Raw genomic sequence first — 72,089 nt, 5'->3', positions numbered from 1 at the left:
TGGGAAGGCTTAGAGGGATTTTTAGAGAGAAAGAATTTCTTAGCCAGAGTATTCGATAAGCGTAAAGAATAAAAATGGGGAATTACCCATTATTTATAGAGGTAAGGTGTGGTGTGGATCTTAATCGAATCCATGTGTCAGTTTTGCCTTGGGATTGTGAACCGACAAAGATCCTGGCATTTATGACACATACGGCGTATACGTCATCCTAGGGCTATACGCGTGCTATTGCATTTATTCTAACGGATCTAACACTCAGCGTTTAGAATACTAAGCGTTTGATATTCTGAGTGGTCAGTATTGCATTAAACGGATGATTTCTAAGTTTAAAACTAACTTACTCAGTATGCAAGTTTACTCAGTATTTGCTGTTTAATTGATTTCAATGAGTACACAGCAAAAACAATCATTCAGCATAGTAATTCACCCAGCATGCATATTCATTTAGTTCAGGAATTTACTGAAGAGGATTAAACATACCAATAGCTTCTCTCAGTATGTTGAACTGCTCACGAGCCAGTGGCTTCGTGAAGATATCCACAAGCTGTTCGTCCGTTGGGACAAAGGTCAGCTTGATCTCACCTTTGAGTACATGGTCTCTAATGAAGTGATGTCTGATGCTGACATGCTTCATTCTGCTGTGTTGAATTGGGTTCTTAGAAAGATCAATTGCACTCTTGTTGTCACATTTGACTTCAATTGTCTCGTTTGAACACCATAGTCTTCAAGCTGTTGCTTAATCCACAGGACTTGAGCAACACAATGACCAGCAGCAATGTACTCAGCTTCAGTGGTGGACAAGGCTACTGACGCCTGCTTTTTGCTGAACCAGGATACAAGACAGCTTCCTAAGAAATGACATCCTCCAGAGGTGCTTTTACGTTCTAGCTTATCCCGTCCATAGTCAGCGTCAGTGTATCCGATGAGTGTAAAATCATGAGTATTTGGATACCATAAACCTGCGTTCACTGAGCTTTGCAAATATCTAAGGATTCTTTTTACAACAATGTAATGAGATTCCTTAGGGTTAGATTGATATCTAGCACAGTAGCATACTGAAAACTGAATGTCCGGTCTACTGGTTGTTAAGTAAAGTAGAGAGCCTATCATACCTCGATACAATTTGCTGTCTACTAACTTACCATTCTCGTCAGTGCAGAGGACAGTGTCAGTGCCCATAGGAGTGGATATTGGCTTGTAGTTCTCCAAGTCATATTTCTTTAATATCTCCTTGGCATATTTGGCTTGACTGATGAAGATGCCATTCTTTCCTTGTTTAATTTGAAGACCGAGGAAGAAGTTGAGTTCTCCCATCATGGACATTTCAAACTCAGTCTGCATTTGTTTGCTAAACTCCTTGCACATTGATTCGTTAGTTGCACCAAATATTATATCATCAACATAAATTTGGGCCATCAGAGTATCTTTACCCTTTCTCTTAATGAATAAGGTTGAATCAGCTTTGCCCCTGACGTAATTTCTAGTCAGCAGGAAACTGGTCAGCCTCTCATACCAAGCACGTGGTGCTTATTTGAGGCCGTACAGAGCCTTTTTGAGTTTATAAACGTGGTTAGGGAACTTATGGTCCTCAAAACCTGGAGGTTGATTAACATAAATCTCCTCGTTTATAACTCTATTAAGAAATGCACTTTTGACATCCATTTGGAATAATTTAAAGTTCATGTAAGATGCATATGCACATAGAATTCTAATTGCCTCTAGCCTTGCCACTGGGGCAAAGGTCTCACCGTAGTTAATACCTTCTTGCTGACTGTAGCCCTGAGCTACAAGCCTTGCTTTGTTCCTGACTACATTCCCTTGTTCATCCATCTTGTTCCTGAAGACCCATCTTGTTCCAATGGTCTTTTGACTCTTTGGATGAGGCACTAGCTCCCATACATCGTTTCTTCTGAATTGATCGAGCTCCTCTTGCATTGCGTTCATCCAGAATTCATCATACTCAGCTTCAGCAAAATTCTTCGGTTCTTGAACTGAGACGAAGGCAACATTGCTGAGGTACTTCCTGAGTTGATTCCTTATCATCAGGGTATTCCCAGCAGAATCAAGGATTGCACTTTCTGAGTGCCCTCTTGGAATCCTTATCTCTTTGGGTAGATTCATGTCTTGTGCTGTCTGTGTTTCAACAATCTCTGCAGAAGTAGATGGGTCAGTAAAAGTAATCTTAGGTTCATTCTTACTCTTGGTCAGCCTTTTCGTGAATGACTCAGTAGTTGGTTCTTGGTCAGCGGTGGTTACTGAGTGTGGATCATCTTCGGTCAGCGGCTGGTATCTACCTGTAGGGTTAGTTTCGTCGAACTCTACATGTACTGACTCTTCTAAAACTTGAGTTCGCTTATTAAAAACTCTGTATGCTTTGCTGTTTGTTGAGTAGCCCAAAAAGATAGCCTCATCAGCTTTTGAATCAAACTTTGCTAAGCTATCTTTGGTATTTAAAATAAAACATTTACAGCCAAAGGCACGAAAGTATCCAATATTGGGCTTTCGTCCTTTCCAAAGTTCATAGGGGGTTTTCTTGAGTATAGGTCTAACTAGAGCCCTATTAAGAATATAGCACGCTGTGTTAACAACCTCTCCCCAAAAATACTTTGGAAGCCTATGCTCATCCAGCATTGTCCTGGCTATTTCAACCAGAGTTCTGTTCTTCCTTTCTACAACCCCATTTTGCTGAGGTGTTCTAGGAGCAGAAAAATTGTGGTCAATGCCGCTGGCTTCACAGAATTCAACAAACTTTTGGTTTTTGAATTCTCCACCATTATCGCTACGGATGTGAGCTAATTTTAGGTCTTTATCATTTTCAATTTTTCTAACCAAATTTGAAAATGTCTCAAAGGTCTCATCCTTGCTGGTCAGCAAGATAACCCACGTGTACCGAGAGAAGTCATCTACAATGACCAAGGAAAATCTTCTTCCACCCAGACTCAGCGGCTGGACTGGACCAAAGAGATCCAAGTGTAGTAACTCTAACGGACGCTTAGTTGAGACAATATTTTTGCTGTGAAAAGATTGTTTGGTTTGTTTTCCAGCTTGGCAAGCATGGCATAATTGATCTTTTTCAAATTTAAGTTCAGGCAGTCCCTCAACCAATTGCTTTCTTGCTAGTTTGGCCAGGAGGTCCATGCTTACATGACCAAGTCTCCTGTGCCATAGCCAGGAATTCTCTTCCTTTGATACTAAGCACACAGTTTTTGAAAACTTTTTCTCTAAGTCTAGCATAAAGACATTATCTATGCGAGGGGCAGTTAAGATTAACTCATTTGTTTTACCCTCGTATATTTTACATCCAGTAGCATCAAATATAACTTTTCTCCCATTGTCACATAGAGGAGCTACGCTGAGTAAGTTATATTTGAGTCCGCTGACTAGGGAGACAGATTCAATAGTAGGATTACCTCCGATGGTTCCTGACCCTACTATCTTACCCTTCTTATTGTCTCCAAAACTTACGCTCCCTCCTCGTTTACGCTCAAACGTGATGAACTGAGTTTCATCACCCGTCATATGCCTTGAGCATGCGCTGTCAATATACCACATCTTTGACTTCTCGGCACATCTCAGGTTACCTGCATTGTAACTAGTTACTTTTAGGTACCCAATTCTTTTTGGGTCCTTGCTTGTTAGGTGCAACAGGTAAATCATCATATTTTATTTTATGGCGGCATACATGGATAGTATGGCCATTCTTTCCACAGAAGTCACAACTGACCTTCTGTTTAGGATGTTTCACTGACTTGTCAGCACCCCAGTGCTGAGCGTGCCAGCACACCTTAGTGGTGTGTCCTTTCTTCCCACAAAAGTCACACTGGACTTTTCGCTGGGGATTCCATCTCTGCTGAGTACCTTGGTACTGAGTTCTCAGAGGAATGTTTCTTTTATTTGGAACCTTTAGTTGGTTCTGGATAGTTGTGATGTCCTTTCTCAGTTTCAATGAAACTGACTGGACTTCAGAGATAGACTCATGTATGATCTTCATGTTATCATGCAGAGTTGAATTGTCCTGAAGAAGGAATCTGAGGTCACTCAGTTTGACCTCTTCCACTTCGTCACAGCACCTACTGAGTGCTCTAACTTTCTTATTACACTTCTTGACAAGTGTGTAGAGATCACTCAGGGCATTAACCATATCGTTTATGAGCTGGGGAAGAGAAATTACCTCATTTGATTGCTCCTCGTCATCTGATGCGACGGATAGGTCAGCATGCTCAGAGATGCATGGCTCAGCAAGTTCGTCAGCCATGAAGCATATCTTCGCTGACTCGGTGGCCTCAGTTTCTGTGGATGAAGACTCATCACTGTCACTCCATGTAGCCACCATTTCCTTTTTGCCACTCTTCTTGTCTTTCCTCAGTGTGGGGCAGCTTGACTTAATATGGCCGGTTTGATGGCACTCAAAGCATGTAATGGGCTTTGAGCTGTCCTTTTTGTATTTGCTGTCGCTTGAGTCAGCTTTATACTTATCAAACTTTCTGTAAGGCTACTTAGAGTATTTGTCATTTTTCCTGAATAGCCTTTTCATCTTCCTTGTGAACATAGCCATCTCCTCATCATCAGTTGAGCTCCCGTCAGTGGAGTCATCTTTCATGACAAGGGATTTCTGCTTCTTGTCTTCAGATTTTTCCTTCACCTCGAAGTTCTTCATAGATATCTCATGGGTCAGCAATGAACCGATGAGTTCGTCATATTTGTAGGTGGTTAAATCCTGAGCTTCCTCAACTGCTGTCTTCTTTGCTTGCCAATCTTTAGGAAGACTCTTGAGTATCTTTTTGACTTGTTCTTCCTCAGTGAAGATTTTTCCAAGTCTCTTGAGCTCATTAATGATGTTGGTAAACCTTGCATTCATGTCTGAAATGCCCTCATCATTGTTCATCTCGAACAGCTCGTACAGTCTCATCTGCTGATTCACCTTGGACTCCTTTACTTTATTTGTTCCCTCGTAGGTGACTTCCAGCTTTTTCCAGATCTCTTGTGCCGACTCACAACCTGAGATTTTATTATATTCTGCAGCATCGAGCGCACAGTGAAGCATATTGATAGCCGAAGCGTGATTTTGGAGCTTCTTAAGATCATCCTCTGTCCATTTGGCCTCAGCTTTTACAACTGTTTGGCCAGCCACAACTTCGACAGGTACAAATGGGCCTTGGACTATAGATAGCCAGGCACTCATGTTTGTAGCCTGAATGAAATTTTTCATCCTATTCTTCCAGAAGGTATAGTTTGACCCGAAGAATAGGGGAGGCCTGGTAATGGACAGCCCCTCAGGCAGTATCTGAGTTGTTTGGTTTCCAGGGAGAAACCGAGTGCTGTTTTCGCCCATGGTAGGGATCAGCTCAAGGTTGTTAGACCTTTTACAGTGAGCTTTTAAGCTCTGATACCACTTGTTGGTCCCTTGTAAGGTTGCAAGTATAGTTCCAAGGGGGGGGGGGTTAGGAACTATTTAAACTTTTCCGCAATTAGGGCAGACTTCTTTTTCTAAGGAAAAAGGTTTTAACAGCGGCGCTGAATAAACAGCAAGATACTGGCTTAGTCAACTGGTGACTAGGTCAGTTTCTTAGCTTGAGTCAAGAGATAGCACTTAGAGTCTATTCCTGAGCTCAGATGTTCAACGCGCACAACTCAACTTGACCTCTTTACTTGGTCAGTTTTTGGTTATTTTAAGCTAGCAATATATATAAGGATTTAAAGGTAAGAAATAATTTACTCAGCAGATTTATCCAGGTTCGGCTTCTTCTAAGCCTACGTCCTGTCCCCGGAACACGTTCTGAGATTTCGAATCCTCTACTGAGCTCTTTAAAGGTAGAGCCTCAAACCTTTTACAATCTTAGCAACTGAGTATAACAAGAGTACCTTCCTCTATACCTCTACTCAATCCTAATCTCTCGCTGAGTACTATAACCGAGTACTCAGCCTCTCCTTTCTAATCTCTAGAAATGATAAGTGTTTGTCCTATACAAAGATTTGCTAAGACACTTTAGACGATTGAAATAATCACTCTAGACTTTTACACAAATGTATGAATTGTAGTGTAAGATTTGCTTTGCTTCTTTGCTTGCAGAACTTGTGTAGAAATTTGGTCAGTGTAATGGCTTGATCAAGTTCTGTGTTGAGTGAAGCTTCTGATGGCCCTATTTATAGAGACGTCTGGGCATCGGTCATTTCGAATTTTGAAATAACCGTTGGAGGGAAACGGCTTCATGTCCTTGTCATCCTGACTTGCTCAGAGCTCTCGGCCAATCAGATTTGTGTATCTTCTGTCCTCGGTCAGCTCAGCAGACTGTCTCTCCTTTTATGGTAAAGTCAACTGGACAGCATACTGTGTCGTCTGAACTTTACCCAAAGTAAAAATACTTTGTCTGGAAGTTTTCTTAAACCAGCTGCTATCTTTGTACGTTTGTCGAATCTACTCAGCAGCTTCATCTTGAAGTTGTTCCCGAAGGTCTTCTAGATCCTTCTTTCGCTGAGTTGCGTTTTGTCCAAAACGGCAACGTTTCATCAAATGCGGGCCGAGTTGTACTGAGTTGTTTGACTTGGGCTTTGACACTTGTATTGGGCTTGAGCCTTTTAATTCTTGTGTCGTATAAACAATTTTAACTCAACATTGAACAAACACATTAGTAGAATAAATCAAAGAATTTAAACTTAGTGTGTTTAGAATATGTATTTTAATTATACTTAAACAATTTTGTCAAATCAAAATTTATGTGGAAAGGTGTTTCAACACTAAACAATTGGTGTCTCAGGTCATGTTCTTATTCTACCGACATAAGAACTCTCTTCACTACATGGACTCCCCGGTCATCTTCGGATGATCCACTATCCACGGGCTCACAATACACCCCATCGTTTCCTCCATATTCATCATCCTCGTACCTCTCAACCATATTAGCGCTCCTCCTCTTTGGACATTCATTCGAGCGGTGGCCCGGTTCGTTGCATCGAAAGCACTTAAACGGAGCTGGTTTGGTGTACGGGTTGTTGCCCTTAGGAGGGGCTGCTGTCCTAAAGGGTCTCACATCTCCACTAGGTGATTTTCCCCCACTCAAGACTTTAGTTCCACTTGAGCTAGCGCCACCTTTGTCCTTGTCCACCCCATTGGACTCTTCCGTTGGTCCCGTGTAATGTAGTAGGATTAGTTCCAAGGGGAGGTTAGGAACTAATGTAACTTTTTCGCTTAATAATGTTGACTTAATTAAATGTTTGACAATTTAACTCAGCTTTAGGTTAGCAAGGCTGAGTGAAGTGTGAGACAGCTTTAATCAGATACTGACTAGAGCTGTTTCAATTGTGAGTTGAGAAGTAACACTTTAAGTTAGCTTCCAACTCAGCACTCTGATTACTCAGCGTCGGCTTATACAAATTATTTACTGAGAAATTTAAGCAAGCAACACACACACATATATATATATATATATATATATATATATATATATATATATATATATATATATATATCAAGAGAAAGGGTTAGAGATTACTCAGCAGACTTATCCTGGTTCGGCCTCACCGCCTACGTCCAGTCCCCAGAATCCCTCCGGGCTTTTTCAATCCACTATTGAGCTCTTAAAGGTAGAGCACAAACCGTTTACAATAGCAACTGAGTATGCAAGAGTACCGTCCTCTATTCGTCTACTCAATCCTATCTACCACTGAACACTATAACCAAGTATTCAGATTTTCTCTACCACTGAGTACTATAACCGAGTACTCAACTTCACTCTTCTAACCTTTTACAATTGATACAAGATTGTTCTCACAAAACGAAGAACACTTTAGATGAATAAAATTCACTCTAGACTTTTACACAATGATTGGAATTGGGTGTAAGAACTTGCTTTTTCTATTCAGACAGCTTCTCTTTTGGTTTTTTGACTTAGTGAAGATTTTGCTTGTCTATATCTCTCTTGTATTTTTCGACAATGATCCAAGTGATGAACTTGTCCATTTATAGTGAACTCTGAAGCTTTAATGATTTGAATTCAGACATATCCGTTGAGAGTAAACAGTCTTCTTTCGTCATTGATTGGTCAGCTTCCAGAATTGCAGGCCAATCCTGTCGTCTGTTTTTAGCAGGAGCCAGGTTTGCCAGTTTCGTCTTCTTACGCCAGGTTTGTCTTCTAGCGCCAGGTTTGTCTTTTTGCCAAACGTCAAATGGTCCATGCGTCTCAAAAAGGTCTTTGAAACGGATTTCCGAGGCTTCTGAAATGTGTCAGACTTTGTCTCACAAGTTGACGGATAATTGGACACTGACTTGATTATCACTCAGCTTAACTTAACGGCGACTTGAATATTGCTCAGCTTGACTCCGCAGCTTCGCCTTCAAGCTTTCCTGAAGAAGACATTTCTTTCGTAAGGCTGAGTTGCATTCTACTCAGCTCTATTGTGTGACTTGCTCATGCTGACTTTATTCTGTCTTTCTTTTATAGTCTTTCAGTTCCTGTTCTCGTTAGTTAACTTACTCAACATTGAACAAACACATTAGTACAATTAAATCAAAGCACTTAAATTTAATTGTTTAATCATGGGATTAACTTAAAAAATTTTGTCAAATCAAAATCATGTGGAAAGGTGTTTCAATATCTTCTCCCTCCTCACATGCTTCCTCAATCCTTGGCCTCCGGTACCCGTCACGTGCTCTAACATTCAATTGAGATTCGGCCTTCAAAGCTAGATTCCTTGCGTCTTGAATACAGATTACCATTTGTGTCCCAATTCTGTCTTGAATGTTATACCGTAGCCCCTCTAGATACCTTGAAGTATTTTGGCTTTCGGTTTTCGACAAGTTAGCCCTTGCCGAAAGCCTCAAGAACTCCGAAGTATACTCGTGCACGCTCCTAGGCCCTTGTGAGCAATTACGATAGGAGTGGTAGATATACTGGTCGTAGTCGGGTGGTAAAAACTGTTCTCTCAGCATCGATTTCATCCTCCGCCAAGACCTAATCGGTTCCCTTCCTCCTCTTCTCCTCTCTTCCTTCACATTATCCCACCATACCGAGGTTCCCCCTTTCAACCTATAGGCCACTAATTGAACTCTCCTATCTTCCGGTATACCCGTATAGTCGAAGAACCTCTCCACCTCAAGCAACCAATCAAGGAACCCCTCAATGTCAAGTTCCCCTCCAAATGAAGGTAGATCAACGTTTAGCTTGAACGAAACATCCCTATCATAGTGTCCTCCATACCCCACTCTCCCATTCATTTCGTCCCTATAGCCGCCTCTACCAACATCATGACCCCCATATGGGTCATTCATTCCATAATTCCCCATTCCGTGACCACCTACATCATCGACATTCAAAATATCCAAATTCCCGGCACACACATGCGCATGACCAACAACATCATGCATATTCATATCATTCACATGCCTAACATCCCCAATACCGACATCATGCCTAATACCCATGTTTCTAGTAATCCTATTCAAATCGAATTCATCAAATAGATTGTCGTCACTATCACTATCGGCATTTCTAATGACCATGGCGTTAGGATGCCTTACCTCATGAACCCGAGGGTCCACTCGGTGTGGTGCTTGGTTTCTCAAAGGAGGTGGCGTTGGGTGTCTATCCGGTGGAGGCCGGATTGTATCTTCATTTTTCCGGTGAGGGTCTCCGGCAGGTTGAGTATGGGCATTCCAAAACTCAAGAACAAGTCTCTCCATGGCAAGGTGCATTTCTCTTCTACCCGCTTCTTGCTTCTCTTCAAGCTCCATCATCTTGTCACTCATTGCCTTCATATTTGCTTCTAGTGACCTTTGCTCATTGGTTCCAATGGCTTCGGTGGTGATACGTGGTTGAACCATCTCCGAGAAGAAGTCTCCAGTAAGGAAAACGACTCGGCTCTGATACCAACTGATGTAGATTAAATCGATCTGAGAGTTTTAATCTTAAACTCACAAAGAATACAAACTTCTCTAGCTTGACTAGAAGGTTGAGTAAACCCAAAAAGGATAATATCCTTGCTCCAAATGAGGCTTCAATTCAATATTTCATCAAAAGTTTTCAAACATTACAAAATGAGGGGAATATATACTCCTCCCAAGTAAAAGACAATAGACTAAAAGGCCCCCCCTAGGGTTACCAACAACTAAGGAACCATAGGGGTAAAGTAGGAATTACATAAAGAAAGATAATAGGGTAATTAAGTTAAATGGCAAGGTGGTAAATAGTTGAGTAGCAAAACAGTAAATAGAAGGTGGCAGATATTGTTCCTAACAAGAAGAACTTGGGGAGGAAGTATTCCTCAACTCTGGTACGCCCCGCGTAACTTGATTCACACCCCGCGTGGTTGTGTCTCTGGGCTGGGTGGCTCTCGTTGGGCATTCACACGCGTGGGGTCCCCAGTAGTACGCCCCGCGTTCTTCACCTCCTAGACGGAACTCTCTTCGAAGCCCGGTTCCACGCTCCGCGCCTCGGAGGGCACGCCCTGCGTATATGACCCGTTGGGCTGATCCCCCGATGTTGGATTCTTCACGCTCCGCTCCCCCTTACGTGTGCTCCGCGTGCTCGGCTTTTCGCCCTTGATCTCATCTCCCTCGGCTAATTCTCTCCGGGTCTCGTCTTTTGGTTCCGGGTCCGCATTCGGAGGACGGATGCCCTCATCACAATCTTGTTGTAATTTTTGATGTTGTTGTGATTTTAGTGTTGTTATTGTGGCAATCTTGTTGTAAATTTTGATAATGTTATGATTTTAATGTTAGAATCCGTTGTTGTTTGCCATTTTTTGTTATATATCACTTCGCGAATTAGCTTCAAAACACATCCAAGCTTCGCATATGCGAACTAAATTCATCAAGTAAACCAAACTTTCGCTTCGCAGGCTTCACATATGCGAACTAAATTCATCCAGCAAACCAAACATTTACTTCGCAAGCTTCGCATAATATGGAATATGCGAAGTCAGACGGGAGGGGGCGAGCCCCACGTAAATATTGAGGGTATTATGGGAAAGTCACACAAAATCAGTCTAGATATGTAGTAGGTTGAGTAAATGAGTTAAATATGAAAATGAGCCTCTCATTTGATCTAGTTTTATAATTTTCCCTTTTTTTTAAAACATATATCAAGTGCTTTTTAAATACATTATTAAGCCCTTAAAGTGATACAATTAAACTAGGTTGGAACCAACCCAAAACCTAAACCCTCAATCACTTACTCCATTCTTTGAATATTGATGGTTCAACCTTTTATAGCGTACTTAATATTGATTTATATTTACTGTATATAATATTATTTCAATATTTTAGATTAACTAAATTGGTTTAAGATATTTGCTTTTAAGTAAAAGGTCTTTTATGTTTATATCCCGTAATCTCATTTTATTTTATAAAATTTTTATTTATTTAAATTTTATTTTTTAAATAATTATAAAACTATATTACCATTATTAATTACTTATTCTGTATTTTCATAACACTCTTGAACTCATATTTATTATATCTCTTTTCCATAAAAAAAAAAAACCAATAATTTCATTTCTTAGTTTTGATAAAAAAAAATTCTGAATTAAATTTTAATTTACAAAAAATTTAAAAAACTTATTACTAAAAATAAAAAAGTGTAAAAATGTCATTCGCTTTGACCTTATAGAAAATTAAATATATTTACTATTTTCACGTTAGTTATTTTTTATTTTTTAGTGGACACCAAAACGGTAAAGTTTTATCATGCTAGGACTTTGAAAAATTACATAGCCGCCTACGTATAGATTCCTAACCCCCTACTGAATCAAACTCATTAGTTTTTTTTAATAGAACAAATTTCATTCAAAAATAAAACCAACGGTACATCAATGATAGATAATCATGGGGAGAATAACCACCTGCTAAATGAGTGACATTGAGAGCAGAGAACTTCAACATAAGCTAACCGTTTTATAAACATACAAGATCTATAAAGAAATGTTCAACATAAATGTTATAACGAAAAGCCAAAAAGAAAAAAAAAAAAAAATTTGTTACTAAGCAAATCTCATCGGTCTTGAATGACCCTGACTGAAGATCATAAACTTTGACAGTAAATCAACCCGATAAACACACCAAATCTTAAAAATGAAAAAAAAAAAAAGACAACATAAACAACAATGAAATTACTTATTAACTAGAGATAAGGTGGAGGCACTCAATGGTAGAATCCACAACCTTCCAGAATTCCGACAAGTCTAGCCAAAAGTTGAAGTTTTTTCTCCGATACTAGAAGAAACACACTCATCACCTGAGATTTGGCTTGAGGTCTGCACCTCATATGAACAGGGGGGTTTTAGGGATTTTGCAGACGAACATCGTGAAAAAGAGGATTTCAATCTGAGGAAAACCACCATGCTAGAAGATCAGATCTTAAACTCATAAAAGAGCTCTAACTAGTGTAAATCTGTGAAGATGAAGGGTGAAAGAGCAGAAAGATATCAGAAAAAGGGGATAGGAAAGAAGAACGGATGGAAATAGAGAACCTAACGTGCAAAGGCAACTACCTAAAGTGCAAAGAGACCCATTGCAATGGGTACTCACCACAAGAATAACAAAACATTCACTAGAACCACTAAATAAAGCAAATTATCAATGCACATAAAGCAACTGCAATACCAGCTATACCAATTCCAAACTCAATCAAAAATATCCCAAGGGTAAGTAAGTACAACCATTTTAGCATGTGAAAGCTCTATGAAATTAATCCTAAATCCAGCCAATATAAGATGAAAGCATTCACATGCTAATAAGCTAATTCATTCTCAAGACAAAGCGATATGCCAAATACATAATTGATATTCAGTGTGCTTTATGCAATTTGAAGTTAAATAACTTATACACAAACGTATAGATTTGACTTAAACCACAGTAGCTATAAAAGCAATCAAATTTACAGATTTAGTTCATGCTCATCTAAGTGTGAATTTATGTATTTAGCCAACGACATATTAAAAATCATTAGATAAAACAAATGTAACAAAGAGTTCTGCAAAAGCCCCCAAAATAGTGTAACTAACTAGGCAAATAAGTAAAGCTAATTGAATCAATCATTTAGTATGTAATCCAAAATCGGTAGCTAAAAAGTTGTGAAAAATACAAAGTACCAATCCAAAAATTCATTCCAAAATGGAACCAATACTAGAAATCTGTGTTAGGACTCTGATAAGTTCTAATTATGGAGCCGAATCACCTAATCAAACAAGCTGAATCCCATATCATCGTCACTCTCTTCCTTTGGCTCCTCCTGCACAGGAAAATGTACGGTGTTCTTGTAAATCAAACAATTTTTTTTTTGAATTAAATCATGAAAAGATCTGTAATAAAGATGTCATCGACATTACAAAAAGAAAATTCAGAGAGGCGTACCTTCTTTGCTTCAACAGCAGGAGCGGACGCAACGGCATCACCAGCACCGGCTGCGGGAGCAGAAACGGCGAGGGGAGCAGCAGCGCCACCAGAACCAACATTGAAGATGAGATCGTCAAGACTCCTCTTCTCTGCCAACTTGGCAAACAAGCTTGGCCAGTAAGATTCGACCGATACGTTGGCTGCCTTGACTAATGCAGCAATCTTTTCCGCCTGAATTTTACATGTATTTTTGATCGATTACTTGAAAAAAATACAGAAAAAGGTAATAATAGAAAGAAGAAAAGAGGAAAGAGTTGTTACAGTGACGGGGATTCCATCATCATGGAGGACCAAAGTAGCGTAACTGCAAGCAAGCTCTCCCGTAGCCATTGCTAAAAAAATCCGGATCGGCGGGCTAAGGCTGCTGCAGAGGAAATGATGAGTTTTTATATGGATTTCTTCTATTATTATTACTCTAGGTTACGAATCTATATACTAAGCCTTTTTTGGAAGTTTGGAGGTTAATGAAGGGAAGAGTTAAAGGAGGTAATGGAAAGGGAAGGGGAGTGATGGAACGGAAAGTTAACAATTAACCTTGTTTGGGAGTTTATAGGATGTAAATGAGGATAAATGTTTAACCTTGTTTGAGAGTTTAAATATGGAGGAGAAGGAAGGTTAAATTTACTCTGCAGAGACAAGAAATTTTAAAAAAGTTTACGTTACTCCCATTAACCCCTATTTTGGAGGTTAGAGGAAGTAAACATTTAACTCTATTAACCTCCATTTACTCTCAAAAAATAACTTCCAAACAAGGTTAACTCAATACTTAACCTTCCATTACTCCCACCTACTCCCATTAACCTCCTCCCAAACAAGGGCTAATACTACAATTTTAAAAGGGTAATTCAGCCCCCTTACACCAATTTTTTGCCCCCATAAAGTGAAGTCCAACCCTAAAACAAGTCCATTGTCCTCCTTTAAATGAGACAATACTTGAGAATTGAGAGTCTTGGGGATACCCTTTTCCACAAAATTAGAACAATTGTAAGTGAAATTGGAAGGATATACCCTAGATTTTGAGAATGGGGAATATATAGTTGTGATGAATATTTTTTTTTTTTTTTTTTTTTGGCTAAATAGAGATTTGTGGTACACTTTTATTTTTTAATAAAATAAAGTATTTAAAATTAGAGTGTTCAGTTTTGATGATAATCAATAGCAAATTTATTTTTTATTTTAAATTACATTTAACATAGACGAATTATAATTGTGTAAAATGAATTTAAACATCAATTTTAGTTTATAAATTGTTAAAAAAAAAGTTTATATATTGTCAAATTAATAATAAACGTAAAATGTCAACCATATGATTTAGAGTTTCGATTTAGGGAGTTGTGTTTTGGGGCTGTATTTTATCAATTAATATATAAGAATATATATTTTTAAGATAAAAATGTTATTAACAGACTTAACATTGTAATTTATTGTTTTGTAAACAAAACATACCACTTAAGTTACTTTGTGAAGTTTTTAAACTACAAGTTTAAAAAAAAAAATCCCTGAAATAACAGAATATCTTTTTAAATGTCCTCTATTTAATATACGCTTTTTTTTTTTTGAAGTATACGCTATTCTATTAATAAGAGCATCTCTAATGTAAGGTACTTGGAAGAGTGCTTGATGAGCCAGAGAGTGCTTGAAAGAGTGTCTTGTATTGGAGTAAAAAGGTTACTTAAATGATTATAGCAATATTGTCAATTTTTGACACCCTTACTTTTTCTTTTTTTAATATAAAAAAATAATTTAGTTGCCTACTATTGGTGGAATTTTAGGGCAATATTTATTATTAAAATAAATTATATATAAAATAATAATTTGTGAGACCATAGTGATAATTTTTAGAGTTGCTTAGTATTGGAGTATTTTTTTTTTTAAGTTGTCAAATGTAATATGGATGAAAGAGAAAATAAAATAAAATATTATAAGATTATGTGTTAAGTTTTGACAACTTTGGAGTGTGCTTGCATTGGAGATATAAAATCTAAATATGTCATGGTGCATAGGCAAGATACCAACCTAAAAAATGTAAGTCCCATTGGGCATGCTAAAAAATTATTAGCGATATTTTCATAATATTGTTAATTTTAGCCTTGTCACAAGTGGTTTGGGTGTTCACGTATCAAAGAAATTAGTTCTCAATTAATATGGACGACCATGTTTGTGGATTATGAGTGCAAAAACTTGAAATCTAAACGAAACGATTGACGAGAACGCATGGATTGAAAAAGTCTCTCTTGGATTTCTAGCGCCGCTATAGAAGCTTTACTACGTAATTTATAGCTATTGCAAATTAAGTAAAGAAAATGTAAATGCGAAATTGACATGAGGATTGATGGAAAAGTGATCCAATTTATTGATGTAAAATAGTCTGAATACAAATATTCAAATAAAAACAAATAATTACAATTGAAAATAATATCTATACAGAATATAGCTCCATCAATTGCAGAATTATATATGAACAAATCAACGATATATATGGAAATTGAAATGGAATAACAATAACAAATGAAATAGAAATGGAAATGTCAAACTTCACACTAAAAATCGGCGATCTTGACGAAGCCTTGAATTGCGGTCAGCTTCAGATCCACGAATATCATGAGCATCTCGAGTGATCGGTGAAAGTGGGGCTGACTTCGTCTGTAAACTTTCGGTTTGATTGATCAAAATGAACTTAATTGGGCCAGAATTATGCCAAATTTTGGATGGCTTGAAAAATGAGAGTCTAAAATAAAAAAATTTAGGATGTTAGGTACAAGATTGTGTGAAGATTCGGGACAGAAATGAGACGTAAGGGGCTAGAATTGTCAAAACGAACTTGTTGGGCAGATTGTGTAAAATGATTCAGGGTCTAAAGAAAGGATTGAAAACCAGGTTTTCGGACACGAATTAAGGAGAAACGAAAGCCTAAAATTAAATTTGGAGCGTTAGGAACGAATGTGAGTAAAAATTAAGGACAAAAACAGGACAGAAGGGGTCAGAAATCTAAAAACAAATTTGCTGACATAATGTATAAAAACGGGCAGAAATTGACTTTTATTAAATTTGAGCTAGGAAAATGTTTATTTTTGGACTCGGGATTGACAAAACGGAAGACATGAACTAGAAAATAGCTTATTAAATTGGGGTAAATTACATACGTGGTGTACAGCCTTTACCTATTTTCACACTTTGGTGTACAACCAAAAAAATTTCACACTAAACTGTACAACCTTTCAGTGACCTCCCACTAAAGTGTATTATGTACAGCCGGTATTTTGTGACCGGTCAACGCAAGTCAAAGTTGCCACATCAGCAATTTGACCACTCCAAAAGTAAAAACTTGACACCCTATTATAAAATTATTAAAATAACCTTATCTTATCTCCCACTTTGAAACTCCTCTTCCTCACTCTTTTCCTTTCTCTCTCTAAATTCTATCTCCTTGTAACTCCTCTCTCTCTCTCTAACTTATTGTCTGATTTTACTCACTCAATAGGAATAAAAGCTTAAATCATAATCGAAAAGAAAATTATGCTCCTCTCATTACTTGGCTTCGCTTCCAACTCGATACCCATAATGTATGAACTCCATATCCAGTCTTCCAACTGTCTAAAGAGATAACTTCATTCACGGCCCAAAACGGAAACAACCATTACGAGCACATGGGAGAAGTACAGTTGGTGTAGGTGTAAGTTTTTATGGACGAAAAAATGGTTACAACAATAATCCCAAGGTACAATTTGTTCCCACATATCCCCTTTAGCACCTTCTTCTTCTCAACCCGATTTATCATTACCAATGTTACTTCGTCATTACCAATCACCGACGCAGTCATGTGGTTGAAGGATGACAATGATTTTTCCAAATGTTTCTTCTCTGGTGGATATTAGGTGCAGATGATGAAGCTATCATCACACGCGATGGAAGGAAGACGGAGTTGCGTATTATCCCCTTTAGTGTCTGTTTTAAAAAAAAAACTCTAAATACAAAAATAAAAGTGTTTGGTAACTCAAAATCTTCATCAATCTTGGTTTTGGAAGTTTGGAGAAATCTTTAAATTAAAAACCCAGTTTGAAAAAATCTTGATTTTGGAGGCTCTAAAAAATGTGGGTTCCTTTATGTTGAAGAGAGAGAAGAACAAGTGAAGAGAGATAAATATGTGTAGGAGAAGAAGAATAATTAATTGAAAGGTGTAAAAATAATTATCAATAATTGATGGCTTTTAGATTGAATTTATAAAAGGGTAACTTAGTAATTGCACATGTCATGGGCCCATTATGTTAATAAAAATTGATGACATGGCGGTTTGACCAACGTTGACCAGTCACAATTACCGGCTGTACATTTTAGTGGGAGGTCACTGGAAGATTGTACAGTTTAGTGTGAAAAAATTTTAGTTGTACACCAAAGTGTAAAAATAGGTAAAAGATATACACCACGTATGTAATTTACCCTATTAAATTGTGATTTGAGGCTAGAAATGAGTTTTTGGAGTTGAATTTAGAACTTAAAACTAGAAAGAAAAATGCTCGAAGTCTAAAATTTTTTGGCATAACTTAGGTATTTTTTATTGGTTGGTTAGGATTTAGAATTGATGCTTTGGCTCTTATTTATATTGTTTTCGGGTAGTTGTGTATTCTTCTCACTCATCTTTTTTCCTCTCATCCCATTTTCCTATTTTTGCTTTCATCATTTGCCATTTCTTCCACTCTTCCTTGATTCATGCCTCCCTAATTAGTGTGGCATTTTGCACATGTTTAACACATGTGAAAGTCTTTAGGAGTGACTCATTGGCTCATTCGTTGGCTCGTTGAGGTATCCCGCTATTTTGAGCTTTAAACGCCACACGACTTGTGAACTAAATCACACGTCATATGGCTCCTTTTGACGCAACATCAAATTGTGGTTTTATGTTTCGCACCTAATGTGTGGCTTAAGTCACACATGTTGGTGTGAATTGATTTTTTTGGACAGAGACTGGCCTTTGCCTCCACACCGCGTTCACAACACGTCGTAATTAAACCGTTTGCACTATCTAGTTAAAACACTTATAATTTACAAGGCTTGTTGTTTATTCACATTCGAACATTATATTAAATTTACTGCATGTCTTTTATTTTAAATAAACAAAAGAATTAACAATATTAGTATTTTTCTTAAAAAACACAATATTAGTCAAGGAAAATAGGTGAATAATAATTATAAAATTGATGCATGATTATTATCATAGGATTCCTCCATTTATAAAGGGTGTTGTTAAACCCAGCCCCAATTTCCCACCCCTAGCCCCGTGAAAGGACGAAATTACCCTTTCATGGGTTTTGGGGTGGAAAAAGCTATTTTTTTTGCTCTCTCGATACACGGGCGTATGGACATCACGCCTCACCGTGTGGTCGGGCGTGATAGCCCCACGCCACGTCCGACCACACGGTGAGGCGTGGGGCTATCACGCCCGACCACATGGTGAGGCGTGATGTTCACACGCCCGTGTATCGAGAGAGCAAAAAAAATAGCTTATGAATCCCGTAAATAGGCCGTTAAACCCGTAAATAGTCCGTTAAGCCCGTAACTACATAAATGTACTTAACAAAAAAAAATTTAAAACATAAAAATTAAAATAAACATTAATAAACATAAACATTTATAAACGTAATAGAGTAAATTTAATATCTACAACAAAAAGTGTTTAAATGTATGAATGTCTACAACAAAAAATCAGCTCGCCCGACGCCACGCATCCATAAACTCATCCATCTCCCTCTTAATGCGTGGAACATCCTCGTCAGATCGGTGGGTAGCCGATAGTTGGGTGACACGTCACAACCAACTAACCCACTGCAAACAAAAAAGTAATAAATAAATATTAAAAATTAAACACATATAAACTAATACTAAATAATAATATTAAATAATAATAAACTTACAAATTCGCTGTTGGCGCGAGCATGCTGTACCGGTCCAGCCTGTGGTGCATGAAGGAGATGGGGATGCGAAATACCAATCCATATAAGCAGGATCACAGGCAGTGGGATCGTATCCAACTGGTCGGCATCTCCTCCGATCAATGCCCCGAGCCGATGGAAATCTCCGCCAGGTGTCCTCAACTGTGACTAAGGAATGCGTGAGCCTGTACGATAACGACTTCCATGGTCGTACTGCTTTATCAGGTCTAATACGCTCAGCTGGGATATGCTGAGTATATCCGACCTGTCGCAGCGCTCGATCGGGCATATACGACTCGACGATGTCTCTACACCGTATCCAACCGGCGTAGGACACTCGAAGCCGATCATCATCGGCGACAGGACCATAAGGCAACCACGTCACCTGGAAAAAAGTAATACTCAACAAAAAAATAATAATATACTATAAATAATAATTAAATAAATTCTAAAATTTTATAAAATACCTCTGCCGCCGTCATACGATACAGCTGCCCGCGAAAGGTATCTAGTCGGACGGTCGTCTTGCCTGGTACCCCGACCTCCCATCTCAGTGCACGGGCATGGTCAGTTGGGATCAAGTGAGCTCCTCTATGCGGCCGAAAAACCAGAAAATACTCATATATCCATGCCTGCAGTAGGGTCAAACATCCGCATATACCTGAACAGTCTCCTCTGCTCGCTATCCCCAACTGCTGGTACAACATGGCTAGTGTGGCAGACCCCCATGATAGTCAAGCTGCCCCGCTGACACCGCTGTAAACCTCATGAAGATGGGCCGGCCTAATCCTATCTCCACTCTTGTCAACAAACAGAGTGGATCCAAGCATAAGCCACATCCACGCTGTGGCCCGAGTAGCGTCATCCCTACCCTCAGCGAGAAGCCCCTGTACAGCCCCAATAAATACACCTCCACCTGCCCATAAATGACTAGTCGGCAACAGAAGCTCAACCGGACTCACCCCAAACATCATCATGCACATGGCATAAAGCGAGTCAGTAGGGGGAGACTCGGACACCATACTAAACTATACTAAAAAAATACTAAATTATACTAAAATTATACTAAATAATATTAAAAAATACTAAACAATACTAAAATACCTGTACTCGCAAAACGACCTCTTACGCGCTGGGTCGACTGTCTCCCCGGGGTCGGCTGCTCATCGCTCTCCTCAACCTCACGATCATGTGCAACAGCGGACTGTCGCACTGCCCGGGCTGCCACATCCAGGTAGTCCTGAAAAGAATCGCTATCGGGCTCTCTGTCATCAAAATCAGTCGCCCCCTCTGATCCATGAATATCGGCCTGATCCGCAATCGGCCCCCTCCTCACCTGCTCCGTCGCAGCCCCTCTCCGCCTACGACCAGAAATATCTATACCACGCAATCTCGTATGCCGTGGTGTATCATCCTCGTCGTCCATATCTAAACGACGAGCAGATGACGGGATGGATTTCCCACCCCTAGTAGGCCGCTCCGTCTACAAAAAAAAATTACACTAAATTAATAAAATTGTAAATAATGTAAATTATACTAAATTTATAAAATTATGCTAAAATACTACTAAATTAATAAAATTATAACAAAGTTATACTCAATTTATACTAAATTATACTAAAATTACACTAAATTACTAAAATGTTTACTAAAATTAAACTAAAATTACACTAAATTACTAAAATTTTAAAAAATATTAATTTTTATACTAAAATTTATACTAAATGTTTACTAAAATTAAATTAAAATTACACTAAATTACTAAAATTTTAAAAAATATTAATTTTTATACTAAAATTTATACTAAATGTTTACTAAAATTAAACTAAAATTACACTAATTTACTAAATTTTTAAAAAATATTAATTTTTATACTAAAATTTATACTAAAATTAAACTAAAATTACACTAAATTACTAAAATTTTAAAAAATATTAATTTTTATTAAAAAAAAATGGGGGCGTAAGGGAATCACGCCCGAACCATTGGTCGGGCGTATGCGCATCACCCCCTATCAGTGGTTAGGGCGTATGCGTATCACGCCCTACCATTGGTTCGGGCATGTGGCTATCACGCCCGCACCACTGGTCGGGCGTGATACTCATACGCCCGAACCGCAGATCGGGCGTGATGTTCATACGCCCGACTGCGATTCCGGTCGAAATTTTTAAAAACCACAACAGATTCAATTCGAATCAAAAATCAACGAAATAAAGCGGTAAATCTTACCATTTTAGCTTTTCCTTTACGGTTTCTATCACCATCCATGATTCGACTCACTAATTTGTCCGGATTTGAGCAAAAATCGTTTTGGCTTCTTGAGAGGTTTTGGGTTTTTTGAAATTTAATGCAAAGGGTATTTCGGTCTATTCACGGAGCTAAAAGTGTAAATTTAGGGCTGAGTTTAGTAAATCACTTTATAAATCGGAAACACACTACATATCATAAACAAAATCATCCCTACATGCCATGCCACATTTGTTTGACTAAAATATGATACTCTACTCTTAAAGATATATTTATATTTTATACATGTATATGAAGTACGTGTTACAGATATAATAAAGGCTTAATAAATCATTTGGCCCTCAATTCGTCAAAAAGATTGATTGGTCTTCTGAACTTTTAAAATGTTCTCATAACCCTATGAACTTTCATAAAATATTCAGTTAGCCTCCTGAATTTACAAAAAATATTATCAATTAATCACTCGGTTGTAAAAAAATAAAAAAAAAAGTAAGTTAAATGCGGAAGATGTATTGCACGAGTCTTAAAAAAAAGTAAAACGACCAAAATCGGGTATACAGTTCTAATATTGGAGAAAACAAGTTTTATAGTTGAATAAGTAATAACTTCATTTTTAATCTGTTTTTGAATTATGTAATAACATTTTAAGATGCGTGGAATACATTTTCCGCATTTAATTTGCTTTTTTGCGACTGAATGATCAATTGATTACATTTTTTGTAAGTTCAGAGAGCTAACTGAACATTTTATGCAAGTTCAGTGGCCAATCAAATTTTTTGGACAAATTCAGGGGCAAATATATTAAGCCTATAATAAATAAATTGTGACAAGCAATAGAAACTTGTATAAAGAAAAGATATTGATCCACTTTGAGTTTGATGCAAACTTGAGGATTAAAGTCAAACACATGGAAACATTTCTTCAGTTTCAAGTATTCTTCCAACTTTTTTAAGCAATAAAAAAGTATGTTACATTTGAAACTCAAAAGTCTTGTTTCTTTGTTTTTGATCTCTTGTACATGAAAATGAAAATGGTTAATGAAAAACATAAATCAAGTTCAAAGGGGGGCTATGCATATGCACTGCATTTCCTTTTCTTTTTAATTGGTTTTTCACTTGCAATCTTAGCTTCTTCCTATTTCAAAACATTCCCATCATTCATCAATTTTGATTCAACTCTTTCTCTTTCTTTCTCTCCACCGCCTCCAATATCACTCATGCACAATATGACCGATGAAGAATTGTTCGTAAGAGCTATAACACTTTCAAATAATTCATCGGAATTCGATCAAGATGAAGAAAATAATAATAATAAGGTTAGAAAAATAGCTTTTATGTTCTTGACATATGGATCGCTCCCATTGGCTGCTTTGTGGGAGAAATATTTTGAAGGCCATCAAGGACTCTACTCCATATATGTGCATCCACATCCTTCTTACAATGATTCATGGGATCCCTCTTCTGTCTTCTTTCGTAGAAGAATTCCTAGTCAGGTGATTACTTTTTTCTTTTTTCTTAATTAACATCGTTACAATTACAATTACAATTACAAAATGCGTCTTTGCAGGCAGTCTCTTGGGGAACCGATTCAATGATGGCCGCGGAGAAAAGATTACTAGCAAATGCTCTCCTTGATATCTCTAACCAAAGATTCATATTACTTTCCGAATCATGCATTCCCTTAATTAATTTCAAGACAACATACGACTATCTCCTAAACTCTAATTTAAGTTTCGTTGAATCATATGATAATCCAAAGAAGCCTGGCCGTGGTAGGTATAACCCCGAAATGTCGCCTTATATTAACATAACTCATTGGAGAAAAGGGTCTCAATGGTTTGAAGCAACCCGTGATCTTGCCATCAAAATAATATCCGACCACAAGTACTACAAGCTCTTTCAAGACTATTGTCTCCCTCCATGCTACTTTGATGAACATTACGTTCCGACATTGCTTAACATACTTTATCCTGAACTCAGCTCCAACCGGACCATTACTTACGTGGACTGGTCGAGGGGAGGTCCTCATCCCGCCAAGTTCGGATCGGATCAGATTACGGATGAATTCTTGAATGGAATTCGATATGGTAACGAATGTGTTTATAATGGTAACACTACCAAAATATGTTATATGTTTGCTAGAAAATTTAAACCAGATGCTTTGGAACCTTTACTGCGTATTGCTCCCTTATTGCTTGGTTTTGATCCTTAAAATTAATATATACTAGCAGAAGGTTCCCGCATTGTAAAGTTTATGTAATACAGCTTAACCATTTTTGTAGTTAATAATTAAAAAAATGATGTTGATGTAATTTTTATTATTTTTTAATTATAATGTCGGGGCAGCAAACGAATGAATTTTGTCATGAGGTTTGAAGTTTCAGAAACTATACATCTCAAGTAATTCGGGGTATGTTTGTCGGCCTGATTCAGATCCATATGGAAGGAGAAATAAATTTTGAAAGTTAAAGTACATGTTTACAGTACCAACGCTACTTCAACTGACTATTCGGGGCATCAAATGAACGAATTCTTTCACGAGATTGGATGTTTTAGAAACTAGACATCTCGAGAAATCCAAGTATGTTTGTGGGCCTACTTCAGATTCATATAGAGGAAGAAATAAAATTTGAAAATTAGAGCACATGACATGTTTTAAACATGTGCAGTTTTTAGTTAACTTAGTTCCTATTTCTACTTTAGCTCTGACTAATTTAACTACCCATCTTTTTTAGCAACTATAAACTGAAAGTAAGAGAAGTTAGTGGAAGGAAATTAGGGGTTCTTGCAACTAAACAAGCCCCTCAAATAAAGATCACTTCTCCTCCTTTCAACATACATCCAATATCAAACACAATCTTTACTTCCGAACTTCTTGGGTCTTTTTTCCTTGATTCCTTCCTTGCTTGCATTTTCGGGTTCTTCAACTCTAAGTGGGTAGTTCTTAGCTTTCTTTCATTAGTTTGTTCATTCCAAGTCTGATTTTTTGAATTTTCATTGTTCAAAGTTTATAATTCCTACACTTTGTTCCTCTTCAATGCATTTTGTCGCCATTTTCATGGCCTCATTTCTTGGAAGTAAAATGAGTTCATTTGCTAGTTGATAACACAATTTTATAGCTAACTATAAGATTCCCCAATATTTATGGGATTAATTATGATTGTGATTCTAATCTCTCATTTTCTCTAATTAATTAATTGATAACAAGTAGTGAAATTCTGATCAACGTCTGTCCCTGTGGGGGCGTCGTTGGGTTCGATGGGGGAAAGCTCTGATGCCAAAGTCAGTAAGGTGAATCAAGGAAACAAACTGAATTGACAAAGGTTGTGAGAATGTGTACCTTAATAGCCTAGGGAATCAGGCTATATATAGCTAGGAAGTCGTAACCTTCAGGCAACTAGAAAGCCTCCATTAATGCTTCATTAATGACGGTTACAAGTTATCTTTAACCTGGCAGTTAGCTAATTGATAACTTATTAATGATCTTTATAGCCGAGTCGGCGGCCAGCCGTTACAGTGGCGAATCAGGTGAATGAAGAGATTCGCCTCATAGGTCCGCCAGCGGATCTCTCTGAGCAGAACCGTGGAGATCCGCCTGCCGGCTCCCTTTCAGGGATTAATACGCGGCGTTCTCAAGGCGAATATCTCTTTTGGTCCTTGGGATGATATCTCTATGTTATCAGAAGCCCCCCCAAAATGCCCTTAAAGTCCTTTAGGGCTTTTGAGCTTCCGCACGCCGTCATAAACATCTGCATTAATGAGCACCCTGTTCGATGTCAATTGGTGAATGACACGTGTAGTGGACGCACTGTCCCAGGAAGGAGAAAACATCCTTCTTCCTCTTTCGCTTTCTCTTTCTTCTCCATTTCTTCTTCATTGTCTCCTTTCGAAGTTTTTTCTGGGATTTTTCAGAGTTTCGCACTAAGCTTCCGATTTCACATGTAAGTTCATCTTCTTCTGTTTAACTTTTCTTTGGATGTTTAGAAGTTCGTCTTCATCTTCTAGATCAACTTCGGAGCTTTTTAATTCGACCCCTTCTCCTGAAATAGAAGTTGATTTTAGTTGGACCACTTCGTCATCAGAGAACTCCTCTTCCTCCGAGGACACGGTTAGCTCCGATTTAGCTGGGTTTAGTAACTCGGCGTGTAATCGCTACCAAACTCGTTCCACCAGATATCCAGTTCTTTTTACCTCTGTTTCCGGTACCGCTCCGGCCGTTAAGGTTATGTATTTTCCGGGGACAATGGCCTCTTCTTCTATCCCACCTAGGAAAAAGAACCCTCGAGCGGAGTCCACTCTGTCTCGTATGAGTGCCGCGGATCTAGTAGATCTGGCGAATCGTTTCCCTTGGATCAATAATTATGAGACTCAGTTAGCCGCAGCCCATCAACGACCTTCCTGTCCGCCTAGTGGTTTTCTAACAGTATATTGCAGTCATGTAGAGAGGGGATTCCGGCTTCCTCTCCCAAAGATGATGGCGGACATCCTCTCCTACTTTGATATTACAGCCAGCCAACTGCATCCCAACGGTTGGTTGGATATTGCTTTAGACTGCTACCTCGCCTCAAATTTAGGAGTAGTATATACGGGTCGTGTTTTTAGAGCTTTCCATAAACCCTCGAAACGGAAGTATGAATCCTATCTCACCTTCGCCAAATTCGGAGTATATTCGCCATTCAGTGACAAAATGTCCAATGTCCATTGCTGGGATGAGAAATTCTTCTATGTGAAGATAAAAGAGGGCGAATCTCTGGGTTTTCCCTCGTTTTGGAATCCCAAGCCCTTACACATGGCGGGCGATATGCGAATATTGACCGATAGCGATGAAGTGGTGGCGGAGCTCATGAAGAAGATCAAGGCGGATGCATGGACATACGCAGACACTTTAGCCTTCATGATGAGCGATATTCCGTTGATTCGCCGAGAGGGGGAGCAATTCATTTACTCCAAGATTGCGTAATTTGACCAAGGTAACTTTTATTTCTTCTCGAACTTTGATTACTTCAATGTTTTCCTTGGCAGGGGTTTATCTAAGGCCAATCACGCTATTGCAGAGAAGCGTAGGAAGTTTTTAAAGGTTGAGGCGCATAGGAAAGATCAAGCAGCAAAACCTCCAAAGGATACTGGAAAACGCCCAGCAGAAACAGTGGTTGAGCCGCCACTAAAAAGGAGGAAACCTGCGGCTTCTGGAGGTTTTAAACTTATGGCGGATGCCATGAAGTCCGCCATGCCCGTTGGGGAGATGGAACAAGTGAGTTGCCTTTTATTTTTATCTGTTCATCAAGTTTTTGACTTGAGTTTTGATCCTTGAATGTTTGTGCAGATGGTGAAGCCCGATATAGGCGGATATTGGTCCGCCAAATATGGCGCACAAGGATCTTTTGAGAATGAGTCCATCATAAACGACTTGGATGAGGCCCTGGGCCAGGTGGGCGAAGTGCAAAGGACTCAGAATCAAATTCCTGGTTCTATTCATGCGCAAAAGGGGAAAACTGATCTCCTTATGGTGAGTCCCCTAGAAAAGATTTCTTTTTGTAGAAAAAGTTGTTCCTTTGCTCTTTTCTTTTTAACGAAACTGTTTGTTTTTGACAGATGTATACTCGCATACGTGCTATGGAGGCCGAGCTCCTTCAAGGTGTGGCGGATAAGGCAACCATTGAAAAGTTGGAGAAAGAGGTAGCGAAAGCCAATGCGAACATTGCTTCTGCTAATGCGAACCTTGCCTCTACAACAGCCGCCTTAGTCCTTAGAGATGCGGAAATTGAGAAGCTAAAGGAAAAGATTGTGACGGACGCCAAGAACCATGAGGACGCCCTAGGAGAAGCTGAATATATGGCGGGCGAACAAGCCTTCTATTATGGCGAACTGCTCATGGCGTACTTTTCCTTGGCGCATCCCGAGATTGATTTCACAGATCCGCAATTCGCCGTCCCCGAACCAGAAGACGTAGCCAAATATGACAAGATGTCAGACGCTAAGGAATACATCCGCGAATATGTTCGGAGATGGATGAAGGGACCCATGGAAGAAAGCAAACCTTCCACTACTGTCCCTCTAGTGGAGCTTGAGGAAGTGCTCCCCAAGGCGGGTGAAGAATCGATCACCGATAACGCCCTTCCTTTTGGTCCCACAACTTTCGTGGAAAAGGAGGTAGCTTTGGTTGGCGTATCTGAGGCTGTGGAGAAGGAGGCTTTCCAGGCAAGCGCCGTAAGCGAGGATAGTGCAAAGGAGGATGCTCCCATTGTTAATTAGTTGCTTACTTGTGATTTGTAAAAAATCGTTAAGTACAATTTGTTTTAATCCTTTATGGCAGGTATTTATTTTACTATTACGTTTGCGTAAGTAAATATATAGGCATCTAGGATTTATTTTGGAGTAGGTGGCCAGCCGTACCCCATTGCATGGACCTTTGTGAAGGTTAGAAGCTGTTCTATTCCATTGAAGGAAGTAAAGCTGCCTAGGGGATCAATTTGCTACCTATCTTTGAGGTGAAGTGATCCGTCCGTAGGACTTGTGAATCCTTTTTTGGGAAGGATATGTAAGAGAGTGTAAAGACCTTGCGTCCAATGATCGTTTTAACTCTATCGGAGATTGGGATCTTCTCAGAGATGGATCCGCCCATAAGATAGATTCTGTTATGTCCAAGGAGAAAAAGTAGCTATGAGATAGCGATACTTTGTTAATGTGGAGAGCGTTGGATGCCCCCCTTCTTTTTAAGACTGGAATATTGATATTGCTGCAATAAACTTTAAAAAGAACACAGATAATAGAACAAATGATGTTTATTAATGGGAGAAATGCTTTATTACAGTAAGCAGGTCTTATAAGTGAGCCTCGTTAAAACCTTTAGTAAGAAAAACCACATGGGAAAAAGCTTACTAAAGGAAAAAGAGTACTCAAGACCGTGTGTACACTTCATTTTCTGACAAAATATTTGCGGAGATTTTGGAGGTTCCATGTGCGCGGCAATGTGTTGCCCTCCATGTCCTGAATTTTAAATGTGGCGAATCCAATCTTTTCCACTATCTGATATGGACCCGTATAGTTGAGCCCTAACTTGCCCTTGCCTTCTCGAGACTGGATTTTGTCGGCCTTTCGGAGCACAAGGTCCCCCACATTCAGATCCACAAGCTTGGCATTTTTATCATGGTAAGCGGCGATTCGTTGTTTATACGCCGCCATGAGTACATAGGCTTGGTATCTTCGATCGCCTACCTGATCCAGACTTTCCCTTAGCCTTTTGTTGTTGTCCTCTTCGCAATAAAAGGCCACTCTATCACTTGGGACCTGTATTTCAACCGGGATCACTGCCTCTACACCATGAGAGAGGGCGAATGGTGTTTCTCCTGTGGCCGTCCTAGGAGTGGTGCGATAAGCCCATAAAACGCTTGTCAGCTGGTCCGCCCACTTCTTATCATGCTCTCCTAATCTCTTTTTTATCCCTTTTACGATCGTCCGATTCGTGACTTCGGTCATCCCGTTGGATTGGGGATAATAAACGGAGGCAAATCTGTTCAGAATGCCCAACTCTTCACAGAAAGTTTTGAATTCGCTACAGTTGAACTGTGTTCCATTATCGGTGATGATGGTATGTGGAACACCGTATCTTCCCACGATGTTGTCCTTGACGAAATCCACCATTCGTTCTGCAGTGATGGAGGAGACAGCTTCGGCTTCTACCCACTTGGTGAAATGATCCACTGCCACTACCACGTACCTCCTCTGTCGGCGAGTTGGAGGAAATGGGCCGACAATGTCTATTCCCCAGAGGGTGAATGGCCGTCCTTCTATGATGGGCCTCTGGAGATGTTTGGCAGTATGTGATTCATTCGCATGAATCTGACAACTATGACAAGATTCTACCAATTTTTGGGCATCCAATTCGGCCGTGGGCCAGTAGAAACCCGCTAACCTGGATTTCTTCAAGATGGTGGCGGATGCTTCATGAGCCCCACATGATCCCTCATGTCGCTCCTTGAGGATTTGTTGTCCCTCTTCCGGCAGAATGCACTTCAACCAAGGGTGGCTAAAAGATTTTCTGTAAAGGCCATCGTTGATTATGGAGAAATAAGCCGCTCTCCTAACTATCCGCCGTGCCTCTTCCTTATCCTCAGGTAAAGTTCCACATAGCAGATATTGGCGAATGACCGATCTCCAATCATCTTCTACCGTTGTGAGTAGGGATACTTCCTCTAAAGCGAAGGCTGGAGCTATCTTAACTTCGAAGGGACAATCTGGATCTGTCCAGTTCTCCTCACAAGAGGCCATTTTGGCCAAATGATCCGCCTCAGTGTTGGACTCCCTTGGTACGTGAATCAGTTCCCATTTGGTTTCCTTAGCCTCAAGGTGATCCAGCAATTTTTTGACTTCTGCTACGTATTTGGCCAAAACATCATCGTTCACCTCGTAATTCTTGATTACTTGGTTGACCATTAGCTTAGAGTCACTATAGATCACAATCCGCTCAGGAGTGATTTCTTTGAGTAGGCGTAATCCCAATACCAGAGCTTCATATTCAGCAGCATTATTAGTTGCATGGAAATTTAATTTTACTGCGTACCGTAACTTTATGTATTGGGGACCCTTGATCACAACGCCTACGCCAGCTCCGTCCGCTGAGGAGGCGCCATCGGTGTACATTGTTCATTCCTCTACTGGAGACTTGGGGTGATCTATCCCTTCATCGGTGAATTCATTCACAAAGTCTGCCAGGACCTGACTCTTCAAAGCCGACCTACTTTCATATCTCACATCGAATTCACCAAGGCGGATTGCCCATTCCATCAACCTTCCGGAAGTGTCTGGCTTCTGCAACACCTTTCTCATTGGTATATTCGTTCGAACCACCACAGTATGCACCTGAAAATATGGTCTAAGGCGGATTGATGTGGTGACAACAGCCAGCGCCATTTTATCAAGCTTAGAATATCTGGTTTCGGCGTCTTTCAGAACCTTGCTCACATAATAAATCGGAAACTGCTGGCCATCCTCCTCTCGTATCATGACCGTGCACACAGCCTTATCCGTAACCGATACATACATGTAGAGGTCCTCTCCCTTCATTGGTCGACTCATCATGGGCGGCTCCGTGAGGAACCGCTTGATTCCTTCGAAGGCCTTTTCACAATCCTCATTCCACTCGAACGCCTTTTGCTTCTTGATGACCTCGTAAAAGGGCTGACATCTGCGAGCTGAACAAGAGATAAACCTGCCCAAGGCTATGATCCGCCCATTAAGGCGTTGTACTTCTCTGATGTTCCGTGGTGCTTGCATTTCTAGGACAGCCTTAACCTTGTCAGGATTTGGGCTAACTCCTTTTTCGCTGATCATGAACCCTAAGAATTTTCCATACATCGCACCAAAAGTACACTTCTCTGGGTTCAGCTTAATGTTGTGGCGTCGGAGTACGTCCAGTACCTCCTTTATATCGTCTATATGCCTTTCTATGGTTGTGCTTTTAATGATCATGTCATCTACATAGACAGAATAGTTATCCCCTTTACTATCTGCGAATATCTTGTTCGTCATCCTCTGATAAGTTGCACTCGCGTTTTTAAGCCCAAAGGGCATAACTTTGAAGCAATAAGTGGCTTGATGTGTTACGAACGAGGTCTTGATTCTATCTGAGGGTTCCATGGGGATCTGATGATAACTTGACTTCACATCCGTAAAGGAGTACATGGCGTGACCGGCGGTTCCATCCACAAGCATGTCAATACATGGCAGAGGATAGTTGTCTTTGGGACAAGCTTTGTTGAGATCTGTAAAGTCAATACACATGCGGTAAGATCCGCCTGCCTTCTTTACCAGAACGACGTTCGCCAGCCACTGAGTATAAAGCACCTCCTCAATGGCGTCCGCCCGCTGGAGCTTGGTGATCTCTTCTTCTATCACCTTCTGCCTTTCGGGGCCATGGTTTCTCCGCTTCTAAGCCACAGGAACTGCATCTTTATCAATGTTGAGCTTGTGAGTGATCACGTCTGGACTGATTCTGGGGAGAATTTCATCCTTCCATGCGAAGACATCCTCCGCCTCACGGAGTACCTTGGTGATTGCATTTTTAATTTCGCCTTTGAGCCCTTTAGCCATTCGCACCTGCTTTTCATCCGCCATAAGGTACATTTCTGTCTCGCCCAAGGCCATTGTGACGAGCTCCTCCTCATCCTCTTCTTTAGATTGGGGGCGAATCATCAGTGATGCCGAATATGTCTCCTGGGCTACCTTTTGGCTACCTCTGATCATTACACCTCCCTTGGCCGTGGGGATGTAAAGCGCTAAGTGGCGTATGGAGATAAGGGCTGCAACTTCGGAGATAAAGGGCCGTCCGAGGATGATATTGTAAGCTAACTGACCATCCAAGACAGAAAATTCCAAATCACCTTTCCAGACCTGGTCATCATCCGTAAGCTCACAATCCAGAGTGACTTGGCCTTTTGTTTGGATAGTATGTCCCGTCACTCCTAGGATATCAACCACAGTTGGCTCTACCTGGACTGGATCAATCATGGGTTTGGCAAAAGCTCCTCTGGTGATGACATTGCACGAACTCCCAGTATCAACCATCACTCTTTTTCTCCCAGCCTTCCACCATCATAGTGACGACCAGTGCATCCGCATGGGGAGAGATTTCCGGACCTACATCGGCAAAGTGGCAATTTAACGATGCCCTGTCAAGAGCGATAGTCTTTGCCTTTTTCAGCATTGGTTGGTATCCAGGTCCGCCTGCTATGACATTAATGGTACCTTTCCCCTTCTTCTTTGGGTCCTCTTTGGATCTATCACCATCTCCTTTCTTGCCATCATTCTGGATGAATCGATCCAATTTGCCTCTCTCGATGAGACGCTCGATTTCCCGAGCTAACTCCCAACATGCATCAGTGTCATGGCCATTTTTCCTGTGATATTTACAATAATTTTTAGGATTTTTAGCAGTATTGGTGTACTCCCCCCCTTTGGTTCGGGGTATGAAATGCTCCGTTTGTGTTGACTGTTCTCGATCCACATAAGGACTTCACTTTTAGAAGCGTTGAGAGGTGTGAAAGAGGTGACAAACGTTGATTTGTTCTTAGAACCCCTTTGCCTGCTTCTAGAGGAAGAATCTTGATGTTTGTCTTTGTCTCTATCTCGATGGCGAGATTCGCCCTTGTCCCTTTTGGGCGATGACAGTGATCCTCGGCGAATGTCATCCACCTCGATAAAGTCTTTACAACGCTCCATCAATTCTGCCATGCTGGTGGGTTTCTTTCGAATTAGATCTTCTTGCAAGCTTTTACAAGTGGTGTTTCTCACAAAACATTCCACTGCTACGGAGATATCCACATCAACGATTTGTATGCACAATTGGTTAAAAGTGTCTACGTATTCCCGAAGGGATTCATTCGCCTTCTGCTTTAACTCAAAAAGCTTTCCTGATTTAACCACTGGAGGAATACAACCGGCGAATTTAGCACAAAATTCCCTGCTCAATTGATCAAAACTGTTTATTGAGCCCGGAGGTAAAGACTGAAACCACCCGTAGGCTGGACCTCCTAGCGTGGTGACAAACATTTTGCAGAGCACAGGCTCGGTGGCACGATTGAGTTTGAGCAGTATTCGGTATTTTCTGACGTGAGCTTCCGGATTGTCAACACCTGTATAGATAGCAAGATTAGGTATTTTAAAAGCTATATCAGTTTCCTCTGCCTCAATCCAAGCTGCGAAAGGCGAATCTCTATTGGCGAACGGATTATGCCTGGCATTTTCCTCATTCATACGGAGCACCAGAGCTCTAACTCTATCATCAAAATTCTCCGGATCCGCCCTTGGGCGACCCCTTCGTGGAGATCTACTTGGAGAAGAAGAAGAACTTGACCCAGATGATGGATCTAATGGCGAACGCCCTCCTCCACTTCCGCGTCCGCCTCCTCCTCCGCTACTACCTCCTCCGCCCCCCCCCCCCCCCCCCCCCTCCTGGGGGAGCTTGCCCAAATGGGTGGCGGGGGTTGTGGTCCACTCAAATGGGGCGTCTCCGCTGGCCTTTTACTCCGTCTACGTCCAGTAGATGGGGGCGATCTGCCCCGACGTGAGGATCTCGGTCGTCAAGGCGAGGGTGATTTAGACCGCCTACTTTTCTCCCTTCTACGCTTTTTATGTGTTCGCCCCTCGGATCCGCCAAGGGAGAGATTCGTCCGTGGGCGCCTTGGGATATCGAACCCGCCTAGATTTAATCCAGGACCCGTAGATCCGCCCGGAAGGGTTGAATCATTCCTTTGACTTCCTTCTGCGCCACCAGGGAATAACTCCCGATTGATTTGTCGTTCTCCAACTGCCGCCGTAGTAGTTACCATGGAATCCGTGTTGTGAGCTTGGAGAAATGAAGAACTCTGGGCGCCCGGTCTAAAGTTTAACAAGGGCCAGGATGATACAGTCGATGTGGATGCCATACTCCAATGTGGAGGGAGGGTCATGAATGACCGCAGGCGATTCCCCGTCTCGGGTCCAAACCGCTCCCCGATTGCTTGTGCACACATGTTGATGAAAGCATCAGGGTTCATACTACTTTCGACGTGCGTTGCAGGAGCATCAGGGTTTATACATTATGTAATGTTTTCCTATTGTATGTTCTTGTTGGTAATGCGCTAAATTATAGTGACATTGGTATTTGCAGTAGTTTTCACTATTTAAATTATAGTGGCACATGTTCCATGGAATTTGAAACTGAAATGGTATAAACACTGAGAGATGTTATTTAATATATATATATATATATATAACTAGAAATAGAAATGGAAAAGAAATTGAAACGAAAACGAAAATGAATGTGAAACGTGAAATGCTATTGAAGAGTTTGTGTGGAACGTAGACAGTAATGGTATATTGGAAATCATGAAAAAGAGGATTTCAATCTGAGGAAAACCACCATGAGAGAAGATCGGATCTAAAACTCAAAAAAGAGCTCTAACTAGTGTAAATCTGTGAAGATGAAGGGTGAAAGAGCAGAAAGAAGTCGGAGAAGGGGGATAGGGAAGAAGAAAGCATGGAAATAGAGAACCTACCGTGCAAAGGCAAGTCCTTAAAGTGCAAAAAGATCCACTGCAATAGGGTATTCACCACAAGAAGAACAAAACACTCACTAGAACCACTAAATAAAGCAAATTCAGAATGCACATAAAATTTGCACCTATAATCAACTACATTACCAGCTATACCTATTCCAAGCTCAATTAGAAATATCCCATGGGTAAGCAAGTACAACCATTTTAGCATGTGAAAGCTCTATGAAATTAATCCTAAATCCAGCCAATATAAGATGAAAGCATTCATATGCTAATAAGCTAATTCATTCTCAAGACAAAGCGATATGCCAAATATATAATTGATATTCTACATTCCAGTGTGCTTTATGCAATTTGAAGTTAAATAACTTATACACAAACATATAGATTTGCCTTAAACCTCAGTAGCTATAAAAGCTATCAAATTTACAGATTTAATTCATGTTCATCCACGTGTGAATTTATGTATTTAGCCAAGAACATATTAAAAATCATTAGATAAAGCAAATGTAAGAAAGAGTTCTGCAAAACCCCCCAAAATTGTAACTAACTAGGAAAATAAGTAAAGCTAATTGAATCAATCATTTAGTATGTAATCCAAACTCGGTAGCTAAAAAGTTGTGAAAAATACAAGGTACCAATCCAAAAATTCATTTCAAAGTGGAACCAATACTAGAAATCTGTGTTAGGACTCTAATAAGTTCTAATTATGGAGCCGAATCACCTAATCAAACAAGCTGAATCCCATATCATCGTCACTCTCTTCCTTTGGCTCCTCCTGCACAGGAAAATGTACAGTGTTCTTGTAAATCAAACAATTTTTTTTAATTAAATCATGACGATCTGTAATAAAGATGTCATCGACATTACAAAAAGAAAATTCAGAAAGGCGTACCTTCTTTGCTTCAACAGCAGGAGCAGCGGCAGCGGCATCACCGGCACCGGCTGCGGGAGCAGAAACGGCGAGGGGAGCAGCAGCGCCACCAGAACCAACATTGAAGATGAGATCGTCAATATTCCTCTTCTCTGCCAACTTGGCAAACAAGCTTGGCCAGTAAGATTCGACCGATACGTTGGCTGCCTTGACTAATGCAGCAATCGTTTCCGCCTGGATTTTACATGTATTTTTAATCGATTACTTGAAAAAAATACAGAAAAAGGTAATAATAGAAAGAAGAAGAGAGGAAAGAGATGTTACTGTGACGGGGATTCCATCATCATGGAGGACCAAAGTAGCGTAACTGCAAGCAAGCTCTCCCGTAGCCATTGCTCAAAAAATCCGGATCGGCGGGCTAGGCTGCTGCAGAGGAAATTATGAGTTTTTATATGGATTTCTTATGCTCTTATTATTATTCTAGGTTACGAAACAATATTAATAAGTATGCATTTTTTAATATATACCCCTCAACTTGTCTATATTTCTCCTTTTGCACCTGAACTTTCTCTTAAACCTATCACAAACTTCAACTTTATAAAATTGGACCCCATTTACACCAAAAAAAAAAAAAATATATATATATATATATATATCCATTTGAAGTTCCAATGTTGGTGATGTAGCAAGAAAGGAATATGAAATGGACAGCTGGAAAAAAATTGTCCATGTAGGAGTTTTTTTAAAGTGTGCAAAAAGTAATAAAATTGTCAAGATTTCTCTCGCATATGAGTTTACTTCCGGGCGAGCAGTAAATTTGATTAAGTTTAGCATTTTTTCAGTTGGAATGTGAAAAATGGGGTTCTTTCTCTAATTTGGGTGTTGCTTCACCTTTTGATACCAGAAGATATTTGGGAGAAAATGTATAATATACTTAGCATACCACCTAAAATATGAGATTTGTTATGCTAGATTGACAAGTGTTTAAAGCTTTAACGGGTAATTAAGTATAATTAAAAAAATAAAAGCACATCAATTTTGTTCTAATTTTACCGCCTCCCTTCTCTAGGGGTACTCAAAACCGAACTAAGAATTGAAAAATACATGAGATTGTTGAAGCTGGATGACAATTATAAAAAGCTGCAATTCTCCAACATTGCAAATGCAAAAAGAGAAGAAAACGAGGGAGAAGAGATCGTGAGGAGAAAAAGTTTGGGATAAAATTAAATTGTTTTTATTTTTTAATTATATTTAGTTACTGATAAAGTTTTAAACACTTATCAAATTATAAATAGGTCTGGCACACCAAATCACTTATCTTAGGTGGTATGTCAAGTGTATTGTAAATTTACTCATAATCCAAATACTCGGAATATTCACTAAGCGTACAGCTCAATGATTAGAAATATGAGTGACAAAAATAACTTCCAACTTTGTCTAATTTACCAAAAGACTGAGATCCTTTTATAAAGCATAAAAAGTTGTTTAAAAGCTCTCATATGGCGCATAGAAGCTTTACATAAATGAAGAATATCATCTTCATACAAGAAATGTGACGGGAAAGAAGAATTTCTAACGTACTCCATGCGAATAATCTTACCTTTCTCAATCATCCTCGAAATGTATTGACTAAGAAAATTCCCACGGTACAAAAAATTATAATTGGGGAAAGAGGTCCCTTAACGTAACCCTCTTGAGAATATGAATTAAGTCTTAGAAGAACCATTCAACATGATCGAGATCCTAGATGAAGCAAAAATTATTGAGAATATAGTCCTTAAATTGAGTAGACAAAAACGAAAGTATTGTCCTAAAAGTTCATAGTGTACAAGTAATATAATGATGAACAAGATTATTGTATCCACGAGGATGAGATCAAACACATTTCATTTTCTAAAAGTATCAAATAGTTGGTGCTCTTAAAAGTAACTTCTTCGTAAATATTTTAAGAGAAATTTCTACACTAAGAACAAAAAATTAATCTAAACTAACACATCCAACTGATAAGTAACGAGAACAACATAAAGTTATTCACTTTACACATAAAATATAACATATTGAAGTGATAGCCAGAACACGAAGTTATAAATGAATTTCCTCATTTTTCACATGAATCTTGTTAAGAAAATAGGTCTAGGAAGTGGCAGAGTCATAACTTAAAGTTCAAAGGAGCTCCATTATATGTAGATTTGTTTACTAACGGCTCAAGATTTTGATTCCTACTGAAAATGTGTTTATATACAAAAACCGCTCCATAAATAATTTTCCGATATGTTCACTAGTCACTAATAATTGTTTGAGCTAAAATCTAGAAAATTTAAGTCCAATTTGAATAACTAATTTAATATCTAAATTAATATCCAATAATTTAAAAGAAAAACCAAAATCAAAAAATACCCCAAACAATAAAATTAAATATTTTGAACATGATTCATGTTTAGAATATCTGATGTGATAGTTAAATAACAGTCAACGTTTTCAAATTTTTGGTAATATATGGGTAAAAATTTATGTTGATTGGAAACCTTGAGAGTAAATTTATACCATTTTATACATTAGGATAAAATTTTCACCTCCCCGAAAATGTTAGAATCAAATTTTGCCCTCATTCAAATACAAATAAAAAAAAGTAGCATGAATCGAGAATGTTACCATTAAGAGCTAGACACAAATAAACAATTTAAACCAAAATTATACAAATAAAAAGAAAAAATTATAAGTTTCCATTCATCCTCCAACTATCTTCATCTAAAAAATATAAAATAAATTAAATTAACAATTAAATAAAAAAATTAAGATAGCATATTACTTGATCAAAAACTATTACCTAAAAAATTAAATAAAAAAATAAACAGTTTCCACTCTCTCACATTGTCTGTTTTCTCATTTCATCGTCTATTGCTCTCCTAATTGTGCCATCCTTTCCATGGCGTATCCTCTCTTTCTCATTCAATTCGTATATTTTTTTCATCTCTCCCTCAATTTCCTTTTATTTTCTATTAAATTTTAGAGTTGTGATTTGGATTTAAGGGATAACTTAAAAAATATAGAAGAAGATGGGTGCTCAGTCTCATCTTCTTCTTCATTGGCATGGGTGAGGGGCTCCAAGCCATGGCTAACACATGGATGGTGCCCGTCGACTAGCATCTTCTAGGAGTTTTTCGATGGGCCGAAGGATTGGTCGATCCTTTGTGACCCTCCCTGGCTCCGCCCTTGGTTCTAGGTTTTCTTCCACTAAAGTCACCTAAGTCAAGTCTCTTGTATTTATAGGATTCTTTAAATACTTACCAACCAAGTCTCATTGCATTAATTCATGAGTAAAGAGTAAGAACAATGAAGCATTTCAACATACATAAGAAACAACTTTAACATGAGACTTTTCATATCTCTGATCCCAGTATGCATGTGACAAACGGTGTTTATTGTCTCTTAAATAAAATCTCTTTGCATTTATTCAACTAATATATAGGTTAGCTACTCCTATAACTCATGAAAAATATCATTAAAAAACCATCAAAGGTATCATACGTTCATGGATAGAAAGGAAACTTACAAACCACAGTTTCAAGACTTGACTCAACCTAAAGACGACTACTTCCTCATAGTCGGGCAGAAAAATGCTTCTTAAATAAAGAACATCTACCCAAAAATGTAAAAGAGAGAAAATAAAGAAGATAAATTTTTTGTATTCCAGGTGACAAATATTCTAAAACTCTCATTCCACCCTCTATATATATAAGGGTTTTAGTACAGTAAAATATTAATAAAAAGTAACGATGGCTTAGCGAGTGGATTACTTGCTTGATAAATCAATCGGGTAGAAATCGGAAAGATGGAAGAAAAAACGACCAATGATCCTGAGAGCGGAAATCAAGCAACCAAGACAGTAAAACGGTGAGAGACATCGACCGCACATCATGATAGTACGATGAAACAGTAATGGGAAGGGAGAAAACGGAAAAACGTATACCCCAAGGTAGGGTATGCACAACAAAACCTTAATAAATGGTACGAGCGGCAAAAAATAGGTTTGGAAGGGTTAAGAAGGGAAATGTTTGCAAGTGTAAATACCAAATTTTGCAAATTTTGTTTTTTTTTATCTTTGCAAACTTTTTCCTTCTTAATCCCTCCAAATCTTTCATCCAATTAAAGCCCTAACGGGGTGTTTGGTATTCTATTGGGATAGAGATAGGGATAAAGGTTTGGATAGGGATAAGGATAAATGGTTGGGATAATGATAAAAATATGATAGTCGAGAATTATTATTCAATGTTTGGTATGTGGGATAGGGATGAGGATAAAATAATACATTTTACTATTTTAACCTTATTTAAACTATATAACATTAATTTGAGGGATAAGATCGACTTTTCCATCATATTAAAATCGCAGGAGCTTATCCCACCTCCTTATACCACCCCCTCCTGGGTATAGGATTTGAGGGATAAGAAGTTTATCCTTCATCTGTCTCACTCTTCTATCTCCCAAACAAACACGAGATAACTTATCTCGTGTTTTTTTATCCCTATCCCATCTCATATATCCCTTTTAACAAACACCCCGTAAAGTTATTCTTTTCTAAATTTTCATGCAAATCTCAATTGAACCCTTTTTTTTATGAATACTATAAAGTTAAACTTTTAATTATTTATGTTTCTTAAAGCCATGGGTGATTTTGGCTTTGGCAATAGTAAGTGGTCATTTATTTGACTTAGTGAAGGCCACATTTTCTTTCTTGTATCACATTAGTTGTTTTATATAGAGTATTATGATAAGATTGAAAGATTATGCCATGATGTCACTCTGGATTGTCTCGACTTATATTGAGAACATTCCTTTAAATACACTCTCACGATCAAATTAGAGAGAGTTCAACCTTTTTCTTATAGTCATTGAGGTTATATTTTATATGAAAAGGGGTTAAGAGTGAAAAATCCACTGTGCCCTCGCATCTAAGAGTATCTCCAACACTAACTAGTCATTTCACTCTCAAAAATAATATAAAATATTAGTTTAGCCAAATTTAGCTAGCCAAATGTATGTCTTATTCTAACCATACTAGCTATTTGACTCTCTATTTGATTATTTTATCATTAAAAGTGAATAAATTTAAAGAAAAACAGAAAAAGTAGAAAAAAAGAAGGCCTAATGCATACCCAGCCCCCTAAAGTTGTCCGTTTTGTTCATTTAACCCCCTCACCTTACGGGACAACCCTTTAACCCCCTAAACTCCATAAAAATGGTATTTCTCACCCCCTTAACTTGTCCATTTATCCCCCCAACTCATAGAATGTTCTATTTACCCCCTTAACTCCATAAAAGTGGTATTTTCACCCCTTACAATCCGTTATCGAAGCCTAAATTGATAACTTTTTTAAACGTTAAACCTATATTTATGTTTTCCATAAAAGTGGAACCTAAATTGATACTTCCCCAAAAATCATAGGCCCATTTCGGTACATTATCCCTACATATAATGTATTTAACTTGTTTATATTAATGTTCTTGTTATTTGTATTTTTTATTCGTTCTTTCTCCATTCAACTTTTTTTACTACTATAAAGGGATAAGAAATACCATTTTTATGAAATTAAGAGGGTAAATAGGATCAGAAGTGGTGAGAAATACCACTTTTATGGAGTTAAGGGGGTAAATAGGATATTCGATGAGTTGAAAAGGGGTAAAATGATAAATTTGGACAAGTTAAGGGGGTGAGAAATACCATTTTTATGAAGTTTATGGGGTTAAAGGGTTGTCCCGTAAGGTGAGGGGGTTAAATGAACAAAACGGACAACTTTAGGGGTTTGGGTATGCATTAGGCCAAAAAAGAAACAAAGAAGAAAGAGAAAGAGAAAGAATTAATAAAAAAATAGAAATAGCTAGTCAAAAGGACTAGTCAAATTTAGCTAATGAAAAAGGCTAGCTATTTATTTTAGAAAGTCATATCACCTTATTGGAGTACTTCCTCTCTAAATAGCTAGCTAAATTTGACAATTTAAAGAGTCATGATACCCTATTGGAGATGTTCTAACTCCTATGCCCTTAGGTGGATTTGGGCTAATTAGGTGTTTATTTTAAGAAAAGGTCTTGGGTTATAAAGGTGGTCTTCTAAGCCGAACTTTTTATGGGCCTGGACTTGTTACGTGCGAGCTCACTTGCCACATTAATTCATAATAAAAGTGCACCAAATAGATAACAAAAAGGCTAAAGAAATTGACGAGGCATCCTTACCTTTGGGCCACCCGATTAACATCTAAATACTTTTACATTGTAAATTGATATATTGATCTATGTATATTTAGCTACCCTCAAACCGGTAGCTTTCTGCCACCCAATAAAATTTGGACTTATCCATGTTTTGTTATTGAGAATAGTTCATTTTTCGTTAAAAATGCTTGAATTGTTCATATTATGCACCATCATATAAACGTTAGTATTATAAGATTGCATTGTTTTATACATGAAGGTTAAATCCGTTTCCCCCTAATAACTATAATAATTATAGGAATAAATTTGTACATTATCTATTATTCTCTTATTATTATTATTAGTAGTAGTAGTAGTATTATAGATGATGGATAGGGGCGGAGACAGAGGGCGGGGGGCCCGGGCCCCCCCGGCCGCCGGAACTTCTATGGTTACGAGTAGTTTCGGGCCTCCTAATATTAGTAATAGTATATATAGACTCTATATAGTAATATTTCATTGTTTAAAGGTAGATGAGATGGTTAAAAACACTTGCTTTTTCTTAAAATGTCCTAGATTCAATTCCCCCTAACCTCAATTTATTTTAGAAATGTTTATTTATTTAAATTTTATTTTTCAATAATTATAAAATTATGTTACCATTATTAATTAATAAATTTATTTTCATAACACCTTTGAATTCATTTTTATTATGTCTTCCCATTAAAAAAATAATATCTTATTTTTGAGACTCAAACAACTTAATTTTTAAATTAAATTTTAAAATTTTAAAACTAAAAATAAATAAAAAATTAAAAATGTTATAATTTTTTTAGAAACTAGCCTTGAACTAATAAAAAAAATTAAATATATCTCATTACGTTTTAGGCTTGTTCAAAATTCAAAATTTCAATATTTTGAACCTATTAGGTACTCCCTAAATCCAAATTTCTAATTTGTTTAGGTCTCTCTAAATCCAAATTTCTAATTATTATTATTTTGCCTGTTAGACCTTTCTATTCCAAATTTTTAATTTTTTTTTGGCCTGTTAGGCCTCCATAAATCCAAATTTCTAAATTTGTTTTGGCCTCTTAGGTCTCCTTAATCCAAATTATTATTTTTTTTGCCTGGTAGGCCATCTGAAATCAAATTTTTTAATTTTTTTACATGTTCAACCCTCCCTAAATCAATTTTTTTTTTATTGTTAGGGCTATTAAATGAAATCTAGCTTAATTTTGAGAAATTGTATATTAATACTTAAAATTGGTTATTGACCATTCAAATTATAACACACATATATACAAAAAAAAAATTAAACAAACTCGATTTAGCAAAAAAAAAAAAAATCGAAACGCACATGTAAAATCGGCCCCCCAACCGAGTAATCCTATACTCGCCACTGATGATGGATTGGGTATTTTAGTTTGAATTGTTTTGGATACCCCTAAAAATGATGTGTAGTTAGGGTGAAATTGAAAAATTGAGTTTCAATTTTTAGAGTTGGCGAGAAAAGAAAGAATGAGCGCCCACCCTATTTACATTACATCAAAGGGAGGGAACCTCTATATATATCTAGATACTAGTATTCTCTTCTCTCTCAAACAAAATACAAGATTAGTATCGTTATGAATGGAGTGAATGATGTTTATCCTGATCCTCGGGATGGTCTTTTTCTAATTTCATCCTCTTTTTTCCATCTTATTATGAAAAAGGCCATCCTAAGGATCACGACCAACATCAACATCACTAAAGATTCGGATTCTTTCTTTCCGATAATTCTTCTTCTTGTGGTTCCATCACTTCTAACAAGGTATGGTATATATGCTTTTAATTCAATTTCTTCTGTCATATTACCTTTTCGGATAAATCAGATTATTATGTTATAATTACGAAATTTCTGTTTAATTTTTTCTTCTAATGTTTTCTCTACAGATATATGTAATCTTTAACTGTGATATTTTTGCTTTTCTATGAATTATAAGAAACTGCGATTATTATTTATGTCCAGTTTTATAATTTTACTGTAAAGTTGAAGGATTACAAAAATACTCAACTTCAATATATTCTTTGTTTTAATAAATGTTTGCCTACTTCTTTCAATCGACTTTATATCTGAATTCACCTCTTTATATTTTTACAATCTTCTTGGAGCAGAATGAATCGTAATTAATCGATACTCAAGATATTTAATGATAATATGTTAATTTTACTGTCATATTATTAATTCACATAGCCACGCTTTCACATGTAAAATTTAATTGTAGCTTTGAGATTGAACGATTCTATTTCTCTTACGATTATATTAAATTCTTTATGTTTAATAAAATAAGATCTAAGGTGTTGTTTGATAAAATTGAAATTAAATGTTAAAAAAATGAATACTAAATTTTAAGTATTGAATGTTATAAGTGACAAAAAAATATTAAATGATGTAACTGTTATAGAAATATTACGTGATAATGTTTAATTTAAGAGGTTAAGTCAAATATTTTGATTTATCAAAATAAGTGATTGACTACTTTAAGTGGTAAAGAAATAATCGGGCTTAAAGCACTATTTGGCCTCTAGTCTATTCAAAATTTTATCATTTGACCATTGACCTACTATTTGATCACATTTGGCCTCTGATCTATCTCAATTTATGAAATTTCATCCAATTTGTATTAAAATTTAACCAAGTCGTTACCTCATTGATAAGTAACAGTATTTTGACACTTGAACTTAATAAATTTTAGTTTAGGATTTGTTTTTTAATTTTTTCTTTTTTAATCTAATTAATTATTTCCACATAATGTGGCAAAAAAAAATGTTAAGAAATATCACGTGTCAAGTTCAAGTGTCAAAATATCGCTACTTGTTAATGAGATAACGATTTTGTTAAGTATTTATACAAATTGGGTGAAATTTCACCAATTTGGATAGATTAGGAGCCAAGTATCACCAAATAATAGGTCAGGAACCAAATGATAAAATTTTAATAGATCAGGGGCCAAATAATGTTTTACGTCTAAATAACTGTTATCAAACGTATAATATTTTAATTTAAGTGATTAAATGGCTTATCAAACAATGAATAAATTTTATTTTTTTAATGTATAAATTTACTTTTAACTTACAAAATCGTAAAAGTTGAACTAAGAAAACCAATTAAACAGAAAAACCAATAAACTTCGCTTACATGATTCCGATCACTTTATCGCAGTTAAGCACCACGATTCAAACTTTGGTGTCGATTTTAATCCGTTTTAAGGTACCAAAAGTCACAACTACACAATCTCATAATTATTTGGTTAGTAAAATGTGTTTATGGATGCTTAATTTAATAAAACAAGACAATAGAATGTTAATAAGTGGTGAAATTTTCAATGAGGGACCAAATCGAATAAAATATAAAGTTTTATGATTATCATAATACAAATGATTTAGTTTAAATTGGTTCATTTATCCCGAATCATTTGTTATAACCGTAATCTAATTTTTTTTTTTAAGAAGAAGAAGTCATCTTTCATTTATAATTAAGCCAAACTTATATCAACAAGAGCCAAAGCTCTGATACATGACGGAGAGTAATCCCAAACAGACGGTGAATCAAAATTAAAAGAGTTTCTAGCTAGCATATCCGCAACCCGATTAGCACTACGTGGGACAAAGGCTAGTGTGAAGCTGGGGCATGCTGTCGCCAAGCGTCGACAGCATGAGATGATGCCGCCAAAGTCTGATCTGTCTGGTTGCGTCGAGTAGAAGGCGTCCACCACACCCTTAGCATCCATTTCAACAATTACGGACTGCAAACCTTGCTCTTTAATCCATGCCATCGTATCTCGAAGGCCCATCGCTTCGGCCAGTAGTGCTATCCACATTCCCCTGTATACGGACGAACGACAAGTTGTTATTCTCCCAAGTGAATCTCGACAGACCTGCCCGATGCCGACCCGCCTTTGTGCTTCGTCCACAGCGGCGTCATTATTAATTTTGATTTTCCCCAAAGGCGGAAACAGCCACTTTGCTCGGTTCTGAGGATCCGCAGCACCTTCATCCCACCCTGCTTTGCTATTCTGAAATTGCCGGAGGAATTGCAGGCCATGTTCTACTGCTACACGAGCGGGTAACACCGGACGATCCCATAGCTTGTTGTTTCGTTGGCACCATATAGACCACATGATCATACACACCTTCTCCTTACAGGACCTTGAAACCTCAGTTCTGATAAAATCAGAGAACCACTCGCTGAAGGTTTCCATGTGCGTGGAACCGAGAACAACATCAGCAGTCGCCCTACAGTCATTACCATATACACAGTCCAGAAACAAATGTTCATTGTGTTCACCAGTGTCTCCACACAATACGCAATTATTAACCACATCAATACCTTTAAGGAATAAACACTCCCTATTTGGCAGGAACTCACTACAGGTCTTCCACAGGAATATTTTTACCTTTGGGGGGATATTAATCTTCCACAGCTCGGTCCACTCCCCAACTTCCTCATTTGTTCTACTGCCAAACAGTGTATCAAACGCAATGCGATATCCCGAGCGGACATTATAGGTTCCACGTCTGTCGAAATGCCACATGAGTTGGTCTGGTCCCTCTCGTTCACCCAAAGGTATTGACAGTATGTTAATAACATCCTGGGGTGTAAACATCGATTCCACTAGTGGTAAGTTCCATCTCCCATCCGTCGGGTTCCGTAAGTTACACACCCACCAATTCTCGCTACCCGGCTTTACTGCAGATTCAGGTTTAAAGCCCCTAGTGTTCGGAATCCACGGCGCTTCCCACACACCGACCGATTCTCCCGAACCTATCCTCCACCGACATCCTGAAACCAACATTTCTCGTGCCTGAAAGATGCTCCGCCACACTAGGCTCGGATTATTTCCCAACTGAGCCGTCCAGAAGCTGTCATCATGAAAATATTTAGCTTTGAGTACACGACCTGCAAGAGCATTATGATCAGATACAAGATTCCATGCTTGTTTACCGAGTAAAGCAATATTAAAAGCTTCCAACTGGCGAAAGCTCATTCCACCATACTCTTTCCTCAAGCATAATCGGTTCCAAGAAGCCCAATGAATGCGGCGCTTATTCCCACTCGATCCCCACCAGAACGAGTTCATCATTCTATGTAGTTCATCACACAGAGATACAGGAAGGAGGAAGATGCTCATACAGAATGATGGGACGGCTTGTGCTACGGCCTTTATGAACACCTCTCTCCCTGCTTGTGATAAAAGCCTTCCATTCCAGTTAAACAGTTTCTTCCACATCCTATCCCGAAGATAGCTGAAAACTGCTCTTTTCCGTCTGCCAATTAGAGAAGGTAGACCCAGATATCTCCCTGTATTCAGCGAAGACCCCTAGCAGGCCCTTGATGTGCAACTGAGTTTGAGCTGTTACATTCGCGCTAAACATGATACCGAATTTTTGTAAATTCACAGGCTGTCCCGACAAAGCCTCATAGGATGCAAGAAGATCCTTCATAGCTGTGCATTCCCCGACCTCTGCTTTGAAGAAGAGGAAGCTGTCATTAGCAAACAGAAGATGGGACACCCGAGGGGCATGGCGACTCGCCTTACACCCACGGATGCTATTACTGACTTCAGCCTGTTTAATCATTGCAGAGAGGCCCTCGGCGCATAAAATAAAGAGATACGGAGATAGAGGGTCCCTCTGTCTGAGTCCTCGAGATGGAATAATAGGCCCTACAGTCTCCCCATTCAGTAAAATTTGGTACCTTACCGACTGTACACAGAGCATAATCCATTCGACGAAGTGCTGGTGGAAGCCCATTCGCAGCAAGACCGCTTTGAGGTAGGGCCATCGGATGCGGTCATATGCCTTACTGATGTCAATTTTTAACGCAACATCACTCTGCTTCCCCTTAATCTTCCTTTTCATGGTGTGAATTAACTCAAAAGCAACAATAACATTATCCGTTATAGAACGCCCAGGAACAAAGGCGGCTTGCTCAGCTGAAATAACCTCTGGTAGTATCTTTTTCAAGCGGTTAGCTAAAACCTTTGTGAGGATCTTATAAATAACATTGCACAGGGATATAGGGCGGAGATCCCTCATTTGGGTAGGAGCAGTAACCTTAGGGATTAAAGTGACAAAGGTATCACAAAGGTGGGAAGGAAAGTTACCCGTGCTAAGCCATTGTTTGCACCCTGTGACAATGTCAAGACCAATTTTGTGCCAAAAGCGTTGGTAGAATGTCGGGTTGAGTCCGTCCGGTCCGGGGGCCTTATCCGGGTGCATATCAAAAACTGCAGTTCTAAACTCCCTCTCATCAAAGGGCGCAACCAGAGCCGTGTTCATGTCAGTGGAAATGCAGGGTGGCAGAAAATCAACATTAACCGTATCATTACACTCAGAATCAGCAAAGACCTTTTCAAAGTACTCCCCTACTACCTGTTTCATGTCATTCTACGTTTCAGCCCAACCACCATTTTCCATTTCTAACTTTTGAATCTGATTTACCGCCCTTCGTACAGAGGCCATATTGTGAAACAGCTTACTATTTCGATCCCCGTGGCGTAGCCAAGCCACTTTTGCACGCTGCTGCCAGTACAATTCCTCTTGATGCAGTAATCCGTCGAGTTCAATCTTGTTGTCTCGCACCTGTTCAGCCTGCGCCGGATCATCCTCGGTAATCAACGTGTTAATTTTATTTTTGCAGCTGTGGATTCTGTCGCTGAACCATCGACGAAACACTGCACCCCAATCCCCCATAGTCTTAGAACAGTGCACAAGCCTTTCACATACAGGCTGACCAGCGTTACAGCCCCAATTTTCAGTCACAAGATCACGGAATTCAGTTTCCTCGAGCCAGCAGTTCTCAAAACGAAACTGTGGTGTTCGACGAGCCGCTCCCTGGGCGTCGGTTCGAAGCTCCAACGGGTAATGATCAAAACAGGACGAGATCAGGCACTGAAGACGTGCATTAGGGAACAGTTCGAGCCAATCCGCATTCACTAGGGCTCTATCCAGTCTTTCCTGCACAAAATTTTCCGTCCCTCGACCCTTCTGCCACGTAAAATCATGCCCGGTTAATGGAATATCAAACAGACCACAGTCATTAACCGCATTTCTGAACCCTCTGAACAACCATTCCGGGTGAGGGGCCCCACCTCGTTTATCCGAGACAAGGAGAAGATCATTACAGTCCCCAAACACGCACCAAGGCAGTTGGGATCGCCCTTTAAGTTCCCTTAATAGATTCCACGCCAAATGTCTATTTGAGCGGTTCGGTTGACCATAAAAACCAGTACAGCGCCACAAGCGCCCCATTTCATCACTAATAGAAAAATCAATGTGCGAAAGCGAATACGACAAAACAGAAATATCAACTTTATTCATCCAAAATAATGCAAGTCCACCACCACGACCTTCACGGTCAACATTAAAACAACTATTAAAACCAAGAGTACATCTCAAGCTTTCAATCTTATTCTGATTAACTAAGGTTTCCATCAAAAATAAAAAAAAAAGTGGGTTTCTGTTGAGCGCTTTCCGCAAGTGCACGGTATACGCTTGTAGTAATAAAAGATATCGAACCCACAGGGAACGCTTTTTAACTAAAAACTTATTTAATTCAGTTTTATTCACGTGTTTAGGTTTAACAAAAGAAAATCGTTTAATTGATTGTATTGGTTCGGATAAATTAGGATTAGATAAGAATATTATATTGAATTTAGAGAACAATTCCGTCTTGAGATTTTGATTACAAGACAGATACTTCCGTAATTGGAATAAATAGAATGTATAAAACTTATTTTCATAAAGCAAAGAAAACAACTATAACTTTGGTAAGATTATTAAGATGTAACAATTTATCGATTAACACAATTAATAGGCTTTGAACCGTAGAAATCTCTCGGGTTCGGAGCAGATTTCTACCTTAATCAAATTAGTATTTTATATCCGATAAGCCGCGCTAGCGATCATATCATCCGTAAAAACTAAATTCTTTCAAGTGTTCAACAAAGTTTCTATATAAATATGATTGTATAAAACGTTTTAATAAAAACACCAATTTATCATTTTGAAAATCATTTTGTCAGAACAATATCAAAATAACAACAGAAAGAATGTATTGAATAAAATAAATATATCATTAATGAAATGTGAATCTTCACAAGTTAACAGAGAAGTAGAAACATGGATAGTATTGTGACGAAAACTTTGAGATCCGGGTTGTCAATCTTTCCCTCAAACTCTGTAGGTTTGTCAGACCCTTTTGCGCTTCAGCCGTTAGTTCTTCTCGCTGAATCTTCGAAATAGGGACCGGTTAGTCCACTACCAGAATGAAAACTTGTCTCTGATCTACCTTTGAAACTAAACTAATATTATTGTGTTTATAACTAATCTAATAACAACTTGTGTACAGCAAGTTTGTTTACACAGAAATGTAATCTAACTTTCTGACTCATTTTTGAGTCAGAGTTTCTTCAACATAACAACTCTCATAACCCTTAATCCATCTAATCCAACATTGATTTCTTGAAATGGATCACTTATTTATAGTTGGTGAATGGTTGTAAATGAAGGGTCGTGTCCGCTGGTGAAGGGTCGCTTTTATCCAAACGAACAGACGCGTTTCTTGGATTTAAACATGTGAAAACTGTGCAGAATTCTTCGCTGTCTCATATGAGATTCTGAAAATCTCATATGAGATTCTGAAAATCTCAGTCGCGATAGGGGGTGAAGGGGCGAGTTGAAGACTTCGAAATTTTGGAGTTCGGTGACCGTATGTCGCGACTGAGATTCTGAAAATCTCAGTCGCGACAGGCACTTTTCTCCCCATCTCTCGACTACTTCTTGTCCTCCTTGAGCGTTCTTCTGACTGATACATATTCTTGGCATGTTTTTTAGGTTTTTCCTCCATTTTAGCTCCGTTTTGGCTCCTATTTGGATTTAACCAAATAATTAAGTATCTTGCATCAAAGAAGTAAATAAAGACGTAAAAGTATTCTAAATGAATATAATTAGCACGATTTCAATGTAAATTTAACGTATTTATATATGATATTTTAGGTATATTTTGGGCTTAACAAACTCCCACACTTAAGCTTTTGCTAGTCCCGAGCAAAATTTCACTGAATTTATTCTTTAATCAACCTCTTTATAAATAGAACATATATCCATATATTCCTCTTTAAATTAGTTAAACCGAAAAGAAAAAGTTCCATGGTAAATTTATACACAAAGTATCAAACTAGCTAGTGTAAAAGAGATACATCATTCGTCTTGTATCTCAATTTTTATATTGAAGCATTAGGGACGGTGTGAGCACGCATGTTTCCGAATCTTTCGTCTCAAGGCAATTAAAAGCACAAAATTTCCTTTCCCAAACCTAAACTATTACAAATATAGATTTATTAAGGACTTAGGTTTAATATATTCACTTAGTCACGCCCGTGATAAGGGTGGTCTCGTCCGTGACTTTGTATGAATTAATTTGCTTTTGTGTTCGTTTAAGAGGTACCGACTATGCCATGGGTGGACGCAATCGTTACTTAAAACTTTAAACACGTTTAATTTTGCTTTAATTTCTAACGTTCCTTTCATACCTCGACCGTGATAAGGGTGGTCGCAATCGTGGCCAAAAGTAAACGGTACTTAATGTTCTTCCCTTTCATACCTCGATTGTGATAAGGTTGGTCTCAATCGTGGCCAAAAGTTAAGAATACGACTACTTGATTTAATTAACACGAGTTACAAAAATGAAAATTATAAATTGGGAAAAGAAAAATAGCACATTCATCCTATATTGACTTGAAATTCAACATGTATTATGGCTAAAGTTTCCTTAAAAACTTCAATTGGTTTTTAATGTAACACGAAAAATCATACCGAGCTAAAAAAAGCTAAAGTTGTTAGTTCGATTTATGCCTATAAACCTAATTGAAAATTGAAAATAAGATTTATATTTATCATGAATTCATGATATAAAATAGAGATTTGAAACTAAAGAAATTTTACTTATATACATTCACTCGAGACGTTTTTGATAAAATCGTATCGGAGATTTGTAAAAATGTCTGTTTTAAAAATATTGCCCGTATAGAAATATTATTTCTACCAATAATGATAACCTTAAAATATGCTTAACATTATTTTGAAAGTTAAATTGTTTGAAACATATGAAATATATACTTAATAAAAAAATTTACATTTATGAAAAATAGATATTATTTTTGAAAAATGTTGCACTTTATAAAAAAATGTTGCATTTCTGTTTTGAAAATGTTGCATTATATATTTTACTTAAACATTAATAACAACATGCATTTATACTTAAATAAATAACATTCATTCTCATTCGTTGCATTCATTCGTACTTAAAATTAAAACGAATATGAAATATCTCCTCCCACACTTAATTTGGACCATGTCCTCATTGGTGCAAAAAGCGATAAAACACGAAAAATAGTACGAAATAAATCATACGAATTAGAATTAAAAATATAGTACGATAACATTCAAACAGAATATTAAAAATAATTGTACCAAACATAAAAAAATATTGTACCAAACGTAACAAAGCATAATAACGAAAATGAGTTAAAGATAGAAAAGATAAAACCTTTCAAGGTGAACTCGGTGGAGAAGGTGTAGTTTCAACTCCTTGGCGTCGGAATAAAGATAGCAACCGGTGACGAGTAGATGTGTGCTCACGTCTCAATGTAGTGATATTGGCATCCACCGTGTTTATCCTCGAACTCATTTCGATATTGTTGGCAACGACTTCATCTAACCGCAAATTCATTTGACGGTTATTCGCATTCATTTGTGTCAAAACACGTTGCCATCCAACTAGCTCTTCAACATTTGGTTCCACATTTGCTTGCTCTTGATCATGAACATCAACATTCTCCGCCGCCTCCTCTTCATCAAAGTCCTCATCATCTTCTTCATCATCATCTTGGGCACCTAAACCTTGTGAACTTGAAGTGTTTCGGTGTCGAGAAAAGGCATGTCGATGAATTCTATCTTGCTATTAGAAAAACGGCGATATTTACGTCCTTCGGCCTCCGTTGCAATATCAAACGGTGCTCCATATTGAACTCGTAATCTATTGACCTCGGTGGCTTTGGTTTTGTTAGCAACTGTCTTTTGTCTAGGCATTTTTGTTTGTGAAATTTGGTGAAAGAGATGAAGAAATTTGAAAGAATGAAAGGAAGAGTAAAAGATAATGGTGGTGATTTAGGGAAGAAGAAGATGAATAGGGTAAAGATTTATGGGGAAGGTGAGTGAATCTTTGTGTTGGGAAGAGTAAAAGATGAGTGATTTGTGAAAATAGAGGTGATATAAATAGGTGTAAGTAATAGGTATTGATCAGGATAGAGTTATAGGTAATGAATTAGAGTAGGAATAGGATTAAATGCAAAAAACCATCCAAATCCCGTCACATCAGCCGCAAGTCGCGACTGAGATTTTCAAAATCTCAGTCGCGACAGTAAGCTTGCAAAGGGGGCGAATATTTCCTAAAAGTTGCTCTTTTGCTGTCTCAACTGAGATTTCAGAATCTCAACTGAGATTCTGGAATTTCTGGGTAAAAATTGGACTGTATTTGACAATTTTAACATGACTACTTCAATTCCTCATGTAATTAAGTGACATCAATGCAAATTTTAATTCCTGAAACTGAGATAAACAAAACTGAAACATTAAATTAAAAGAAAACCAAAGGTTGTTCCTTAAATAAAAGAAATTAAGGAAAGAATTAAGGGTAAATTACATACGTGGTGTACAACCTTTACCCATTTTCACACTTTGGTGTACAACCTTCAATTTTGCACACTAAAGTGTACAACCTTTTGGTGACCTCCCACTAAAGTGTACAACCGGTAATTGTGACCGGTCAACCTGAAGTCAACACGCCACATCACCATTTTGACTCCTCTAAAAGTCAAAAAATGACCCACTTAACATGAAATTATTTTTATACCCTTTATAACATCATCTTCTTCAACCTCCATCCTTATTTTCTTTCTACTCCATGTTCAAAAATTATTTCTCTCTCTAACTCTCATCTCTCTCATTCTCTCTCTAATTTTTCCTAACACGTCTTGCTATTACTCCGGGTTCTCTCTCTTCATTTTCTTCCCTCTTCAAATTTATTTCTTTCTCTCTCTTTCCAAATTTCTTTCTCTCTCTAACCTCAAGTTAATGCAATGATCAGCGCAGTGAATCCAATGCAAATGCTCTCTCTTTCCCGTTTACAGATTTTTCCTATTAAAGTTCCACTAGGGAAAATCACCAATACATTATCAAAGTCCTACTCGTACCAGTCCAACCATCTGACATTATAGAGTATCCAAACTTTGCCCATTCATCTTCATAAGACTTTATGCAATTTTAACATCATACATCCATTGAGAAATTCCAAGCAACTCTTTCTTGCCATCCTTCCTTCATGTAAGTGATGGAGAAAATGAGCATAAAGAACAATTTTGATTACAACATGGAGGAATAGAAGAGAAAACAGAAACTCTGTTTGTAGAATAGGAGAGAGAAAGAGAGAGAATAGTGGAATACCTGATATACGATAGGTAAATCCTTCTCAAGTTCCAGATTCGTATTTGATAGAGAATAGATAAATCCTTTTTTCTTCCATGGTATTGTTTTTTCATTTTTTTTGTAGCTTTTGGTCGGCCTTCTTTCTTTTCCCAAACGGCAGATTTTAAAACTAATGAGCAGCAGAGTTTTAAACTGAGAAAACATCTGAATGAATTTTAAGAACCCTCAAAAAACAAGAAAACAATTAAGTCAAGAATCCTCAAATCTCATCTTTAATCCCTAATCCTTATCTTTTCATGTCCATCTGCAACTTCAGAAAATGAGATCCCTAACCCAAATCTCTTCAATTTTGCTTCGATTTCACTTATATTGTGAAACCCAAAATCGTCAATTTCACTTCGAGGCCGAATTTCCAAAGTTCGAAATCGATTTTGGCAGCACACTCACCAGAGAAAGTCGACTATGATAGCAAGGGTGCAAGACGGAAAGAATGGCTTTGAAAGTTCTTGTTGTTCTCTGATTCCAGTGCTACTTCCGATTTTCACCGTCAATTGTCCATCCCCCGATCTCCATTATGTGAAGAGAGTTAATGAATGAGTTTTGGAATTCAATTTCAAAGTCCCTTTAGAGAGAGATAGGACTTAGAGAGAGAAATGGTAAAAAGACTGGAAATTTTAGAGAGAGAAATTGTAAAAAGAAAATGGAGGAAGAAGGGTTTTTTTAGTAATTATATAAAGAATAAAGGGTATAAAAATAATTTCATATTAAGTGTGTCATTTTTTTACTTTTAGAGGAGTCAAAATGGTGATGTGGCGCGTTGACTTCGGTTTGACCGGTCACAATTACCGGCTGTACACTTTAGTGGGAGGTCACCAAAAGGTTGTACATTTTAGTGTGCAAAATTGAAGGTTGTACACCAAAGTGTGAAAATGGGTAAAGGTTGTACACCACGTATGTAATTTACCCAAAGAATTAATGCACTTTTATTAATCATAATTAAAGGAAATACAATATAATACCCTATTACATATAGACATAAAAACATCTATGCATAAAAACATCAAACATATATACACTATTTACAAACAAACTATATAAACTCAAATTATATCCCTACGAATTGGAATACGATGAACAGTGGCCCGGTCAATCTTCGCTTGAATGAAGATTTCTCTTTCTGTAGGAGAAAGAAATTTTGGACCAGAACGAAACTCTCTTTTTACAAGTCCCTCATTTTCCAGAAACTCGTAATCCATTATGGGAAATTGTTCCTTATCAGTCCAAGGAACAGAAACTGATCCCTTGGAACACAGGATTATCCCACATATAATATTTCCAAACCCAATTGTCTGATTCTTCGAACGGGAAGCGGCAACTAATCCCTCCATCAAAATCTTTGAGGAATTAACTGTGTTACCTTGGAAAATATCACCTAGCACATACAAACCGTATCTTGGACGACACTACTTCTGACTCGACCAAACAGACTATGACAGAGAAATTTGTGCAAAAACAGCATGGAGTTAGAATGTATTGATTTGTTGTAGGCGAGATGTGGATTAAATCGCCAAAATCCTGTCAACATTCTCCAGATATCTGTAGAAGTCATATCTCTGTCAGGATGATGTGGAGTGGTGTCCCGTGGTGGAAAACCAAACCAATTATGACTTCACAACGAAAACTGAGACGAACACGCCTCTTATTAACGAACCGAACGTTAGACAGAAACTCTAGAACCCAATTCCCAGTTATAGGAAACTTCATAGAAGCAAACTTGGTCCATCCCAAATTTGTCAGATAGCGATTCATGTCATCACTTATCCCGAGTTCTTCGTTCAGGAACTCATCCAGACACAGCATGCCATAGAATTGTGCATATCTAAACTGAAAATAACGTTTCCCCTCATCATGATTGTAGATTGGAAACCATGCTCATTAGCGTGAAGAGATATCAACTCTCTTGCTTCGAGCAGAAGTGTTCTTCCTAGCATTTCTAGAGATTTGGTCATGTTTGTGAGATAAAATTGTGTCTGTAGGATTTAGAATGGAAGAAAGAAATTCAAAATTCTGAAATTGATGATAATGTAATGAAGGAATTCTGAACCTACAGGAATATATAGGTGATATAAGTGAAAGGTTGTGTCTGTTAAAAATAAAATATGTCAAACAGATACCTTTTGGATTGAACTGACAGAAGTTTTAAAATCAGATATCTGGAATCCCTTACAGTTATTGCAAAATGTTAAAATACAGAAAATCTCAACTGAGATTTCCGGAATCTCAACTGAGATTTTCCAAATCCTGAAACATGGAGAATCTCAACTGAGATTTCGAGATATATATTTTTAAAAAAACACTTAACACTTAATGAAAATTTTCAAAACATGACTAGATTAGAATTTTAATTTTACAAAACTTATTTGTACACAAATAAAAAATAAAATTAAATAAAAATAAAAATAAAAACAAATTAACCTAAAAATTAAAAAGAAAGAAAAATAAAAATTATGAACATATAGTAAGAAAAACTAAAAATTAAAAATATGAAAACTAAATAAATTAATTTTCATAGAATTCGTCCACGAATTCAATTGCTTGAATTGGAGCTCATTCGTAATAAATTTTGCATCGATTACCGTTAACCTTAAATCGATCGCCTTTAGAATTTTCTAATTCTAAAGCTCCATAATCAAACATTTTATTAACCACAAACGGTCCATTCCATCTAGACCTGAGCTTACCTGGGAATAATTTCAAGCAGGAATAAAAGAAAGTAGAATTAATAGATAATGGGAGATTAGTCTCAGAAATAGACCTTCTTCTATACTTTGCTTATGTTGAATGTAGTAAAATATATAATATGCACAGTGCTTCTAATAAATGATTCAATCCCTAAACTAATTGTTATAACATAAAGTCTTCATGAATGATAAAATGATTTGTCAGAAAAAAAGAGGACATTTGCAAAAATATGGTAAATCCGTACCTAAGAAATCAGCAGATCCACATCAAAATTGAAACTTGAGCATTAGATGATTCTGGAGAAACAAGTTGTATGTGCTGCAAAAATAAAGGAAGTGTCAATAAAATAAAATTTACATAAGAATAACTTACATGATATGCATCATACAGACTAGGACAATGAATAAGTTCAACCATGCTACCATCCATAACAATGAATTTTTTAGCTCCATTCAGCAACTCTGTTGACCATAAGAACTGCAACATCAATTAACATATAATGCTCACAATGATTCCTTCCAAGTACACAATCAAATTCTTAAAGCACATTCAATTAATTATATCTATTTACTACCTAAAACTGATATCTATTGTTTATAGATAAAAGGCCCCAGGCAATTAAATCCATATTCTAATCTATGTATAAATTTGAACTTACATAATTAAGTGCAGGAAAATAAAATAACAAGTGCTGAAAAGATAAGATACCTTGGTAATGGTTGAAGCATCAGCTGCAATGCAACTTGAAGTTCCATTCGCATATTCAGGATTGACCCCAAATTATCTCTAACTGCATAACAAGAGGCTGGAAATTGAATGTTTTGAGCTGTGCTTGGTATCCAATCTAACCTGAAACTCAAACAGAGTTTCGGTAGAAACACAAGAGCCACAAAATCAAACAGAAAACCTCTGATAATTTGAATTAAGGATATGGACATTATTTTCTTCTCATAATCATTATATAGATAAACTTTTACCCAACCATACCATTTCTGAAGCCATTGTGAAGGTCCTAGTTACAAATTCCACTTCCATAAGTCAATAAACCATGAGAAACAAACAGGTGATCTAAATGACTGAACAAGGTCCTAATTGATAGGGAGTAGAAAAGGGGGAAATGGAAATTGAGCATTCCTTCTCATCCTACCTGCCTATGAAATACAGATGAGACTTGGTTGAATTATACTAAAGCAAAGGAATGTTACATCTACAAAGCTAAGTGAGAGCTCTATACCTATCTTCAACTGTGTAATATGACATGTATCAGGTTGCAGATAATGAATTCCTAAATTGCCTCCTCACTAAATGCTTGGTTTAATAACATCAACTATTTGATGAACTTTTAATTGTCAATTCCATCACAATCATTCTACTTTCATTTTGTTTCAATTTGATCACCATCGCTTCTGTAATTTTAAGTTTCACTTAGAGAACATGCTATGTTTGTCAAAATCTTTACGAAGATTTGGGAATATGGTTTCAATTCAGTTTAGATAAACTAAGCCTTAGCTGCAAAATCAAGTTACTGATTGTACTTTACAAACTTTAGCAAGTGACAGCAAACACACCTATCTCTTTGAGATCTTCAAGAGTAAGTAACGCCAAAGCTTCCTCATCTACTTGAAGAAAACCTCACAAAGTCCGTCAAATTGCAGTCCATTCTATCTTCACTACTAATTTTAGAACTCCAAACATGGCTAAAAACAACATTACCCGCATTTGTGTTGCCGCTTCACCTCTTCGTGACTCTACATTTCCTGGTTATGGTGCCGAAATTCAATATGACATAGGTTCACTCTCTTAAATTGATTTAGGAGTAGTAGTTATGATCCACAATTCAAACTGAATCAAAAAGAACAAACAAATAAAAGAAGAAGATAACTTACACGAGTGCGATCGAGAGTAGCAACGAGCCATTGACGGAATTGTAGAAAAAATCAAGGAAACTGCAGGCATAGAGTGAGCTCTTATCAGGCTTACGCATCTCCCTGTCTTCACCTCCCAAATAATTCTCTATCCAACGAAGCAATGATGAGCTGAGAGCTGGAGCAGCTTAGCAGAATAATCCAAATATCCCAATACACCCCTGGGAAAACGAGAGGAAAAACACGTCGAAGATGAAGATGGATTTGGTAAAGCAAAAAGTAGACTAGATCATTCCCGCCCTTTACATTTGGCTGTGCATTTGTACGGTGGTTTTCACTCTGTAAATAATTAAATTTGTAATTTAGTTTGGGCTTAATAGGCTTAATGCATCTTTTGACCTTTGTACTTAATAAGTTTGATTGGTTCCTAAATTTTTAGAGTGTCTCGATTACTTTCTCAACTTATATAAAATATTCAGTTAGCCTCCTAAACTTACGTAAAATGTAATCAATTAATCACCCAGTTGTAAAAAAAGTAAGTTAAATGCGAAAGATATATTATACGTACCTTAATATGTTATTACACAATTTACAAAATAAATTAAAACATATTAAAAAAGAATTTCTTACTTGTTCAACTATAAAACTGTTCCTTCTTTAATATTAGGGTTAAGGTGCAAAAATACCCCTAACGTTTTGGGCGATGAGCAATTTTACCCCTAACGTCTAAAATGGTGCAATTTTACCCCTAACGTTGGAAGCCAAGAGCAATTTTACCCCTAACGTTAATAAATTGGGTCAATTTGAGAAATAATTCATCAAATTGTCTTCTCGGTCATTAATCTTGTCATCTACACTTCATACGTGTGTCATTTTATTCGTAACAAATCATAAACATATGTTGGGATGTGAAAAAAAATAAAAAAATAAAAAATATATACTGTCTTTTTGTACGAATTAGATAAAATAAATTTAAAAAATTCACCGAATTGATAAATATTAATCTCAAATTTTATTATTAAATTATAAAAAACATGAAATCCTTTTTTCAGAACGAATTGTTATGCAATTGGTGCTGAATAAGGAACAAAAATATTTGTGTTTTATAATAATGTTTGAAATTGACCCAATTTATTAACTTTAGGGGTAAAATTGCTCTTGACTTCCAACGTTAGGGGCAAAATTGCACCATTTTAGACGTTAGGGGCAAAATTGCTCCTGACCCAAAATGTTAGGGGTATTTTTGCACCTTAACCCTTAATATTATAATCGCATACCCTGATTTTGGTCATTTTATTTTTTTAGATGCATATAACATATCTTCCATATTTAACTTACTTTTTCACAACCGATTAATTAATTGATTACATTTTATGCAAGGTCAGTGGCTAATTGAATATTTTATGCAAGTTTAGGGGGCATTGGGATATTTTGAAAGTTCAAGGGACCAATCAAACTTTTTGGACAAGTTTAGGGGGCAAATAATGTATTAAACCTTTTAAATATAAAATAAGGTATATTTAAGGTATAAACAGGGATAAAGTACCAAAATAGGCCTATGGTTTTTTTGGAAAGTAAAGTTTAGGCTCCACATACAAAACAGCACCGATATAAGCTTAACATTTAAAAAATGTACAAATTTAGACAGCAGTAACGGAACGAGATATGTCATTGATATTACTCCGTTAAGTTCTGTCAATTGTACGTGAAGGAAGAAATCAGAACTTGACAGAGTAATAGGAATGACGTGTCCAATCCGTTATCAAGACCTAAATTGATACTCTTTTTTAAACATTAAGTTTATATTTGTGTTATTTTATATGTAAAATCTAAATTGATATTTTTTCAAAAACCACATACGATTTTTGATACCTTATCCCTCTAAAATACTCCTAACATTGGTATTAGTAATTTTAAAAGCTTTAATTTTTTTTTAAGAACAAGAGAATGCTAACTTTGTTACTCGGAGGAACATAATAAATTGGAGGAAAATATTATTCGATTTGGTGCAATTGTAAAATAAACTTTTGAACCATTATAATCTGTTTATCTTTTTTGGGTAAAAAAAAAAATTATATGCTTTCACGTATTGTTAAATTGGCACTTGAAAAAAAGAAACTGTCTAAATGGTGATTGAACTTTTTCGTTTTGCTAAAAACAATAATCTTTTAGTTTGACATTATAAAAATGACTGTAACGATCTCAAAATGGAAAATTCCAAAAATTAAAGTTATTTAGCAAAATGAAAAACCTCGATCATCTCCCTTAGCAAAACGAAAAAGCCCAATCACCATTTGGACAAAAGTTTTTTTTTCATGTACGATTTAACAATACGTGAAAGTACAATGCTTTTTTTTTTTACTTTAGCCGATTTTTTATTAATTATTATTTTCTTTATTAATTGTAATTTTTTTTGTCAACCTGTCTAAAATATGTACTTTGTTATTAATATAATTATAAGTAACCACTAAAAAAATATGAAACTGTTTTAGTTTATCGATAAAATTGTTTGGAATGTCTGATTAGCCATTAAATAATAGTCAACCCAATCTTTTCAAATTTTCCGTAACGCGTGGCTAAATTTTTTTTTTTTTTTAAGGCTGACAATTAGGCAGAGTGAACAATAGACATCCCAATCAGGTTGGCACCCCTAATGTCACACCCGAACCTAGAGCCGAATATTATTAAATGAAAATTAAAAATAGAAGTACAGAATAAAAGAAATTAGGAGAAGCGATAGTTCACTCGACCCCCTAATGTTAACCGTAATCTAATTAATAATATTAACTTGTAATATTATTAATTTCGAAATTAAATAAAAAAAATGTATTAAAAATGGACTAAACTGCATGAGTTAAAAAAATATGGACCAAACTGATGAATTTCTGTTTTTTCGGTTCGGTTTTCGATCTATTAGGTTCGGTTTCGGTTTTGAATATTAAAAAATATCGGTAATATCGGTCAGTTCGGTTTTTATGACAAAATAACCGAATTAACCGAACCGACCAAAATATAGATTAATTAGATTTATAATTTAGGTAGAAACTTTATATGACTGAGACTTTGCATTTTCCTCCGACCATCTAAAGAACGTAACTATTTATAAATTTTTTTTTTATCAATATTAAGTCTAATACATTAATATTATTCTACTAAGAAAAATACATTAATACTGTTCAAACCTTACACTAATATTGATCAAATCAATAACATTAATATAAATTATGAATGTAATGCGAATTGTGGTCATAGAAGATTGGAATTCAACTATTTATATCTTTAAAATTTGAATCACTTTGATTTGACATTTTTTTTATAATTACATTTTAATAAAATTTAATTTTTAATTTTCAAACTTTACATCAATTTTATGTTGTATGCTATTCAACTTGCGTAACTATTTTTAAAATTTTAGATTAAACTAAATTAATTAAAACTTATAAAATTATAAATATTAATTTATTTTTTTATTTTAACTATTTAGTATGTGTTAAAACCGAAAATTGAACCGAACCGACCGAAATAACCAGTTCGGTTCGGTTCAATTTACTAATATTATTCGGTTAGGTTCGGTTCTCATTTTAGGTGTTATTCGATTTTCGGTTATTTCGGTTCAGTAGGTTCGGTTCGGTTTTCAAACCGAACCGACCGATGAACACCCCTACTCAGGATGGTCTTTTCCTATTCCTATTGTCTGTTCTGTTTCATCATTCATCCCCTCATTTCATACTATTACTTCAATTTCATGTACACTTGCCATATAAACATTCAAGTCATTAAATTTTCTTTTACCATGGACATAGTTTAACAATTTAACTCCTATTAATGTATGGAATTTGAAATGATTATAATAATTGTATTATTGGTATTATGGATTGTAATGAATAGGATTAATAATCACATTTGAAACATAAATCTCAGACTATAATGTACCTGCTTCAAATTCTAGCAAGTTTACTAACTAAATAATGTATGAAATGACATGAGAAGAGAAGCACAAAATGAAAACAAAGTTGTAGTTGCACTATGTAACTTAAATTGCAAATTAAGGCTATGACTCAAGTTCTGTCTTTGAATATAAGAGATGCAAACTCAGCTACCATGGAAAAATTCAAGGACACAAACAAAAAAAAACACAATGTCAAATGATATAAAATAGTTTTGCTCACTTGAAGCACTTGGCATCCAAAAGAGACTCTCCCTCAAAAGGTTCAAAATCTTCAATCATCTGGTTCACACGCTCCTTTTGGGCTTCATCTGACAGATCAACCTTTGTCCACTCGTACAACTCCATGTCATAGCACTCATCAATCACAAATTGTGGAACTTCCTGCCCACGGAATAGCCATAATCCCTTCACCTTGAATGGAGGGCTGGAACCAATAATCAACATCTTCCCGAATGCATACTTGCGAGCAAGATCCATACGTTGCAGAAACCCACCAACTTTGTTTAGGGTAACAAATGACACTGTATTCTCATCGTTGTACTTGTAGTCACAGAACCACAGAGAGTATCCCTCTGGATCATACATCTCCCAGAACCCTGCAATAGATTACAGATTGCAAGCCATGAGTAACAATTAGAATGACAGAGACACCAACTCAAATCACAAAATAGTTTTTGGGAAAACTGAAAGTAAATTGTTTTTGCGCCAAATTAAAAACAAATGTAAAAAATGATTACTACCAATAGGCATCTTCATCTAGCTTGGGAAAACAATGAAAGCAACAATTCAATTGATGTCCAAGTGATATTGGTAATATGGAACAGAAGAGTCGAATAAGATAAGAAAATACCCTTGATTGCGACCTCACGGAAGTTGGTCTTGGTGTTAGAGTAAAGCCTTTTCCAGTCATCTAGTATCATCTTACTTGGAGGCAGCAAATCAAGAGGATTCTTGGCTTTGGGCTTTGGTGCCTCTGCCTCTTCCTCAGCAGCTTCTTTGGCCTTTGGTGGCTCTTTCTCCTTCTTGGCTTCTTTCTTTGGTTCATCCTTAGGCTTCGATTTTGCAGGTTCTTTTACGTGGGCATGCTTCTTTTCAATAGGAGGAACTGAGTCAGTCTGCTTGACTTCACCAATAATCTTTTTGAAATTTGGTTGATTAACCATGGTCCAAAAGTATCTCTCAACATGAGGGAACTCTGATGTAAAGCTCTTTGTCATGGAGCGAGTGAAGCCCAAATAGAGATTGCATGTCACTATGATGTCAGCCAAGGACACGGAATGCCCAACCAAGTAGGTGGTAGTTGCAAGATGAGTGTTTAGAGCACCCAATCCTCTCTTCAGTGCAGCAATTGTAGCTTCCTCAATCTTCATATGCAAAGTCCAAAATATAAGATATCCTCACAAGAATACAACAATTACGACATGTGAAAAGCATATCCAACAATAAGGGCATGGGTGATTGTGCAATTGTATAATTCAATGATCGACCAATTAACAAGTGAACAAAACTGTAAATGTTATCAACAAGACATTCCTCACAATTCTATATTCATGCATGAACCGAAGTGCATATTTAAGTGCAGAATGAAAAGAAATTTTGAAAATTTTCATTCACTTTAAGATATCATGAATGTGATATATGCCAGAACAGGGACAACCCTGCAGGATGTAATCAGTCGAAACGCAAAATATTGATATCATGAATGTGATATGACGGAACACCAAAGGCTTGCGTGTGAATGGGAACACTCAAAAATAAACAGAACTGAATAAAAAGAGATAACTCACTGGAGGAAGATACGGGCCATAACCCATTCTGGGTTTCAACCATCCCAAAATATTGGCATCAATCTCCAAAGATGAAAAATCAATCCACTGCTCAATATGGGCCTAAAGACACAAGCATACAAATATAAGATAGGGAAATAAAACAAGGAGGTGTGCAAAATAAAGCACAAGGCTAATAAGGCACAAACGATTTTAACAAGAGATCTTACATAATCAATAGGAGATGAACCCAATAGAGGGTTGTCAGCCTTCAAACGGGCAACTGCATTAACAAAATAAATCACTCAAGTCCTTCAAAAAAGAGAGTATGCAGATCGGAAGCTACAACTTACTACAACTCACCATAACGGGCAATAGCATTGCTCTCGAATACAGCACCATCAGGAGTCTCCAGAACAGGAACCTAAAAAGTTAACCATATGACTTCCACAAATCTTCAACAAACTAATAGGTATAAATAAAATAGATCTCAAATAAATAGAAGCACCTTTCCAATAGGATTCATCTTAAGAAATTCAGGAGTCTTAGAGTCACTCATCTCAAAACTCTCAACCATTTTAACTTCCACTCCAGAGTACTCTGCAACAATGAGTGTCTTGTAAGCATTTTTGTTTGACTTGCCTGAGTGAATTACCTGGGAAGTAAGCCAAATATGTCAAATAATGGTATTAAACAATTAAGCAAATTGAACAAGCAAACAACAAATTACATCAACAGATTCATAAATATCAAAATCAACTTTGAAGTAGAGATTAAAAATACAAAAGACAATTAGAACTAAAACTGCTAAACAGAGCAGAACAGTCAAGCTCACCAGAGCCATAGCTTAAGGTGAAACGTGTAGCTCCAATTTCAGATCTGAAATCAAACACAATCCAAATCAAAACCGAATTTGAATTAAAAGATTGAACTGTTATTCTATCTTTGACTCTGATCAGAGGAGAAGGAAATATAATCAAAGATGTATAAATTGAGGAGAAAGAAACTTACCTCTAGGCTTTAGTCCACAAAGCCAAAGGAGCGACACAGTTGCACGAGGATGAAGGGAAGTGGGGAAGAGAACACAAGCGAAAAGGAACTAGGGTTTATGTAGAGTGCGAAGAGAATATGCCAAAGCGAGTTACTATATATTTTGTGGGTCGGATATGGGTCCTAATTCGGTTTCAGCCCGACTTTTCATAGGGCAAAAGTTCAATTTTTGTCCCTGCATTTGACAAGTTTTCAATTTAACCCGTGTATTTTATATTTTCATATTTGGCCTTGTAACTTTTTTTTTTTTAACATTAAACTCTTTTGGAAATTATTTATACGCATCCTCATTGATAACTGGTATAAAAGTGCTCTTGGTCATTCAAATTGTCATGGTCACTACATGCCCATTAGACTTTAAAATATGACAATAAAATAACTAAAAAAAATTTTGGTTACAAGAAAATCACTATGACCGGTTTAGTATTCACGTGACACCAAAAAGATAATAGTCCACGTTGACAATGGAGCTTGATGCCACATGTTCGCCATGTATGTAGATTTTACAATGTGGGAAAGGGTTAAAAATAAATAAAATCTGAGCATGGTTATGTTATGATTCACATAAAATATGATAGTGTTCACCAGGGTCAGCCTTAGACTTAGCTCTGAGGTATGCCGGCCTAGGGTAAAGAGCTAGAAGGGGCCAAAAAAAATTAGCCTTATATATGTATATATGGAGGTTAATTTTTTTTAATATGGAGAGTGACAAAATATACAGGAGAGTCTATTTTTTTAAAAGCCCATTGATAAAAGAAATCAAAAGGGCTATCCAACTTACCGCTTTTCTTCTTTCTTTTTTCTTTTTTTTTTTCTTTGCCCCATCCCAACCTGCCGATCTTCCGTTAGCTCTTTTCCTCTTTGATGCAGTCTAGTTGAGGAGGAAGAAGGAAGCTTCTTCCTTCTTCCTCCTCCCACCGTTTTTATTTTTTCGTTGTTTTTCGTTTTTGTAGTTGTTTTTTTCCTTTTGTTTGTATTGGTCTTGTTAGTTGGATCCTATATCTTATCAGATCTCTAGATCTGTTGGAATTGCATCTGGTGGCTACAATCTTTATTTTTGTAACTTTTTTTGTTTTAGCAAGGGCAGAAATGGTAGATCTTATCCGTAGATCACTGGATCTACGTGGTTGCATAAGAAAGGACTTAGATCCGAAGGTTCAGAATGATTCAAATGTTGAAGTTTGGTCTACAGTTGCTTTACGGCACATTTGGAGCTATGATAAATATATGTTTCAACTGTTGTTTATGTTTGATGTGCCTTTGATGGCCTTTTTTGCTTTTAATAGTCATTTTCTTGCCCTAGTGAACTATGTATTAGGCTTAGCCTATATGTATGTGAGGTTTTATGCCTTACTGGTCTCATATTGTACTTGCAATTTTACTACTTAATGAAATATTAGCATTATTATAAAAAAAAGGGCTATCCAACTTTTAAAGTTTAATTAGTAAATTTATTATAGACATTTAGACTCCTAATACTTTCCAAATGTTTGTTCTTCTTCCTGCTAGTGCAATCATAACCACGATTTCTCCTTCTTCTATTCCAACTCTTCCTTTCCGTTTTCGGCAACCAGAATTCGCGAGTCGACTGCTTCATCAATTTGTTCAATTCGTTCATCAATTCATTCAAACAAATTCCTTCTCTTTCTTTCCTACTCACGCACAACACTCATACATTTATTTATTTATTCAGATTATATATTGAGTAATTGATTTAGTTTTAATTATATTATTGTTTTTCGTTTTAGTTTTGATTGTATTGTTTTAATTAAATTGTAATTTGTGTCCTCTATGAAAATTTGTGTCCTCTATGAAAATTTAAGTCCAAAATGTGATTTTGAACAAAGTGATGATGATGAACTTTTATGGACAAATTTTTTTTCCAGATTATATATTATTTTTTTGGTAGAAATTGGGACGAGACAGAACTAGAGCGGTGTGAGCACCCATGGCCCAAGAACTGTCAAACCCGTAATATATTAAAAAAGGAAAAAGTGAATGTTTGAACAAAAGGAGAGGAAGGAGAACAAACAAAAAGAAGAGGGGAGGAGAAAAGTTTAGAGAAAGTTAAGAGAAACGCAAATGTGAAATATTACAAATGTCATCATTGATAAACCTGTGGCAAAAATCAGGAGCGGAAGGCCACCAATTGATCATTGAAGAAGAGACTCCAAATTTTGCCAAAGCATCAGCAACTCTATTTCCTTCCCTGAAGATGTGAGAAAAGAGAATGTTCATCCTAGAGCAAATACTGAGACAGTGCAACCATTCTTATCGAATACTCCAAGGAACATCCATGGAACAATGCCTAAGCAGATTAATAACGTACATTGAGTCTGACTCAACCCAAAGCTGATGCCAATTTTTCTCCCAAGCGAGTTCGATTGCGAAAATAGCGGCTTTCAATTCAGTCATATAAGCAAAAGAAGGAGGGGTAGAAAAATCAAAACAACCTTTGGGAAAACCTCGATAGTTGCGAAAAATACCACCCGCTCCAGCCTCGCCATGAGTGCCAAAAGCAGAGCCATCCATATTGACTTTAACCCAACCCGGAGGAGGTTTAAGCCAATGGACCGGAATAATGTTGGGAGCAGGAGGTGGCCTATGAGGAGCTAGAAGATTGGATAAGGTAACAGCATCTCTCCGCGAAGAGCAAAAACCTTTAGAAAAGACAAAGGACTCACGAATCAATCGAAATAGTTTGACCTTCGAGTGCTGAATAGAATGAGAAACATCTTTAAAGATTGCATCATTCCGACAATGCCAGATTAACCAGATGCAAGTGATGGCGGCAACACGCTAGATTGTCGACACCTGGGAGCCAAAATGAATGCTACGGAGATTGCTGAAGAAGTGGATGAATTGGGACTATCGAGGTAAAGAGCAGGCAAAATGAATCTCAAGGGCCCTCCAAAGAGAATCTGCAAAAGAACAGCTAATGAATAAATGATTAATGGACTCAGCATCCCTGCCACAAAGAACACAGCAAGAGGCAATGGAGAATCCAAGGCGCTGTAGGAGATCATGAGTCGGAACCCGTCCATGCAAAACTCTCCAGAAAGTAAAGGAGCGAGAAGGGGGAGTGTGAGCATTCCAAACAAATTTATACCAGTCCACCGAAGAGGAACTAAGTCTGATAACCGAATAGTATTCTTTGGCAGAGAAAATACCCTTTGCAGAGGGTTGCTAAGCGCATAAATCAAGAACATCTCTACCCCTGTGAATAGATCGAATACTGACTTGAACAACCGAAGGAATATTACCTAAATCAAGCCACTCCGAATTTACCAAAAAGTCATCAATAGAATTATAGCGCGAACGCTTTTCCTGATGATCGAGACCCAATATGTCTGCTACCGAAGGAATTATCCACCTATCAGTCCAGAAGTTGAGCTTTGAAGACTGGCCAATCCACCAAAAGGTCTGTTCCCAAATGGATGAATAAACAAATTTACAAGAAGACCAAATTGAGGAAGGAGCAATGGTAGCTTTAGGCAAACCAGAGACCGCCAGAAATCTAGATTTCATCAAAAAAATAGCAAGACTGGTTCCTTATTAAATCCCAGCACATCTTACCTAAGAAAGCCTGGTTAAAGATCCTAAAGTCCTTAATGCCCAAACCTCCACTCTCCAAACTTTTGCAACAAGTTTGCCAGGGAAACGTGATTAGCTTCCTCTGATCAATACAACCCGTCCAAAGGAAGTTCTTAACACTTCTATTAAGCTTTTTCAACAATCCCGCTAGCCACTTATAGATCAAGAATGAGTGAACCAGAGATCCAAAAATAGCAGACTTAATTAGAGTTAAACGCCCTGCAAAGGAGAGAGAGCTTCCTTTCCACTTGCTAAATTGAGAGAGAAATTTGTCTGCAAGGCTGCTGAGATGACAAGCCCTAGAAGCTCCAATAAATAGAGGGACTCCTAAGTAACTGAAAGGGAGGGACTCCAAACGGATGCCAAGACAGTGAGCTAGACGAACCCTCCTCGTAAGACTCACTTGAGAACCAAAAAAGATAGCAGATTTATCCCAACTAACCTGCTGACCGGAGATCTGTCCATAGAGTAGGAAGAAATCCTTGAGTGCATACAAGTTGTTCAAGGAAGCCACTCTAAAAATGAGCATGTCATCAGCAAAGAGAAGATGAGAGGGAAAAGAGTTTCCACCAGAATAATACATAGGAGAATAACTACCCTCCCGCACCATTTTAGCAAGCCAACGAGAGAAAAAATCCTCAGCAATGTCAAACAGAAGAGGAGAGAGGGGATCCCCTTGTCTAACCCCTCTAGAACAAGAAAAGTAACCCTTTGGAGAACCATTAATCATCACAGAAATACGAGCAGATGCCAGAATGTTAAGGATCCAATCCCTGAAAGTGAGAGAAAAACCAAAGGAATCCAGCACAACCAAGAGGAAGTTCCAATCTAAAGTATCAAAATCCTTACGAATATCAATTTTTAAAGTCATGTGTCCACCAAAACGTTTTCTATCAAGCATATAAACTCCCTTAGAAGCTAAGGCAATGCACTGATGAATGCTTCTACCTTTAAGAAAACCATACTGGTTGGGTGAAACAATCCTTGCAGCAATAATTTTTGAGATGATTTTGAAACCAAAGTTACTCATTACAATTGGACAAAAGTTCTCAATTCTGTCACCTTCAGCAACTTTAGGAATTAGAGCCATAATACTAGAATTTAAACCTGGCAGGATGCAACCATGATCAAAGAAAGCCTGAACCATATTGCAAACATCCTGCCCAACAATATCCCAAAAGGAACGATAAAAAGTTCCCCCAAAACCATCAGGACCAGGGGCACTGTTGGGATCCATGGAAAAGACCGTGTCTTTAATAGTTTCAAAAGAGGGTTTAGAAATTAAATCCTCATTTTCCAAAGAAGTTACTAAGTTGGGAATTACCTCATTAATAGGAGAAAGATCAATATGCTCTCTAGAACTACGAAAGAGATTAGAGAAATACTCAATAACATGATCAGATAATCTTGCCGTGTCAGAAGTAGGACCCTCATCGCCGATCTTTAAATGATTAATGCCGGCCTAAGTCTTTCTAACTCTAGCAGACCTTTGGAAAAAAAACCAGTGTTCCTATCCCCCTCTTTAAGCCATTTAACACGGCTTTGCTCTTTGTACATCATCTCCTGCCGAAGAAGTTGAAAATCAAGGTTGGAGCAGGCGGCAGAAATAGCACTACTCAACTCCGGAGTATCACCATGCTCAGAAATTTGCTTTTGAATATCTGCAAGATGAGCTTCAGCCAGAAGGATATTAAAATCAATTTTGCCAAACACGTTTTTATTCCAGTCCCTGAGAATAGGCCTAAGAGTGCGAAGTTTATGACATAATAGTTGAGCAGGAGGAAGAGAGATGTGGGAAGCAGTCCAGTGATTAGCAATTACACCCTTTAAAGAATCATTAGTGGTCCACATTGCATGGAATCTGAACCTATCAATCCTTGTTTCCCCAATTCTGCATTGAAGGAGCATCAGGCAATGATCAGAACAATACCTTGCCAAAGCTGTGCAAGAGATAGAGTCCCAAGAATCTAAAAAGCCCTTAGACACTAAAGCTCTATCTAGACGACATTCAACGTGAGCCACCCCATGTCGACCATTGGACCAAGTAAACCTCTAACCCAAAGTATCAACATCAATAAGATCACAATCATCAATAAAATTCCTGAATTCCCTACAAGATCCAGTAGCAGGAGGGGAACCAAGCTTCTCATGAGAGCCAGTAATAGCATTGAAATCCCCAAACACCAACCAATTATTATTTGGAAAGGCGCAACTATAAAGAGAAGACCACAACTCCCTTCTGTCCGAAGCCAGGTTACTACCATAGACAAAAGAGAGCAGAAAAGATTTATCACCCAGCTAGTGTTGAACAGTAACATGTTGTGCATGAGAAGAATGAAGAGAAAGAGAAGAAGCATCCCTAGTAAGAAGCCAAAGAGTCGGCGAATCCTTATCATTCCAAGCAAAGAGAGAAAGACCCAGAGATCTCCAAAACCTATCAGCAATGTCACTAAAACAAACAAGGGGTTCTGCAAGACACAAAAAATCAGGACGATGTTGTAGGCACAGAAGCTTCAGGGCTCGTTGAGTGCTATCAGTACCGATGCCCCTACAATTCCAATATAACACAATCATTGAAACCGCACAGGCGGCTTACTATGCCGTTTACCACTGACCTCAAGGGGAATGTTATTGTCTTTTGCTTCTTCCTTTTCTGAACTTTAGACCAAGTCTTTTTCTCTGAATCATTAACCACCTGCAAACTGTCACCGATTCCTGAATGCTCAATAATTTGTAAATTAGGAATTTCAGAAACCTGAGAATTGGGATGAAAGGTTTGCCAACCCAAGACTCCCAGCTCTTTATCAAGTTGATAAGATGGAAAACCAATAGTAGGAGAGGCAGGGGCCGTGCCAGAATCAGAGTCAAGAACTGACTCACTAATCTTGACAGAACTATGAAGTACCATCTCCAAGTCACAGTTATTAGGATTGCCAGACTT

General features: G+C 37.4%; 4 protein-coding genes and 1 long non-coding RNA gene across 5 annotated transcripts; 1 reads left to right on the top strand and 4 right to left on the bottom strand.

The window, feature by feature from the left end:
• Positions 1-13,004: 13,004 nt before the first annotated feature.
• LOC136226639 (large ribosomal subunit protein P1-like) lies at positions 13,005-13,807 on the bottom strand. Its single transcript, XM_066015247.1, has 3 exons — positions 13,649-13,807; positions 13,346-13,558; positions 13,005-13,223 (listed from the first exon to the last, which is right to left on the bottom strand). The coding sequence occupies exons 1-3, from the start codon at positions 13,715-13,717 to the stop codon at positions 13,170-13,172; spliced, it is 336 nt and encodes a 111-aa protein (XP_065871319.1). The 5' UTR covers positions 13,718-13,807; the 3' UTR covers positions 13,005-13,169.
• An 8,784-nt stretch (positions 13,808-22,591) lies between these two features.
• On the top strand, positions 22,592-23,772 carry LOC136227139 (glycosyltransferase BC10-like). Its single transcript, XM_066015835.1, has 2 exons — positions 22,592-23,053; positions 23,128-23,772. The coding sequence occupies exons 1-2, from the start codon at positions 22,592-22,594 to the stop codon at positions 23,770-23,772; spliced, it is 1,107 nt and encodes a 368-aa protein (XP_065871907.1).
• An 11,342-nt stretch (positions 23,773-35,114) lies between these two features.
• Positions 35,115-35,943, bottom strand: LOC136226796 (large ribosomal subunit protein P1-like). The gene is made up of 3 exons (XM_066015450.1): positions 35,793-35,943; positions 35,490-35,702; positions 35,115-35,372 (listed from the first exon to the last, which is right to left on the bottom strand). Exons 1-3 carry the CDS (start codon positions 35,859-35,861, stop codon positions 35,319-35,321), a joined length of 336 nt encoding a protein of 111 aa, XP_065871522.1. The 5' UTR covers positions 35,862-35,943; the 3' UTR covers positions 35,115-35,318.
• A 20,774-nt stretch (positions 35,944-56,717) lies between these two features.
• Positions 56,718-59,081, bottom strand: LOC136227895 (uncharacterized). The gene is made up of 4 exons (XR_010688319.1): positions 58,811-59,081; positions 58,493-58,681; positions 57,633-57,773; positions 56,718-57,242 (listed from the first exon to the last, which is right to left on the bottom strand). It is a non-coding gene; the product is annotated as an uncharacterized lncRNA (long non-coding RNA).
• Positions 59,082-62,791: 3,710 nt separating this feature from the next.
• Positions 62,792-65,657, bottom strand: LOC136226234 (elongation factor 1-gamma-like). The gene is made up of 8 exons (XM_066014595.1): positions 65,516-65,657; positions 65,340-65,383; positions 65,013-65,159; positions 64,868-64,928; positions 64,735-64,787; positions 64,526-64,627; positions 63,589-64,102; positions 62,792-63,334 (listed from the first exon to the last, which is right to left on the bottom strand). The coding sequence occupies exons 2-8, from the start codon at positions 65,346-65,348 to the stop codon at positions 62,955-62,957; spliced, it is 1,266 nt and encodes a 421-aa protein (XP_065870667.1). The 5' UTR covers positions 65,349-65,383; positions 65,516-65,657; the 3' UTR covers positions 62,792-62,954.
• Positions 65,658-72,089: the final 6,432 nt, after the last annotated feature.

This window comes from Euphorbia lathyris, chromosome 4, assembly GCF_963576675.1.
Source record: "Euphorbia lathyris chromosome 4, ddEupLath1.1, whole genome shotgun sequence".
Classification (NCBI taxonomy): domain Eukaryota; kingdom Viridiplantae; phylum Streptophyta; class Magnoliopsida; order Malpighiales; family Euphorbiaceae; genus Euphorbia; species Euphorbia lathyris.
The sequence above is the reverse complement of the archived record's forward strand: the minus strand, read 5'-3'. Positions and strand labels throughout refer to the sequence as shown.

What these genes read in the sequence shown, in the direction of transcription:
- LOC136226639 (XM_066015247.1), bottom strand. Translation starts at nt 13,717, where the DNA reads ATGGCTACGGGAGAGCTTGCTTGCAGTTACGCTACTTTGGTCCTCCAT. An exon ending in ATGATGGAATCCCCGTCACT is followed by an intron (nt 13,559 to 13,648) that starts GTAACAACTCTT and finishes TGTAAAATTCAG; the next exon opens with GCGGAAAAGATTGCTGCATT. An exon ending in CTGCTGTTGAAGCAAAGAAG is followed by an intron (nt 13,224 to 13,345) that starts GTACGCCTCTCT and finishes TTTCCTGTGCAG; the next exon opens with GAGGAGCCAAAGGAAGAGAG.
- LOC136227139 (XM_066015835.1), top strand. Translation starts at nt 22,592, where the DNA reads ATGGTTAATGAAAAACATAAATCAAGTTCAAAGGGGGGCTATGCATAT. An exon ending in GTAGAAGAATTCCTAGTCAG is followed by an intron (nt 23,054 to 23,127) that starts GTGATTACTTTT and finishes GCGTCTTTGCAG; the next exon opens with GCAGTCTCTTGGGGAACCGA.
- LOC136226796 (XM_066015450.1), bottom strand. Translation starts at nt 35,861, where the DNA reads ATGGCTACGGGAGAGCTTGCTTGCAGTTACGCTACTTTGGTCCTCCAT. An exon ending in ATGATGGAATCCCCGTCACA is followed by an intron (nt 35,703 to 35,792) that starts GTAACATCTCTT and finishes TGTAAAATCCAG; the next exon opens with GCGGAAACGATTGCTGCATT. An exon ending in CTGCTGTTGAAGCAAAGAAG is followed by an intron (nt 35,373 to 35,489) that starts GTACGCCTTTCT and finishes TTTCCTGTGCAG; the next exon opens with GAGGAGCCAAAGGAAGAGAG.
- LOC136226234 (XM_066014595.1), bottom strand. An exon ending in CAATGCTATTGCCCGTTATG is followed by an intron (nt 64,788 to 64,867) that starts GTGAGTTGTAGT and finishes TTGTTAATGCAG; the next exon opens with TTGCCCGTTTGAAGGCTGAC. An exon ending in CCGTGAGGTCGCAATCAAGG is followed by an intron (nt 63,335 to 63,588) that starts GTATTTTCTTAT and finishes AATCTATTGCAG; the next exon opens with GGTTCTGGGAGATGTATGAT.